The sequence below is a fragment of the Anthonomus grandis genome, chromosome 12, assembly GCF_022605725.1.
Source record: "Anthonomus grandis grandis chromosome 12, icAntGran1.3, whole genome shotgun sequence".
Lineage (NCBI taxonomy): Eukaryota > Metazoa > Arthropoda > Insecta > Coleoptera > Curculionidae > Anthonomus > Anthonomus grandis.
This window is the reverse complement of record NC_065557.1, coordinates 12,285,090-12,357,178: the sequence shown is the minus strand read 5'-3', so window position 1 is coordinate 12,357,178 and position 72,089 is coordinate 12,285,090. Positions and strand designations below refer to the sequence as shown.

Genomic DNA, 72,089 nt, shown 5'->3' with positions numbered 1-72,089 from the left:
TAATAAAATTTGGTTGACTACTCAAGTTTAAAAAAGACCTGATACTGTGAAGAAGAATCAATAATCTCTTTTCAGCACATGTTGTTTATAAAAAGGAACTGTTGAAGGATGGAAGTAACTTTTCAGTAATAGAAAACAAGAACAACATTAAAAGGTTGATTCTTGATTCAGATAAGATCTTATATGGCAGAAAAACATAGCCAAAGATTATCGAATTAATATTAAATGAGTAAATGCTTTACAAGTTTATTATTGATTAGTATGCTGATCTAGTATTTCATATTACCTTTGACCTGAAATCTTCTGCAACTCCTAACCCAGAATTGAGAAATTAAGATTTAAGATTTACCCCCTGAATCAGAACAATACTTATATTAATACAGTTTTCTGGTTATGCGACATGTAGAGCTAATTTAAGAACGTAATATTCCAACAAATTAATCTGATTATCAAATTCTTTCTCGAGAACGTGCAACAGAAATCTTTGAAGCTTACTGAGAAGGAATGGTGATGAATCATTAAGAGAATTGGAATAAGCAAGACCTAATAATATTATTGTTTGTTAATAAAGAAGATAATGAAAGTGAGTAACCTGTTTGCAGCTTCCACAATTTTAGCTATTTAGAAACCCTGGAACAGTAGCAGAAAGATAGTATTTATGGTTGCCAGAACATGACTTCTAAGTGAAGCATAGAAAATGATAGCAACATCATAAGGCTGATTCCTAACTGAAAGAATTGAGAGTCATGTAAAAAAACTATCTTCTATCTGTCATATTTTTCAGTAACTTGTATGAACCTCTTTAGCTTCAAGAGGTACAGAACTCCAAGTACAGTCAGTGAGTTTGAAAATGAACCTGAACATCTTCTTTTGGTTGATTTTCCTACAAAATTACGGTATCATCAGCAAACAACGTGTATTTATATTTTAAACCTTGGAGAATATTTTTTCTATAGTAATAACAGACCATGGAGAAAAGTTGTATCCCCACTCTAACCCATCCTAAGGATCATCAAATGCAGTTAAAATATCCATAAATCCAGGTAACGTAGAGACCGGATAGACTTTTCTAAAGTGGTTTTAGATTATTGTCCATTTCATAGCGAAGCTACTTAAAAGTTCGTTAAGGACAAGATGGTCATTACTGTGTCAAAAAATAGTAAAATAAGATACTATCAATGTTAAACCTAACTTCTGGCGAAAATGTTATTTTGAATGTTTCAATAATGCGATTGGAGCTATGACTTAGATAAACAACATATTTTTCATGTAGAAAGCTAAACTTAAGAAAAATTATACACGTAGTTACGACCTGCTGGCAGTTTCCGTAATTTGAACGGTTTTCTCCCAAACACATACGCTCTTTTAAAATTTATATGTTACTTTAAAAATCCTGGAATAGCAATAAAAAGATAGTATTAAAAGCTGCAAGAAAACGACATGCTAGACCATGAGAGTAATATGAAAACACTAATCCTTAATTAAAAAAAGATTAAATAATTTTAACGCAGCCTTTTAATTATCAAAATCTTTAGTAAATGATATAAATTTCTTTAGCTTTAAGAGGTACAGAACTCAAAGTACAGTCAGTAAATTTGGAAATGTTTTTTTTTTTGAAAATTTCCAAAAAAAAAGTCCCAACAGGTTAGCTCTGAACCATTCACCAAAAGCATCTAAATCGCAGTATGTTGTTTCTTGCAAATCTCCTTTGACTGATTTTTCACAAAATTATTGTGTCATTAGCAAGCAACTTGCATTTACCGAGTATTTTAAATATTGCGGGTAAATAATTTTCCATGATAATAAAAAAAACCTTAAAAAGAGCTGTAGCTTAACCCACCCTAAGGATCATCAAATGATGTTAAGATAGATCCAGGTTACATTGAAACTAGATAAAACTGACCTCCCTAAAGTAATAAGAACCAAGTAAGAAATTTTTTGAGTAAAAACCAAAACTCAAAAAAGCTATTTCGTATTTAGTTACGGATCTACTGGCAGATTTCTTTCCAAAAATATATGTTCTTCTAAAATCTCTGTTGCAGTTTAAGAATCAGAAGAAATATAGTATTAGTAGCCGCTAAAACATGATTTCTCAGTAGATTCTTGATTGAGCGGATTTTATCGTAAATGTTCTTAACTTAAGAAATCAGTTAACATTTTCACAAACTTATCGATTGCCTAAGCATCAAAAGGCTCAGAATTCAAAAAGTACAGTCCATAAGTTTGGAAATTTTTATTCTGAACATTTTCAAATATCAGCAGTTCAGCTTTAAACCAGAGCATCTAAATAGGAGCATTTATTGCTCCGTGTAATTTTTTTGCTAATTTTTCAACAAAATCGTGGTGTCACCAGCAAAAACACATGTATTTTTAAATTATTTGGAATAATAAAACAAATTTTGCATTAAGTTTTTATGGACTATTTAGTTCACATGTTAATTTTACTTTTTTCAATATTTTATCTTCTTTATACATTTTTTCCAATATGCCAATGAGGCTCTCATATATTTACTAATTATAGTAATTATTTATCAACTTATCAGATATACGAGACAAGTAAATCTATCAAACTGTCATCTCTTACCAATAAAAACTAAAAAAGCTATCCTCCTAAAAAATGCCACTAATAAATTCATAAATTTAAAAATAAAAATTCCAATCTTCGATAAAATTCTCAAGTCGTAAGTCATGTGCCGTGCATCCTCGCATGTTGCGTCACATAAAACTGTCGAATGGCGTGACAGGTGCTTATAAATTCGGCATTTTTATCTATCCTCATAAAAAGTACCATCCTGAACTGGTATCCGAGATTTTAGAAAATAAATTATACGAGATAAAGTTGCTTTTAAGGCGTGGATTTAAGAGAGCCGCTCTGGGCATCAGTAGATTTTTTTTTGGGAGTTTTAAATTGAATTTGGAACCGTCATTAACACATTAACTGCAACAGGAAATACGTTTCTCTGTCGTAATAGTTGAACGCGTAAGACTCATCTATAATTATAATTTTATTACATTCAGGTACTCATAAGAAGCCTTAAAGCTGGCACAGAGCTTTTTTATTATGCTTTTTTTATATCTGCTAAATATAGGATTAATACTGTACATACAAACCGATACAAAAAATTTATCTTAAAGTAATACATTTTCTTTTTCTATTATTAAGACATATTACAAAGCAAACAATATTCCAGATAGGCAGAAAAGTAACAATTCAACGTCCCTTGGATATTAAGGGTACAATGCCCAACTAAAATTTGTATTATTACCCTGCCAGCCAGGCCAGTTTGTCCTTTTATTATTCAATTTGTGAAGAGAAAGAAACACCTGCTGCTGGATTTCATCTTAGTTCTTTCTTAAGTAAATATTATAGGGTTTAGTCAAGCATGGAGTTGGTTATAGAGGCTTTAGAACGGAGATGGATAATATAAGCACAAATTATCAATCTTTAGTAAAATTTAATCAGTTTTTATAAAAAATAAATGAATAGTCTTAAAACGTGTGTCTAGGCTCCAGATAAGCTTAATTTTTTCAAGAAAATGTTTAACAGTTATGGGATAATGAAGTTGTATTTCAGCAATGAAAATCACAAGAGAGGCTTATCTCTAAAATTGGGAATTAGTCAAAAATTTATTAAAAATATTTATATTTTACCTATAATATCTACATATCAAGGTTTATTATTTGCATCTAGAGTAATCTCCAATTTCCAAATTTAATTTAAATCGGATCAATTATATTTTATTTTATTTTCTTTTTTGTTCTGTTGTGTTTCGTAATCAAAAGAAGTAATCATCTGTGTAATTCTATGACTTGAAATAAAATAAAAATCTATGGTAATGACTTAAGTTTAAAAGCTTAGACTTTAAGCTAAGTAATTCAATCATGTAATCTTTGACTGTAATTGAATCATCTATTATAGTCTATGATTTATTTTAAAATTGCACCTAAGACTCTAAAATTTGAAATATCAATATCTAAATATATTAATTAAAATTGATTTACAATAGCTGAAGGTTCAAAAAATATGGGAAAAAAAAATTATTCATATCAAAGAAAAACTCATAATCCGAAGTATAAATTAAATTACATGAAAAGCAAAAAGCACCACTTAACCTAAAAAACCTGAATATATCAACACAATCTAAATACAAATATTAAATCTGTCTTGACCTATATGAATTTATGATCTGACATAACATATAAATGTATGATAATTATTTTGGTCTAAACGCTTATATTTAAAATTGAGAGATTTGATCATACAGCCCTTCACTATGATTCAGAGGTTTATTATAGGTCATATAATGATGATTTGCTCCTCCAAATCTAAAACTTGAATACCTCTGTATATAAACTTTTCTCTAAGACAACATTTCAAAAATCATATTTCTTTCTAAATGTAATCTAACAGAAGATTGGCCCTCTCATTTCCAAGTGCATCAAGTGACCAATTAGCTCTATTGGATTTTTCTGATTTTTTTTTGGATTTTTGATCATCCGTCATATCTTTGACAAGAAGTGCTCCAAATAATTTCAAACTAAATATCTATGTTTCAACAAGTAGATTCACCTATTCATTTTACTTAATTACTTTGGCAACTCTTAAAGAAATTTGAATTAATAATTATTCAAATAATCTCCGGATATTACTCTATTAGACTTTTTTCTTTAGGTGTGACCTGAAGTTCTCTGATATTCTGCCAGGGACTGATCCTTACCAAAGAAGAGCCAATGATTCCGGCCACTATTTTGGCGAGGAACAGCGTATACTTAAAATATTTCAACTCAAATATTTATTATAGGATTCAAACATCATTATACACACACCCACTTTCCTTATTCCGGCAATATCTTGAAAAGACTTTTCTAAATTCCTGGACTGGAACAAGTGATTAAGCTCGAATAGTTTTTGGATGTTAATCTACTAGATTTCTACTTTAAAAGTCAGTTGAAGCCTGAAATTCTTAGAATCTACGAGACAGATAAAAAAAGACCTCCTCCCTCCTCTGCGGCTTCCTGTATCCAGGCTCATGGTATAGCAGGTATTATCAAATAAAGTCTATAAGTAGTTTCCCTCACTTTACTTAAATAGTTGGTAGGGATATTTTTCTAACTCCTCAGTCGGACTAAATTCCAGTAGATATTTGAGAGTCATTGAAGTTCATTCAGTTTATAGAGAACAAACGATGCAAATAAAGGAAAATTTCCTGGCCAGTGTAATGACAGCTTGTAAGCAAATTTGAATTTTTAACAAACTGAGAGAAAATTGAACAAATGCCCTGTAAACCTTCAGGGTCTAGAGAGCATTTAATAAATGAAACAGTAAGATTGTAAGTGAAATAAATAGGTCACGTTTAATCAAATTTCAGTAAATATCATTGACAAATATATAAAACATTTATTAATAAGTATCATTAATGCTTTTATAGGTTTTCATCTTGCTGCTTAACCGAACCTCACTATAACCACAAACGCGTCGGCTGTAATAGGCAAGCAAAACATTTGCGCTCCGGGGGTGGTTGTCATCCAATATTCCTTTATTGTCTTCGGGACACGTCTATTATTCTCGACTAACGTGTGACAGATGAAGAGATAATTCGATACCCTTGGGACCTTCATACATCAAGATTATATACGGGTATCCCACCAGACCTGTCTACTACAAACGTCACAAGTGATGATCGATTCTATTCCTTTAATAATAAAGACTGCATTTTATGAGGTTTATGGTATAAATGTCAGATGTTTGGGTAAAATTACTTTAGGGATAGGATTTGCTTCTATGTACATAAATTAAAGAATTTTAACACCACTGTTTTTTCTTAATGCTAGAGATAAAATAATTGATGTGTGACAATCTGTCATAAATACCACACCATTATTCTACGACTCATTAATTATTCCAAAGCACATTAAACCATAAAGTAAGAATATCTACCATGTGCCAATAAGTATTATCTATAAATGGTCTATATTTTTTCATTTAAAACCGCAATAGTCTAAATGCATATGACCTTTTAATGGAAGTAAATGTTTGAAATTGTTCAAACATTTTCCATTACATTATTACCCAACTAATCTGTAAAAAAAATTGAAAACTAAATAAATAAAGTATATTACATACATATATAAAGTCCTTGGTATTTATCTTTTACAGCAGTTAGTTCTAATTCATTGTATTTTATTGCTTTTAGTATTTATATAATTTTTTTTTAAGTTTTATTACAATTGTAGAGCTAGTTGACATCGGGCAACTCTTCGGATCCAACATTAAGAATTTTATTGTTGTCTGCCTCTGGTGGTTTTGGAACGGTTTCTTAATATAATGCACTCTACAAATTCTCGGTACTTTTTGTTAGCTCACCTTTTTCTTTTGTGGTTTTACCGTTGGTGTTTTTTAATTAATGTATTCTGAAGCACTCCTTTGTGTTCATATTTTTATTGTTTTAAAATAACTGTTTTTATTAGTTCTGTGTTTTAGTGTTTCAAATCATCTCTGGTTTTCTTTATAATTTTATTTATCTCTTTATGTTCAGGGGTGCCTTTGATCATTTTTATTCTTTTAACGACTTTTTCGACTCGTTTTTATACTAATTTTTATTTGTCTGGTTCTTTTTAGACGTCGAACATGTTTTTTTCATGGCTGTTTTGATATCCGTTATTATTTTAGTTTCTAGCTTGTTTATTTCTATCTGATTCAATGGTTCTTTAATGGTTTTTTCTCGTTCTATTTTTGAAGTCATTTCGATATTTTTTTAATGTTTTTTTGAATTGTTTCCTCCACGGGTAATCTTTGATCTTTGATTATCTTCTTGCATTCTGATTTAGAATTGATTTCAATTTTTGCTCTTAATTAACTATCCTCGCTACCGGTGTTAAAGTGATTTAGGACTCAAACATTTTTTACTGCGTGTTTTTGATTAGTTAGTATATAGTCAATCTTATTTTTAGTATTTGTATCTGGGCTGATCCATGTCCATCTTCTTTTTCTTTGTTTTTTTTAAAAAGGTATTTTTACCATCACTGATTTTTACCACACTCACACGATCATACTATCAGAATCACTATTAGTTTTGCTGTATGTAAATAACTAAGGCTCATTGAGATTGAAGGCAAAATGCTTCCTAATGATACCACCATACTATAGAGCCATACAGATTCTGATTACATTAAAGCTCAGGTTTAAGGAATTTCTTAAGATCTAAGTACTTTATTAAGATAAGTTTCTTGGTATTACCATGGATGCTCGCCTTCCATTCGAAGATCATATCCTAAATCTTGCATCAAAATTGATTTTTGGAAACCCCTCTTCACATCTCAAAAAACTCTATTTCCTCCTTTTATCTTGGAAGCAACTCCTCTTATTCAAAAGTATCCTAAGCCTTCTTCTAACACTGGTCATATGACTCGTCAGATGATGATTTTTCCCTACCAATCTCTACATCCTCCCTTATCAGAAAGTTGCTCATATACCTTAGTAAAAAAATTTACAGTCGTGTTCGTCTACGTATTAGACAAACATTAGATATTAAAAAATTCAGAAGCAAGTTAAAATAATTTTTATTACCTAAGGCATATTATAGCCTTGATAATTTTTTTAAGAATATCCTTTAACCTATGCTCTTACATTATTTTCATATTCTAAAATATTTTGTACTGCCTTTTCTTTTGTTCTATTCTTGTTTACTTTACTTTCGCCATCTTCTGTTTTTGGCAGCAGTTTTACTTATTTTTAAACCAGTCTTGGTATTTTTTGGTAAAGTATTTTTGAAAGATTGAATAGGGCAGAAGGGCACAAGATTTTATCTTACGCAATATAGCATATTTTCTTTCTCTCTTTTTTTTGTAATAGTCAGGAAGTTCAGTATAAGGCCAAATCAAATTTTCAGTAAGACTATTAAATTTGTTACTCTCTCTTTTTTCTCCCTACAAATAGCGACACAGGAACAATTTTTATTTATCAATAAACACTATAAAGCACTTATATCTAAGAAAATAAAATTTATTGGTATTATAATCGATTATTTGTAAGCATTTAAATGCCAATTCATCCCCAATATCAAAGTTAAGTAATTAATATAAGGAACAAAAATTACCATAGTAAAAAATGATTAAACGGTACCAATAAATAATCAAAAGATAATTTAATCACAGATAATACTACGATCGTAGATAAATATATGCATCTAAAAACCGTAAGCCGCTTATGACTGATGCAATATTTTGTGCAATATTATTGAGAAATTCATATGATTTTCAGATAAAAAACATGCCAAATAGTCGCAAAGTGAAATTTGTTAAAATAGCTGACGTCGTGAAAATGATATTAAATGATAGTGCCTAAATTATTTTGCATGAATAGGTATTTGCGCATGGGAAAGCTTCTTCTCCATTCGGTGCCACGTTCCCTCACAATCGAACAAGAACAATGATGGGTCAGCTATTAAGAGCACTGTTTGAAGTTACTCAATAGAGAAAAGGAATTTTTACATCGATATATGGAAGAAACATGGATTCTCTACTACAGACCTGAATTCAAGAGAAATCTTACAGTCGGTGAGAGCCGTCGAAGCAAGCAAACATGCTCAAAAGTTGAATTTACGAATTCAATTTGTTAAAGGTAGTCAAGAGGAAAAAAACATAGCGATGATTAATGGACCGTTTGAAGGTGGAAATTGCAGCTAACGGGTCACACATGCAAAAGAAAAAAGTGCTGTTTCACCAAGACATTGCACCGTGTCACAAATCGATAGAAAACGATGGTAAAATTCAATGAATTTCATTTTGAATTGTTGAAATTGAAATTTGAATTAAAAAAATGGCTTCAATAAAGAAGTGAAGGAAGGTGAGACTGATGCTTACTTTGAAAGAAAAGATAAATCGTTTTATAAAAAAAGCATCGAAAAATTAAAGAAGCATTAAAATAAATGCTTCACTTCTTGAAGGATATTTCGTTGAGAAATAATGAAAATTTTTGCAAAAGAAGTTTTCGTAGCTAGTCCCGAAACTTATTGAGCTACCTTACAGTGTTACTAGTAGCTCACGTATTTTGGTGCTTTAAGATTTTCCTTTTCGTAACTATTTGAAATAGAAGCATTTTCTATGTAAAGTAAATTTGGTATTTATATTCATACAGTCACCAAGCTTATGAGAGTAGGCTTTGAGCGTGAAATATCAACAATATTGTGTATAATATGAATATACAATACCTTTCCCTTTTCCGCCTTGGCCCTTTTACTTCTAAGCCGCACTAATAAAGACATCTGAAACATCAAAACCCCCGATGCACATAATTCAGCCCTGCCCAGAAATTCAAAAATCGGTGCCGCGGCTTTTTTCAAACAAAGTCGGCTTTTCGACACCTCTGGCCGCTCGAGCTTTCGCTTCGCATTGTAAATGCCGTAATTTATATTTCCAATCCGTGTGCTTTACGGTTGCCGCCACACAAAAAAGAAAAACTTTGATTTGTACGGAGGTAGCAACCGTCACCTTTTTGTAAAGAAAGCTCCATTGTGCTTTGAGATAATAAGGAGCCATTTCCGTTATGGTCCCAGTGGTAATACTTCAATTCATCTAATAAAAAACTCTCAATTTTTACGTTAAAAAATTTGAAATTTAAGTCTGACATCAAATAGTTCTTGGACAGGATGGAGTTTTAGCACTATGTCACCACAAGTAATCCAGACTTTAATGTCCTTGAAAGCAAATAAATTTGATTTATTTAAACACTTTATCAACTAACGTTAATAGCATATTTGAATAACTTCAATAGCAGCTTTTAGAAATTTTGATAAGGCTCGCGATAAATGACATATAAACCACTAATAGTTCACGAGGAAAACGACGAAGGGAATAAATGAGTTAGAGATACTTCAACTCTCAAACTAATAGAGAGAGAGCCATTCTATGGTATTAGACATTAATTGGATTAGTTTTTTGTGGGGTCTCAAGATGTGTGTCAACTTTAACTCTAGTTTGGTGTATATGGTTAATAAAGTTCTTAAATTTTGCAGATTTTTGACACGTATATAGTATATATACTGTATTTCACGTATGCAGTACGTATAGTGAACGCACATCAATAATTTACCTTAGAGTAAAGCAGACCTGTCTTACTATATCTTATTATTAAAAGCTTATTATTTTTAAAATCTCTCTAATAGTGTAAAATTTATATTAACTTTCTGATATTTTTTGATAATGGAAGAATGTATTGATCCCATTTTAAATGTTTGTCAATAATAATTCCTAAATATTTACTGTTATTGACTTGAGGTAACTGAACACCAAAGCCATCAATGTAATTATCAAAATCTGGTCGATTTGCTGCTGTAAGAGAAAAAGCCATATAATTGTATTTTAAGACATTTAGTAAAAGTTTAGTTCAGCCATTGTTTCTCCAGAATACCTACTATCTCATGAGCTTACTGTGTCATTTAGAGTCGAGACATTGGTGAAAAGAATTGGTCCTAGAACAGTGCCTTAAGAAATACCAAACTTAATTTGAGAAGAATTGTGTAGCCCAATTTACCTGAATGTCCTTTCATGAAGGTAATTTGCAAAGACCTGTAGCGCTGTCGCCTCCATAATCTTCTAATATTTCTAGAAGTAATGACAAAAATGCCCTACCCAGATCGAAAAAGACAATAAGGCACTCTTTACTATAATCTAAGTTATTTGTAATTTGTTCATACAACTCACAAACCGCATCCGTATTCCAGTTTTAAACCCCAATTGCTGTTCCGACAAGATATTATAAATGTTAAAATATTCAATTAATTGATCCTTTGAGAATTTCTCCAAAAATCTTAGAAAATGAATTAATAATAGTAATGGGACCCTTAATGATTTTAGTTGTATGTAATACTAAGTTGATAATGTAGGTGAATGGAGAAGTATTATCATTGAAAATGTGCTTGATAATTTTGGATCTAATACCATTGGGACCTGGAGTACTTTATAGAATGGCCCTTGATTCTTGAAGTAGCGGGTAACATTAATGTCTTCATAAAGTGAACCCCAATAAATATTTCTTTTGTTGATTGCCCAATCAATAAAAATCTTCCCAACAGCTATAGAATAGAGAAGGAGACCATTCTGCAAATACTGTATATCGGCTTTTTACTTTTTTTCAATATTGGATTTTAAGATTTATGTTATTATAATTTATCTTACTGATTTGATTTTGTTCCCTTCTAGCTTTCTCCTTATTAGTTGTTCTTTACCAATCTCACCATTATATCTAGGTATTTTTGTTCTTGTTTTTTTGTATTTTGGTACAATGAAATGATCTCATCTTTGCTTGAAATCATTCTTAATTTATTCTCAATGCTGTTTTGTAATAAAATACAGGTCTCAAATGATAATTTTTTTTTTCAATGAAATTACATAATTTTTGTAATGAGTTACAAAAGGTTAAAATGTTAAAAACCTCTCTACCATTGACCTTGCAAAGACAAAACTTCATGGTTTAGGTATTAATCCACTACAGATGAGGAGATCGGGCAACAATTCACTGCTATACACATCGGAGGATGTTTATTTAGATTTGAATTCCCTGTAAAAAAAGTAGCGACATATTCTAAAAATCAAAATATCCAAATATATTCATCAGTAATTCTATTTAAACTTAAATACCAAAATAAGCAGTGCGCATCTAAAAAAATTCGAACTTTCATTTCCCCTCGTCAATTATATAAAAATAATTATGGATATAAACAACTTTTTATCTCTATTTCGTCTTCTACATCTTAAGGAGCAAAAAAACAACATCCAGAATCATTTTATCGTTTTAAACAGGGCTCGTTGACTGAGTACCAACTCGGTCACGACCTAAACCGGACTTCAAGCCGAGCCATATTCTCCTTAGCGAGAAAACGTATGTAAAAGCAGTACTTCGCCGTATATATTTAAATGAGCGGGATAAAAATGCACCAACACCTTACGTGAATACACCACTCGCCAAGCCAGATAATGTCTTATTTATTCGCCAGTCGTGAGAGGAAATAAAGTACAAGAAGAATGCTCTGGCGATTTTGCAGACCAACCGCTCCGGTCTGCCTCTATTCGATCGAATACAAAGAAGGGACGACGTGTTAACGGCCTTTACTTCGGGGTTTTGCTACGTAAATATAGGAGGAAACTTGTTAAGTTTAAATTCTCTCATTCTCTATTCATTTTTTATTTATGGATGAATATAATAAACATAAGTATTAGTTTCCTATTTTCGGGGTATTGAAAACGTATAACTCATATAAATTTCCGCGACCAACAATCTTTAGGATGGTGTTATTATATGCACATAATCATCTTCTCAATATAATCCTACATATCATGCAAGTCCTTCAAAGAAACTTTTTTTTCTTTCTGGTATAAAAGCAACACCTTGAGAATATTTAGATCAAATCAAATAACGAGTCTAGGCCTTAATCGGTAACGACCGAGTTGATATATTATTTTTGTCCCCTCATTCCTTTCGGATTCTCTTTCTAAATATCATCAATAGCAAATTCATTGAGGCGCAACTTAATGTCGAGGCTTTTTAGTGTTTTATCAAATTCTTCCATCATCTGCAATTAGACCTGAGCCAGAAGAGGTTCGTATTCAGACTGGAACTCTTTTCACCAACCTAATAGAACATTTCAACAAAACCCCTTTTTTCAAAATTTTCCAAATTCTTCTCAAATTGCTCCTGCAACATTATCCATCAAAAATCGTCATTATTGCTTGAGTCAGCTTCAACCAAGCAACCCTCCAGCCACTTTCATTTTTATAAAGGCAAAAAACTATCTCAACTATCGAGAAATTCGGAGTAAACTGCAGCTGTCAAATTAACTAAACAACACACTACACATCATACCTAACATATATTCTCTGAATGAAACTAACATCAACAAAATGACAATATTTTGTGGCAGGGTTAATATCAAGAATTAGAACTCCTTGAAGTATTTTCAGGTAATAAATTACCGACTAACCAATCAATCTCTAGCCTGAAGATAAGACTCTCAGTTTCACTAGCTTCACTGAGATAATTTTCCGCTTCATAATGATCTATGTTGTAAAATAGAAGATAGTAGTTATAGTTATAGTTATATTTCGCTTTGATATAATTTTATATTAACTCTTCCAATGTAAGTGGTGAATCCCCAGAGAAATCCAGGATGATCCAGTGAAACCCATGGAGGTGCTTAGAAGCTTGGTGAGAATTTTATCTAAAACTAAGATTAACAAACGTAAATAGCGTTAGATCCTGGATCAGCCAAGCAATTTACTGATTTTCATTTCTTCTTGAGCCTTCTCTAAAGCAAAATTTAACTACACCTAACCAAGCATCTTTAGAAATTCAAATCTATAGACCAGCCAGGTAACAAAGGATTTCCAGAGGAAAAGTGCATTTCCTGCAAAGGAATTCTTCTTTTCAATTTTGTGCCTTGAATATTGTGCAATATTTCTTGAAGGAATCTTTTGCTTATTTATTTTTGTGATTGCTATAGTGAAAAGAAAAGTGAAGTTCCTGACACTAAAACCATGATTTTTGAAAGACAATTGGACAAATAATTATAAATAAAAATACAAAAATACTATATCTTTAATAAAAAATTAAATAAACACAGAAAATGATGATACAGCCGATTTGTCAGACATTTTTGTGTTTAACAGAATATGATTATTTACTGCAACTGATGAGAATGATTACTTACAACTGATGCCGACGACACTGCTAATACATCCATTTTTATTATTAAATGCTTAATAAATGTGTGTTTATATTTCAATTTATATATTAAGACATGCTAAGACAAACAAATGAGATCTCTCATTTTGATGGAATATTTTCTTTTCTTCTACGTGACTATGTCTCTGATCATTTTTCAATTATCCCTTTACATAAGTTTGCCCAATTGGCTAGAAACATGCAAAATTATTCTTTCTCTAAGTCAGAAAAAAGAACATAGTTAAAAACTCATCCAATTTCCACATTTTCTATCTTTTCTAAAACTCAGCTCGGCATTCATAGCAATCTTTTTCACTCAGTTAAACATCTTATTATGCCAAATCACCATGGGTTTTCCGAATTCATATCTATAATCATAACCCTAAATTGATAACCCTCATTCCTTTCTGATTCTATTCTTAAATATAAAAAACAGCAAATTTTTTATAGGCGCAACTAAATGTCGAGGCATTTATGTTTTTTTTTAATTTTTTTTATAATCTGCAATTAGACCTAAAACAAAAGAATTTTGTGAGAATATTGGAACTATTTTCATCAACAGTGAAGCATTTTAACAAAACCTCCTATTGCAAATCTTTCCAATTCTTCTCAATCTGTTTCTGCAACATAATTCACTAAAAATCGTCATTACTGCTTGAGTCAGCTTCAACCAAGCAACCTTCCAACCACTTTTGTTTTTATCAAGGCACTAATCCAACAAGAATTTATCTTAACTATCAAGAGATTCGGATTAAACAGTTGCAGTCAAACTAACATCAATAAAATTACAGTATCTTGAGCCAGGCTCAATCACACAACGAATTGGAACATTCCAGGACTTAAACTCAGTGGCGTGTTCTTAGATAACATAATCCCCTATCCTGAATATAAGACTTAATCAATTTTACTAGCATCACTGATATAATTTCTAGCCTCATCAAAGTTATATTTCATTTCGATATAATTCTAAATTAACTCTCCCAATGTGAGTGGTAAATGCCCCAGAGAAATCCAGGATGATCTGAAACTCATGGAGGTGCTTAAATGCGTGGTGAGAACTTGAACTAAGATAACTAAGAGAAACTAAGATAAACTAAGAAAAATAAAACAAGAAAGGTTTCCATAGGAAAGGTGAATTTTCGGTGACTGGCAAAAGGAATTCTGAATTTTGTGCCTTGAATATTGTGAAACATTTCCTAAAAATAATCTGTTGCTTATTTGTTTTGTGATTTCTGTGGTGTAAGGACAGTGAACATATTCCTAAAACTAAAACCATAATTTTTGGAAGAACCTAGATAAATTATTTTTAAAAAAATATTAAAAATACTAATATTTTTAATACAAAAAGAAATAAATACAGTAAATGATGACAAAGCCGATTTGTCAAACTTTGTGTTTTCTATAAGACAGAATTTAAATGATGAGTATCTTCTTTTATTCTACGTGACTACGTCTCTGAGAATGTCTCTATATCATTTTTCAATTATCCCTTTGCACAAGCTTTTCCAATTATCTGGAAACATGCAAAATTTTCCCGACTCTATGTCAAAAAAAAGAATATAGTTGAAAACTTCGTCCAATTTCTAAATTATTTATCTTTTCTAAGACTGAGCTCTGCATTTATAGCAATATTTTTCACCCAGTTAAACATTCACAATTCTAACATACATTTTTCAGAGTGCTTTTGGACTATAAATTGTAAAATATCAACAGATTTTGCAAAGGCCGCTGACAGAATGAACTATGAACTTCTTTCAAAAAAATTATATAGTGTTGATAGTAAATTTCTATTGCTTATAGGTAACAGAGAAAACTTTTACACTATGAATAAGGCTGCATGCTATGACAAAATGATCTTTGTTGCCTAATTGGGAGTCACCGTTGAAAAAAGACTTATATGCTTCTTATGGGTATACAATTTTTAATATACATATTGGGTCAGTTATAAATTCCTCCGTGTCGCTTGGCTACTCTTTAGTTTCTATAATATTTTTAAATTGCTAGTTTGATTGAATTAGTTCAACGAACATTTTACAGCCAGCTATTGCTTACAGAATTTATTGCACTTCATTGCATAGTGCACTGATGGTTAAATTTATAGGTAACATTTTGTTACTTATTAGAACTGAAAAAACCTAAGAAACAGGAGAAATTCAAGAATTACGACTTATTCAAGAATAAGTCGTACACTAAAAGTACTTTTAAAAATAATCCAACAGAGAATACACCGGAACAACTAGGTAAGGCCCAGTTTGGCCTAGAGAATTAGGAACTAAAGTGGCATTATTTGCTATCACAGTACTGCTACAGAAAAGTAGAGAATACAACAAAAGTGTATACATCTGTTTCATTGACTTCCAGAAAGTCTTTGATAAATTTTAACACGAAATACTCATAGATAACTTAAAGAGTATCGACTTGGATCCAAGTGATACACGATTAATAAGAAACATATTCTACAACCAAATAGCAGTAGTGCCTATTAAGGATATTGAGACACATGAAATCGAGATTCAGAAGAGAATTCACCAATGTTGTGTTCAATCTCCACAACTATTTAATCAGTACTTTTTCTATTAGTTCATCTTTACTTTTGTTCAACTCTTTTTATTTCTAATAAATAACTCCGAAATCGATTTACTACAAAAAAAAAACAAAATAGGGCGTTAAGAATTATTCTTGGTTTCAGACGTTATACAAGGAGTTACCGGACTATGTAAAGAGCTGTAATAATATAAATAGCTTTAAGAGGGAATGTAAGCAATATAGTAAAACTTTAATTGTTATAATAATATAATTTAGTTAAACCAATGTATGAAATTGATGCTTTATTAAAAGCCTAGTGCTATTAATTAAGGATTTTTTTTGTTAATATTCGCAGTTTGTATTTCAGAAAGCGCTGAAAGAGAGAAGTGAAGGAGTAAATATTGGAGGATCATTAATATATAAACTGAAATTTGCCGATGATACTGCTATAATGACTGAAAGTGCAGAAAATCTTCAAACTCTATTAGACAAAGTCAACCGGGAATGTGAAGAAGTAGGATTCACTATAAACACCTGTTTTTTCACATTAACGGATAACAATTAGAAAGGGTGCAAAAATACAAATATCTTGGTGCAATCAAAAATGCTCAAATGGATGCAGACGAAGAAATTAAAATTAGAATAGAAATGGCTCGAAAGGTATTTGTCAAATACTCCTCAATTCACATGTGTTTTCATTCAATTCACAATTCACAACAAAGTTTTTTTTCTCAATTCACAACAAAATGCATTGGTTGTAAGTCACAAGGAGTCAACATTTACCTTCTCCTATTTCTGCAAAATCAAGAACTGAAAATTCTAGGTAAATCAAACTTATATGATTAGCCTTTGATTAAACTTACTACATACTGAGAATATGTATTAATTTATTAAATTCTTGAACTTTCTCCATCCCGTTAAATTCTCCGTCCCTGTCCTGCATAAAATTTCAAAACAAAATGGCCTCGATGTTCACTTTTTTTATCTCGACCATCATCGACATTAAGCTCTTCCTTATAAAGAAAAGGTTTTCTGTTAATAACAAACTGTCTGTATAACGCCAGCATCCGACCGCGTAAGAAATAAAAAATCATGACAGTTCTATCTTCATCATTGATTATAATTGCTGACAGCTGCAAGAACCCGTCGTTAGGAACCAAACCTTTATGAAGGCATAGTAATAATATTATCATTGGGAGATTCTTAGCGTATATAGAGATTTTATGCTATTAATTATCTGACCTCTTTTAATACCTATAATGACTTTATATAGGAGGATAAATTGTTCACATCCCGTATCAAAGCTTTCATTTCATGTAAAAGGCTTAAATTACGATTGGAGAGTCTCGTGCTATAATATGTACGTATCACCAATAATTTACAACCTGGTCTATTAAACGTAGCTTGCAGACATAATTATGCAAAATCAACAAAAAAAAAACTTTGCACTGGTTCATTAGATACTGTAGCTATAATAATTTCTATGTAAGTTTACTGCACTTTGATTCAGGGATTTACAACAAGCAGCTGGTATTATGCAAATTAACTTTAATTAAAAGCAGTCTTAAGAAGTAGGGTGATTCGAGGCGAAAAGGTTAACAAGTATTTATTTAGATTTAATTTTTTCTATATTAAGAAATAATATTATTTGACGAATACCTTTTGTAGCAAAAACATGATAACGTCTATGTGTGCAGCAAAATTAAATAAACAATTAATTATAAAAATTTTCATATAATTTCTTAGAGATTATTACTAAAAAAATTAATACCTCTAATTCTGTAGTTTTTAATATAACAACATTATATGTGAACTTTTGCAAGCCTTAAAAAAATACTGCAATGCACTTCTCCTTTGTAATAAAATAAAATACAATATAACATTATAGCTATTTATAGCTATAATGTTATATTTAGCTATAAATAGCTATTTATAGATTTTAAGTAAGCATATGATAGCGATATAAGAGTGGAATTGTGGTGGAATGCCATGGCAGAACTGGGCATACCCAACAAAAAGTTAGTTAATCTTACAAAAGCTTGTGTAGACAGATCTAGAAGAGCAGTAAGGCTTGAAGGAAGACTATCGATGTTCTTAACAATCCACAGTGATCTTAAACAAGAAGATATATTATCCTCACTTCTATTTACTATCGTTTTAGAGAGCATTGTGAGAAAGGCAAAGACAGAAACGCTGCTCTTTAGAAATCAGGATCCTCGTATTGGCATTCGCTAATGATATAAAATAAAATATGTGGCTACAATAAGAACAGAACGTGACAATGAACCACTATAATTTTAAGAGAGTTCATCACTTTAAATATTTGGGAGCTACGATCCTTTCTGACAACAATATAACACAGGAAATTAACAATAGAATCCAAGAAGTCTCTCGATGCTGTTTTCCGCTGCAAAAAATTATGAAGTCAGAAAATGTATCCCGCCGTACGAAAATAAGAATCCATGTGAAATATGGACGATGATAAAACAAAACGAACACCATCTAAAAATTGCCGAAAAAAGAATTCTTAAAAGGATTTATGAACCAATTAAGAACAACAACACAAGGCAAAACAGAATAAGAACTAATATAGGATTAAAAGAACTATATAACCAGCCAGATATATTGAAAATAATTAAGTCTAAAATAATTAAGGCTGGCCATTTTAAGACACAAGATCAACGTGTCGCCAGGTTAATATTGCAGCGGACTTATGGACTCTAAATATCAAACCAGCAGAGCTCCTAATTAAGGACCGCAAAAAGTGGAGGCAAATTGTAAAGTCAATGCTAAAGTGAGAATTCTCCTTTCACCTCTATTAAAATGATTAGTTAAATAGCTACTATCACAAACAACCCGCTTTGCTGAGCTTAGAAGGAAAACCTAATTTATTTGAATATAAAATCATGTTTTTAATTAAATATGAACTTAAATCTACATTTTTAATTTTTTTCAAAAATTTAGACCTCTCTTCAAGAAATCTCTTCAAAATGTACAAAAGTACATAATACAAAAAAATATCCTGTAAGATGTATTTTCTTTAATTTAACAAGAGAGAACTACTACTTGTATATATACAAAGGTTAACTTATATTTTTTATTACTTTTTTTAACAAATATTTATAAAAAATATTAAACACGATTTCTTTCTATCTATTGCAGAGCCCTGAAGATGAATTAAATATGATCCGAAATAAATAGTTTTCTTTAACAATTGACCAATTTACCCACAAAATACTTCTCTAATTTTTTTAAACTATGTGTGCCAGATTTTAAATACATTGAGGATTGTGACAAATAAATTAATTTAAATGGTCTGCAATATCCTTATTTTTTTTTTATTAAATTATCTCTGTTGACGTTAATGTATTTAATTTTATTTGATTTTTTTTTTTTTGATTTGTGGCTTCATCGTAGATTAGTAAGTTGTAGATTTTTAATTACTATCCAAAGCATCTGGAAGTGACAATATTAAAAGTACATTCATAATTATTAACTATCCGTTTATAATCCCCTATCTGATTCATTTAACAAACCATTCTTTACTTTGTTTCATCAACTTTCCCAAATATCCAGAAATCTGTTATTGTAAGTCCTCCAAAAGTTAGCTAGCCCAAGAACTGATGTCTAAGATCCTGAAAAAGTAATGACTTCAAATTTCCAAATTTGCTCTAAAAATTATTATTTTACTTAAATAATGAGGAACATTGACTTCGTCGTGGTCATAGTTGTATATATGCTTTTGAGTTGTTAAATTTTTTTATTTTATTAGGCATTTTATCTTTTACTGGTTTTAGATTTAGTGGTCGGGCCTTAGTTAAATCTTTTTTATGTAATAGATCATTATAGATGACTATTGAGGTTAAATCATCAGAGTCAAATGTGCTACAGGGAAGTATTTTAGGACTTCTCCTTTTCGCACTCTATACGTCGAGTTTTATGAATTCTCTTCAGTATTGCGATTATTCATCTAGATGATGAGCTAAGGCAAATTTTAACATAAATTCAAATATAGAATCACTTTATCTGACATGTCAGTATTATCTTTCCCAATTAAACTCCGTAAAGTTTGTGTTATTTTATAACGAAAGGGTTTATTATAATATATCAATCTCAGTGTTGATGGCTCTGATATTTCTTTCAAAACCAGCATTAAAAATCTTGGCGTATTTATGGATAATTAACTTAAATTAACTGAACACACAACCTCTTGCATTAAGAGATTTTACTCTGTACTCTTTGCAAGTCCCTTCTTTTACATTAACACCACTTAAAGAAAAAAAAATGCTTTTACACAGCATTATTAAGAACCAATGTCCCAGATATCTCACTAGGAAAATAATTTACCTCACTAATGTGTATAATTTCAATATCCGGAAAAGGCATATTTTGACAATTCCCAAGTAGGGAATTTTTTAAAAGGGAATTTTCTTACATTATAATAGCTATAATTAATAAGTTTGAAATTTCCGAATTTAATATCTATTTACCAAATCAAGAATAAACAGTAACTTCTTTAGCACAATTAAATAAGTTACTGTATTTTGTTAATCTAAATTAAGTTTTTGTTTTTAACTTAAGATCTTAAACCACCAAGTGCACATCGTGCACATTCCATGTTTGGTGCCTTTAGAGCATAAAGTTATTCTTTATGCATTACATGTGCAGTGGACATAACGTATTTTTGTAATGATTGGTAAAACTTTCAGCTCTTCGAATTGTTTACCATCGTAATTTACTCATCTTTGCTTTTTTTTAGATATTGTATTATTGGAAATAATGTGACTGGTATCTATATTTTTTAACCCTCTTCCTCCACTCTTTCTTCGTAGATAAAATCGATCAATTTCAGTCCTAGAGTATAAACCGCCATACATATTAAGTAGTTTTCTTGTTTGTCTATCAAGACTATGTAAAGGCTTACATTTTATTTTTTGCATTTAGCTAGATTTCTAAGATGGCTCTACTTTTTCTGCATCATTCCATCATTTCGATCAATAGCGAGATCTTTACATCTTGGTGTTCCACTGATTTATTGGTGGTTTCTTGATCAATCTGGATGTTTTCTTTATTTTGTAGTTTGCCTTTGATGAAACTCACTTTACCACACTTTTAAAGGTCAAATTGCATGTTTATGTCATCGCTAAATTTTTTTACTTAGTTTTTGTATATGAGTTTTTCATCATTGCTTGCTCTTAATTTTAGGTCGATAATAAATAACAAATTAATATTACTAATATTATTAAAAAAATATTTAGTAAGCTTTTAAATTCAAAATATTTATTGTCTTAGATAAGTTAAATTTTCTTAGTTTCAAAAATATACAAATAAAATTAAAAGAGATGTTAGTTTTAATATGGAGGATAAAAAGTAGGAACATATTAATATCTTAAAATGTATTAAGGAATTTGATGAAATAAAAAAAATATTTTAGACTGCCTCTTTTTGTAGAACTACCCAAATATTAAATTTAAGTAGTGTAATTAAGTGAAATGAATTTGACTCGATACACAGATGTCTGAGAAAACCGTATAGATCTTTAATTGTTCTGTATTGAAATTAATCTGTATAAGTAATAATCAATTACGTTTTTATATATATACAAAGAGCAAAAACTGATATTTTTATTAGAGATTGTTGATCTTAAGTTTTATTTACTTTTCTTTGTGACGCTTCACCTTTGTTATTTTAAAAAAGAGCATATATTTTGTACGTATATTTTAATTTTTATAATTCATGTTTATAAATTTAACAAGTATGATTAATGGTATAAGTAAATATACGAACCTACAAGCGCTCAAAAGTTAAAAAAGACTATTTATAAATAATGGCGCATCATAGCCAGTTAAGTTATGCATTATTTAATTAAGTATATTTAAAGCAATCAATAAGGATATTACTTAACTAAAATTTTAATACAACAGCAAAATAGCAAAACAGCCTTTACTGTATAAGATTAGGCTTAAAAGTACAAGTAGTTGATATAATTTTGGTAATCATTTTGACTAAGTAGGTTCTACTTATATTGCTCATTAGTTGTATTATTTCACTTAGTCTTTGAAACCTTCCATGTAGTATCTGAAAATGTGTTCTTCCTATCGGGAACTAATTAACATGACAGCAAATTTTCAGATACTAACTGGAAATGATATTTGATGCTATCCAGATACTGGCAGCTATGGCTTGTGTTTATTTTATTTTCTTAGTTTATCTTAGTTCTGATAATGCTAATAAGTAGACATATCATGTCCATAAGTAATTACCTACATGAATCAATCGTGTGAACTTTAAAGCAGAAAGAGAGGAGAAAAAATTATTTGGCAGACAAATTTAATTTAAAAAATAGCAACCTATTTTTTCCTTTTTTCGATTTCCTATTTATTTATAGATATGTTGTATTTAGCTTAGTTCAATTAAAAGCTTGCTTAAAAAATTCCGCATTCTACCCATTATGATAACAAAATAATATAAAGTTTCAAGGAAAATATATAAGTAGACTAATAAATAAATAACTTGTAATATTCTTCTTCATATTTGGTAACACTTTTTGATTATTCAGATACACTCCCCAAAGAGACAAATGTTGCCAACTTTTTTTCACGGGTTTACAGTCTATGATATAAATTAATACTGGCTCACTCTATACACAGTCATATAACCCCACTTAAATCGTAAAACTTTAAAACTTATAATACAGCAAGTTTGCCATTTTAAATTTCAATAGAAAAAGAGACATAAATCTCAAAATAAATCCAGAAAACGTTTTTATAGATCTTTCTTTTGTATCAGACTGGGTGGTTTTACTATTCACAGAAAATCCGTGAAGTATATATGTTGGCTGTAAAATATTTTATAGCCAAAGGTACCTTTTGGGATTTGAGTGTGGGATTTCTACTTTTATTGCTACCATTATAAATTTATTTAAGGTTAAATTTAATGTTTTACACTCGTTTGAACGCTCTCTTTGATTTAAACGAGAATTTTAACAACCGAAGTCTCATATTACATCAGATAAAAATGAATTTGAAATAATAAAGAAATATATAAGTAGTGGAGCATCGTAGCCATTTAAGTTATGCAATATTCGAGCCAAAGTCATTTCTATCTCTATTATAATGCCTTAAGAATTGAAAGGTGTTAATAAAGAATTTTCTAAACAAATCTAATGTTACTCTTTAAAATGGTAACATACGTTTTGACTACTAGTGCTTCGAGAGACTAAAATATAGGCACTAAGTCGAATGTTAAATTGGTGATACTCAAAAATTATTGAATATTAAAAATATTTAACGGACTTAACGACGCCACTGATGGACTGGCGTCTTAGGCCACTTTGCCCCAAGGCACGACTTAACAACTTAATTTCAGCGGTCGTTCTCAGAACAAAAGCACGAATAACCCATGGACAGCAGCAGGCTATGTAATTTTTACGAAATTTGATTTATTATAGGAAATGGATGGGAGGTGAGAGATAAGTTGTTTGATTAGATACACCGTCAGTTTCTCGAAAGTATTGAGATAACGGCACGGTACTACACGAAGAATGAAAAGAGAAGATAAACTCCGATTTCTTATCTAGTATTTTAGATTATCTTCTTTATAAGTAAATATTTTTTAAGATCCTAGATAATTACTGAAGAAAAGAATCAAAAACTGACTTTGAAAAAAATTTGAAGTTCACCTAAATACTTTTATTTATAATGTTATTAATAGTCATGAGCCTGAATACCTATATGATTTCGATGTTTCGATGATAGAAGCACTCGTCACTGTTAATCTAAAATACAAAACTTTTCTTTTTAAATGATCTAGTAGCTTAAAAGCCTTAAAAGAAATTCAATGTTACTACTTAAATCAATAGGATCGTAGATATCTTATTCATATCGTTAATCAATATTTAAATTGTTTTAATATTTATTATTTTATTTTTTTTTCTTAACTATATTATTTTATTAATATAAAATTATTATAAATATAAAATGTCTGTTATTGGAGCTTTATTTAAAAAGTGTATTACCCAAGTAGGCAAATTCTTAGTGTCATCTATCAAAATTGTTGTTGGTTTTAAGCCATTCATTGAATTTAGATTCACTATCAATTTTGAGTTTTCAAATGCTGATTGCTATTGAGGTTTAACAATTCTTGATGAAATATTACCTAGAATATGTTAATCTTCAGAATCAGGTTTATTCTAAGGTTATTTTAATATATTTGCAACATTAGTTAATGACTATAAAATTATTAAAAATGATACTTTACTTACTACTACTTTTACTTACTACTTTTTCGATAACTCTGATCAAAGATAATTCAGTTTGACTATTATTTATTGATATTTTAAATTTTAGTCTATATAATATAAATCAAATAGGTGACATTGAAAGACGCATTCATAAAGATTTTTTTCACCTAAAATTAATTTAAACTTTTGAAATTTGAAACTTGGTAAATGAACACAATACACCCTAATACATTTAATTGAATAAAAAAAATATTTTATTTAATGATTTAATGAAATACATTGGAGCAAAAAATTCTAAGCCATGTTCTCTGAATGAAATCATGCAAAAAAATTCCTATGAACATGTCCTAAACGTCTTAGATTTTAATGTAAAAGTGGAAAATTTTTAATAAAAAATGTACCTAAACATTTTTTCCTAATAAGTTTGATACCACTGTAGTAGATATTTCGGTAGATTTCCAGCTTCTCTTTGTTATTCATAAATTACGATGCGTTTTCGTTTTAATAAAAAATACAGTAATTAGAACTAAATTAAAAGTAAATTTTTTTACAATAGGGAATTGCAGAAAAATTGATTTGTTAGCTTATAGATGTAAATACTTTAAGTAAATAAGCAACATTTTTTCTTAATCTGAACTGCCGGGAAGAAATAAAAAAACACATGAGTATAATGCTTTTAGAACTGCATCTAACGAAGTACAAATTTGAATATTCCCAAAAAGCATATCATGCATAATGTATAATACTCAGCTTACCTTATACATTATGCTTAATTATTTGTTTCTATCAAAACTTTGTCATTTAGTTATTTTCTAGGTAGTCAAATACATTTTCTAATACTTTAAAGTAGGTATTAATTTTCTATGTTATTTTTTTCATTCATATTTTTTAGGCAGTTGTAGATTATTTTTTTCAATAGTTTAGTCGAAAAACTAAATTTCTGATTTGTCTTATTTCATGAACTTTTTTCAGTCATTTTCTGGTTTTAAAGTACTTTCTATAATTCTTTTTTTTTCTAATAAATCACTATGTTAGAAAAGGAAAATGCATTTCAAGCAGTTAATTTCTTTATTACTCTTAATAAAAAATTGCTTAGAGTTTCTAATTATAATTACCATTTTTATGCAAAACGAAAATTTCTTATTTTTCTAATTTCTTCCATTGCATAAAAAAAAATTAATTTAAACCATTTAATTGTGGCGAACATCAAATATCCCAAGTAAAATAAGGTGTAAGTCTCCCTTTATTCATTCAAAATTATTTTTTATCCTTTTTTTACAGCAAAGAAATATAAAATATTTTATAGAGTTAAAAAAAAGTTTTATTTTTCAGTTTTTATGTGTAAGTATTTTTTTATTAAATTCAGGTGGTTAAAACTATTTTTATGCAAAAGGAATTATGTGGTAGTTGATTATTTTGAGAAACAATTAATTTTACTTCCTTTAATAAATTTTATACTTAATTCAATTTTTTTTCAGCATATCTAAATAGTACATAACAGTTTCCATAAACCTTCTCAACAATCTTCAACTCGAGAAATTATGTCTAAAAGCCATTTATTTAAAAAACATAAGTTATACTAAAATAATAAATTCTACTTGTACGATCAATTTAAATAGAACTAGAGATAGAATGACCTAAGGTCAAGAAAACACGGTCTTAGGAAATAGCATTAAACAAAATGGCATTATGCAAACTACAAATTAGGCAATAAAGGACCAACAAGCCACAAGGGACCTGGAGCTGGTATGTTTTAGGCAGTTAAAGAAATATCTAGCAAGATATATAATTCTGCATTTCTTATAGGCAGCTAATGAACTTTTTTATTCTTAATTGAGATAAAATTGCATTAAAAGACAAGTAGTTAAATCTCCAGTTAAAGTCAGTCTATTCTGATTAATTAAGATATCATATTTGTTTCTTTCAGGATATAAAAATCTATTTTTTCTTTACTGCAATTGTTTGTTTAATTTTTATTGTATTTATTATCTTTCAGGTAGTAGATAATATCGATATAGAATTTTTATTCAAAGATCACTTTAAAGATTCATTTTTTCAAATTTAAAAAAATAGATGGTTAATGCACCAATAAGGCTATATCGCTTTCATGATTATCAAGCAAGTCAAAATTTGAATATTCCCAAAATTTACGATACAATTTAGAAACTTACTTTATAAATTTTATTTAATTATTCCTTTCTTAAAATTTTAGATTTTTTTCTAAATACCGTACAAGTTAAGTTAAATTTGAAAATTTTGAAAGCAGATTTTCTGTTTTCTGCTACTTGACACTAAATTCTCATTAATTAAATGAATTGACTATTTTTTTAGCGCCATGCAGAAGGTATTATTTTAGGTACAACTATTAACTTTCTTTTCTGTAAAAATAGTTCTTTTTAATTGGATGTCAGCCGCCTGAAAAAGTATTGAAAAATCACCAAAAAAAAAACACAAAATAACATCCATGAATGTTCTCAATAATTACAAAAAGACAAAGTTCCCTCTCAGGGCATTCCTTAAATATTGTGTTTTATGACTTCTAACTTGATTTTAAGATACATCAATTATAGATATTCTGGATATTATATTTTATAGAAAAAGAGTGAGATAAATCTAAAAAAACAAACTACCCCTCAAAAAAAGTAATTTTTAATTTAAAAAAATTTCATTAACATCAATGATACAAAGCATCAAATTAAGTATAACTCAAAGCTTTAAATGTTTTAATAAAGTCTCTGTATCAGATTTCTCTATTAAATAATGTGGTTTGTGGTTAACCAGTAAATACTCCATTTTTTCCATTCGACCGAAGAAATCAATTTATTCCGTAAAGCGTGCTTCAGCACAATTTCGTATTCAGGAAGTTGCCGAGGAGAGTTGAGATTTTTTTTTTAAACACGCTTCGTTGATTCCCAGTTCATTCGAATATAAAAGGCAATAATAAATGGATCTTTTACCATTTTATTTACTGGTTGAGGTTTTTTTTTCAAGCGTAGCATCGGGCGGCTGTTCCTCGAAGTCGAGTATTTATTACGATTTAAATGCAACACGCTGAAATTATGATACGGTTTAATTAACCGTACAAAGCATGCCGCGGATTAAGAGGTTCATTATTGCATTGCAATAAATACAAATTGCCTAGTTAACATTTTTGTTTCTCAATTTTTTCTTTTATTTACCAGTTAATTTTAAAATATGATATATCCAGGCCGATTAAAAAGTATGCATAACTTTTAAGAAGCCTAATTCTTGCACAAAAAGATGATATACTCTTACTATTAAATATTTATGTCATTGGGGATATAAGGTACTTCAGTTTATTAGTGTTATAAAATATTATTACAAAAACAAAAACTTTTTGAAAAAGTTACGTTTATGGACCTCATTTCATGGAAAACAAACTGTATAAGACGAATTATTTAAATATAGTAAAAATATTCAATTGGAGGTTTCTTTGGGGTCGAAACTACTAAAGTCTGCTCTATATTGTGATTTTTACATAGGAAAATAGTCATAACCGTTTCTTTCTGTTTTTTTTTAACTGATTTCCCTTGAAAATTCTGTTTAACTACTTATTTTTAAAAGACTGAAATTTTCAGCTTTCGAATTTTTCATAATTATTTTACTGCTATGAACTTTATTACAACTTTAAACAATGGCTAAATAAAACGTTTTTCTAATATAATATTTAATTCATTTTTCTTAACCTAAAGTCATCGGATTCTGTTGAGCAGACGTAGATTTAAATAATAAAAATTTTATATATTCGAAATATATATAGAAAATTCATTATTTCTTAATTATATATTGAAATAATATTCTCGGCAGTATTATAGCGAGTAGTGAGAGAGAAGAATAAGTTTAAAAAAATACAAAAAATATTAATTTATTTACCTTGTTCAACTAACTATTGTAAGTTCAAAAAATTCAATAAAATTTTTGGGAAAAAAATTAGCATAGAGTATTTTGGCTCTTTAATACGGTCCTGATTTTATTGTCACTTGCAACATATCAAATTTTTTTCTGTGAAATAACTTAATTTGTTGTTTAACTGTTAATGGGTCAAAGGCTATTGACATAAAAATAAGGACCGTATCTAGCTGTTTTTTTTTTAATTAAATCCATGAATTCCAAATTATTTAACGATTTATATATTTGCCGATGCAGAAATTTCTCTCACAGTGTTAATAAAAAATATTTTGTAAATGCTTTTTTGGAGTACAGAATAATTCTTCTTCTTCTAGTACGATGACCGTTCAATGATAGTTTGTCATCATGTTGGCGATCATGTGGACAGTATTACACTATAACTGACTTTCAGTAATCGCCAGTACACCCACATCTTAAATGATTCTAGACATTTGAGCATTATCTCGGTGAGTGTCCATATCGTATAAGAGAACTGGGAAGATACCATCCATCGTACCACATTCATTCGCAACTTCGGCGTCAAACCGTGAATAGTAAACACTCTTTTCATCTTCACAAAGGCGGCTTGAGCTTTCTCTATTCTAGTTTTAATCCCTACAGTTGGGTCCCAGTGATCATTGATGTTGCTACCGAGATACACTAGTTCTATGACCGTGATACCATCATCCTCAATATTAGCTTCTTTGCTAGTAATCCTATTTTTTATGGCATTGAGTCTTCAGCCCAACTGTGTACAAGTGTCGATTATGTTATTCATTAGGTTTTGTAGATCTTCTTCGTTATCAGTGACAATTAGTTGATTTTAATATTATTTACGTTGACCTTATTAATATCAATTACTATCGTTCAGTGGCATCAGTAAGAGACTCATTAAATATTTTCTCTGAATTAAGGGTGAAAAGTCCACCTTCTCTGCAGTTTTTGGTGCCAGTAAATATAGTCAATTATACAAATTACTTTGCATTCCTTGTTTTTAGAATTTGTAGCATTTTGTCAGGGCGTACCTTATCAAAAGCCTTTTCGAAATCAATTAAACAAAGGAACACACTGTGGTTAACATCAAGACATCTTTGAATCAGCACATGAATAGTAACCTCTCTAGTTCCTAGACGGCGCCAACAATCGAACTGATTGTTTTGCATTGTTTCTTTAAGCTTATTATATCCCCTGTCACGTATCATTCTCAAAAATATCTTTAAGACGTGAATCATTAGACTATAATTATTCGATGGTCTTAACATTTGGTTGCTCTATTCTTCTTCGAGACCATGACAAATGTTGATATCAGCCAAACCATCGGTATTATTTCGATATGAAGTTTTGTGAAGGCTATTATTTTTTCACCGTGTAACTGTTTCAATATTTCGGTGTTTACTTGATCAGGTCTATTGTTATTTTTGGCTAATTTTATCGCTCGTTCTACTTCGTTTCTAGCAATTGATGCTTCTGATGTAGCATGAATCATATCAGATCCAGATCTTTTATCATTAAAAAGTTCCTCAAATATATTATTTTGGTCTTTTAGCTAGTGGGTTCGAGTCAGTCGATTGTTGCCGCTAACTAGCTTCAATTTTTGTTGAGATTTTATTTTGTCTTCTAAAATACTTTGTTATGTTTACTTTCGTGGTCTCATCTTTGAGTTTTTCTTTATTAAGTATATTGTTCTATTGGGCTTTTTGACTTTTTAAAATGCATTCTTAATTTCCCCACCGGAAGACTATGGTCCATTGGTCCGCCGGAATATGTTTTAATATGTAGGCAGAAAAGAGTTTCTATATGTCTTCCCGATACAGCATACATGAAGTTGATTGCTAATAATTTTTTGAGGTAAATCTGCGGGTAATATCCACGTATATAAGCGCGGTTCTGGTAAGTTGTAGAATGTGTAGGTAGGTATGTTGATACAAAATCTTAAGTACTAACTCTTAAGCTACAACTTTTATAATTTCATGATGGACTAAATACAGATCATTAAAAAAATTGGATTTTAAATTTGTCAGAAATAACCGCCTAAGGTAAGTTAGGTCTCTTTTTGTTTAAGGCGGTCCTAATTTTAATGTCACTCATCAACGTTTCAACTGAGAGCTGACATCTAATCCATTGTTTATTTGTGCCAATGCACCAAAATTATTGACATAAAAATAAGGACCGTATAAAGGTGTTTTTTTAATGCATACAATATTTTAAGAAAATAAAATCCAACCTACATAAATTTTGTGTTTTGATTTTGTGACTGTTCAGGAAGGAAGGAAGCAAACATTTCTCTGACTGCATCATTAACAAAATATTTTTGTAAAGCCGTTTTTGAAGTACACAATGGGTGAGTAAGCTCTAAGTCCCATAACTCTTCTAGGGATACATCACCGAACCCAAATTATTTACAGAAATTGACAATAAAATAGTACAAAAATAATCGATTTAAATGGATTTTAGTAAGAAAAAAAATATTTTTTTTTGCTTGAAAACTAGATATCTAAATAATTCGGAGCGCCCTCTGGTGATTATAGGAAAAATAGCAAATATTGTTGAAAAAGTTAAGAAATATGTATATTTGATTATCCTAAAACGGTTTTTTAGTTACAAACAGCGTCTTCTAAGTCAAATATATTTTTGGGAAGAAAACAAGTATCTTCTTTTGATATAAAAATTTAAAAAAATAAAGTTTGAAAGAGCATTTGTTTTGTATTTTATCCACCCGTTGTAATTAGTTTCTCTTCTTGAAATTCTAAAAACGTTAAACTTCTAATAAAAAACTGCTTAGTGCGGTCCTAATTTGAATGTCACTTGTTAAAATCTTACCTAAGCTGACATCTAATTTGTTACTTATCTGTCAATACCAATGAGACAAAGGATATTAGCATAGTAATAAGGAGCATATAGAGGTGTTACTTTTAATTAAAGTGGTAATTTCTCTCACTGTATTGTGTCAGATCTAACTTCCATAACCTCGAGTACGTCACTGAACCCGAAACATTTTTAAAAATCGCATCAAAATGTCTCAAAAATAAACGATATCAGTAAGTTTCTCTGCTTCATGTGGTCCTGATTTTATTGGCACTGGTCAAAATGTATTCTATTGTTTATCTGTCAATATAATTGCGTCATAAATTCATTTTATTCATTCAGTCAATTTTATTCACATATAAATAGGGACGGTATTAAGGTTTTTCTTTACCTCGTAACTCTCATAAAAAAATTGACATCAATATATCCTTAAATTCCTTTGGCCAAGATAATGCTAACCAAGAAGAGAAGCGGCACAGCAATCAAAATGACCAAGTTAATCAACCAAAATGATTTAAACTGGTACCTAGAGTCACGTTTTATTAAAACCTATTGGTTTTTTTGAGTCCGGCTTAACTTTCAATAATATTTATATTCTATAATCGAAATAAAGAAAATTACATGTTCCAATTATTCTTAAACTACTACTTTTTATGGTCTTTTCATAAGTTTTAGTAACGTCTTTTTTCATGGTTTCGTCATTAGGATTTCTGTTATACTGTTCATTTACTTTGTTCAAGGCATCTTGCATGGTCGGTCCTACTTATGTATCAATTAGTCTTGGAAAAGTCTTCCTGCGTTCCGTCTCATTCCTTTTATTCTTCTTTCTGTATCTCGTCTCATTTTTATGGAATCTAGTTCTTCTTGCTCCTTCTTGTCTTATTCATTATTTGCTTATGATCATAGTTCTCGTACTTTTCTTGTCTTTTCTCTTTTCTTCTTCTTCTATCTACTTCTCTATCTTAAAATTATGTAGAAATAGTTGAAAATATTCCTTAAATTTGACTTGGATATTAATAAATAATAAATTTAAAGGTTTGTTTTTTTAAATCTGATATTAGATTTTTTATTGAATAAAGTCTTCTTTCATGGTCTTCTTCATTTTCATTTAAAAGTTTATCTCTTAAGATCATATTTCCAAGTCTTGATCTGTTTACCTGTGTTCAGTCTTTTTCTTCGGTCTTCTTTCTGTTTCTCAATCCTCTTTCATAGTTAATCCATCAACTTATTGCCTCCTCTCTTAAACTGGATCCTTTTTAAAAAAATCCCCTAAGTTTCCAGATATTCTACATCTGACTTCAAAGGGGACTATTTTTACTGACTCATATTTTCGAACGATAACGTCAACGAAACAAGATAAAAAAAACTATATTATTTTAATACTAAATATAGTGGATCTTATCTATGTCTCTTAGAATAATAATTAATTTGTTCACTTTCATATATCCAACACTAGCGAAGATATATCCTGTCATAAAAAAAAAGTATTCTCGATATACGATTTAATCCACAAGGCTTAATTTATTATCCTTTCGCCGACGACATGCCGTGACTATAAATACGTAAAATGGCCTGTCAATCTTGTTTTTTAAAAAATATCATCGGCTGCTACCAAGAAGATTAAATATTTGCATAAAATAAGTTGATGATGTAGAACTGTTCTGATGGACACGGAATGCTTTGACAATTTTATACCAAAATTATGTGGATTGTTTTATTACAATAATTTGGTATATAAACATTATTTACCTGCCTTCGTGAAATAAACCAGACTATATGTAAAAGCCAATTAAGAAAAAAACCCATTAAGACCCCATGTCGTCTAGAACAAAGTAAAAAAGGCGTCTTTATTCGTTCTAAAAGTGACCCAAGAGTCGTATAAGTTTGGCTTTATCAAAAGAGTGACACATAACGTTGTTGGTTATATAAGTGGCTCATAAAGAAAGGAAAGCAAGACATTACCCAGAAAGAGTTTTGATGGTTTTCGTGGAATGTTGTATACATACTTATATATGCTCATTAACTCGCTGTTGGAAACGGTTGGAACAGTGACGTAGGTGATATTTTTACCCGGTGGCGTATTTACATACTATACTACAGCACAGAGCACCCTAGAACTCCGCAGTTCTGCACCGTAGTATAATATGTAGTTGAGAAATGCGCTTATTTATCACTACATACTATACTACGCTACAGAGCATTAGAAAGAAAAATGTTTTTATGTGATTTGTTTGGTGCTGTAAAATTAATAGTAACACATTTATGTAATTATTATTATTATAAAATAAACATTTTGTGTAATTATTTATTAATTTAAATAATTACAATTAATATATACAAAATAATTAGTAAATAATTATTATTTATTTTTTCTGGATATTTCGGTATACAAGATAAAGGATGTTTAAATATTTAATGAATATGATGCGACTGGAAAATTTGAAAACAAATACCTAATATTGTGAAGGTGTGTTGTACTCTAAAAATTTTAATAGTGGCTTGTGGGCTTTTAAAGGTACGTAAATACGTACGCGTAAAACGTAATTTTTTTAGTCCATTCCTAAATTTGGTTTAATTTTAAAATATAGGTTTCGTTTCAGAATGTACAGATTTATATTTTTTATCATTAATTCATGATCAGAATATACAGATTTATATTTTTTATCATTAATGTGCTTGTATGGATAATACGTTGGGGTAATGCTCTTATGTTGGTAAAAATATTCAACATAGCCACACACATTGAACCACAAAATACTAATAGTGCAAAAGTTGATTTATATTATTCTGCAATTCATATAAATTAAAAACTAAATTAAAAACTCCTTCAGTGGTTAAGCTTGACTACGTTAAGTATTGTTCTGAAGTTTGCTTTAAATTTTTTTGCACTTTCAGAAAAGTTAGCAAACTGTTTAGAATTAGAAGTTAGGTATAAAAAATAGGTAGTAAACAAATATTAATTAAAAATAAACACAGGTACTTGACGTAAAATAAAAATAAAATATCTCAGTCTCCCAAACTTTATGTTAGTATCTTAACTTTATTATCTAATTAGTTATATTAGTATCTAAATTAGTATTTTATTATAGGTAATTAGCCTAAAATCAACTTTTTAATGAGATTTGGCGTTTTGGCGATTGCAGTCAACAGCTTAATTCAGTGACCTTGGACCTTACGTCTTCGGATGATTTATTTATTTTTTGCTGGTCTTCCTGTCTGAATTCTTTTTGATCCAGATGTCATTCCAGGCCTTTGCAATCTTCTACTTGTGGACATAGGCTGTACTTTAATTATTTTTCCACGACAAATATTCTTTATACTACTAACGAGATTTAGCAGCTTCTATGAGGTTTTTATTTTTTCTAATGTTTTGTTCAGTTTCACGACCATATTTGTTGCTTCAGGAGTCGAGTCTCTTTTAACCATGTGTACGAGATTTAAAAAATGTTGACTTAATTGTTCTACTGCAACTCCTTTTCTCTTAAGTAGATTATCTGGATGTGAAGATGATGAAGGCAAATTTCGAACCATATCTTGTTGAAAAAATGTAAGTGTGTAATTTTTTCTTTACTGTTATTTTCATTTGTGATCACTTCTATGTTAGGAGTATCCATTATATCTTCAAAAAACATGTCATCAATATTTTCCTCTAGGACTATTTTAGTTATGTTAGGTACTATTGAATTTAATCTTTTTGTTATGAATAATAGGTATCATCTCTTTTATTTTGTTTTATATAAAATAGACCTAATAAAATATTGAATGATTTCTTACTGGTTAACAGTGGTGTTTGTATAAACTCCATAAGTTTCGTAATATTGTCTATAGATAAGTAACATCTATGGTACCAATCTATCGACCAATCTATGGTAGATAATCTTAGGTAGATGAGTTGAGCGACTCGGGCACCAATGTATTATGTCTAAAGTTACTTAAATTAGAGAATTGCAAAAGATATTACGACTCTAAATTTTCTTTGGAATTATAAGTTATCATTTTTGTACCTTCACAGATTGATAGATGGCTTAAAATGTGTAAAACAATCTAATAAGTTATATAAATATATTTTGGAGGACAATGTTACTACTTTTATGAATACTACCTTAGATCTTATGTATGTTGTATATTGTATTTTATAAATATTAAGGAATTCTGAAGCGAAAATAGGAAAAATATTCGATATTTATTTTTCTGGATTTATATATAAATATTTTAAGGAAAATTACATTAGAATATTTTAAATGTTATTATGCTATTAAATAAACCTGAGTTGGAAATTGGGTAACATCAATAAAACTAAAAAAACTTCATTATATACAGAGTATTTTCAAAGTAAGTTGAGTCATTTTGAGTCAGTTTTATTGATATAACAAAAATAACCTACATAAATATAAACATTGCGTTGCATAATAAAACAGATAGTAAAACAAATTTGAAAAAATGAGAACGTTAATAAACTATTTTTTTTGGCGAATGCCGTGTAAATTCTTACAGTTTTTTGTTTACTGGTCTTACGTTATCAAAATGTTTATAATTGTATGATTTCCAGTACGAATCTTTGGTTCGACCAGCTGAAGCAGTCTTTTTATAGTGCGTATTCCATTTGTATAATTATATTGTGTAAAAAAATATCCCATGTCTACGAAAACAATGAACTAGTGGACATAATACTTACCTATGGAGAGTGCCAACAAAATATAGCTACGGCATTCAGGTTATATGCGGAAAGATGTCTTTTAAGACAACATTCGGCCCAACTATACTTCTAAATTTAGTTATTAGACTTCGTGACACAGGGTATTTAAAAGAACAACGAAAAGGCCACGCTGGAAGAGCTGCTCAACCTAAAATGTTACTAATTGAAAAAGACATTTTAGAAATAGTCGAAGACGAGCCATTGAGTACTAGAACCATAGCAGTTAAAATTGAAGTTTCTCATAGTAAAGTGTAGAAAAAAAATATGTCAAGAGCAGGCAGCATTATCCTTATTATTATCAACGGGTATGAACGTCACAACTGAAAGATCATCCTAGAAGAGTTGTATTTTCCCAGTGGCTTTAGGAACATGGCAGAAACAAAGATTATACAAAATTAATTTTGTATACAGACGAGGCCATATTTACACGAGGTGAAATGGAAAATTTCCACAACATAGATTTTGCTGGCGTATTAAATCGCTTGCTTATTGGACCCTACTTTTTTCCATCTCATGTTCCTCTAAACGTGAGACAGAATTTGTCGTTTCTACATGATGAGGCGCCATAACTTTTTTTAGACGAGAAGATAATAATCGAAGGCCACCTCTCTTGCCAAATTTAAAGCCTTGCGATTTTTTCTGTGGGGTTATTTGAAAGAGTTGATATATCATGATGGAGCAGTAAATGCTCCGGAAAAAACTTTAAGAGCGCATTTTATTTTCAAGGATTTTATTTTCGAAGCTTGTAAAGAGTCGCGAATCCGCCGAGCAAGATTGTGTCCTAATTAAATAAATGGCAACAATTTTAAACCATTTTTTGTAAAAAAAGTTATTTATTTAACTTAATAAAGATTTAAAAAAAAATTGTTAAAAATGCGACTATTATTCAACTTTTATATCTTTTGATGAGTTCTACAAGATGTTAAAATAAATGACCGATAATATATAATAAAACTGTTTTATGTATATTTTCTTCCTTAACCAACTCAATAAGTCACTTTTTATTAATTTTAAAATTATTCAATAACTTTAAATCGACAAATTTATATCTTTCATATTTTATAAACGTTATTTTTGCGTTACAACGGCAGATAAGTCACATACTTGCTGCGACTAAAATATAACAGGAAAACATTAATAATGCTTTAAAACGCACCTGCCATGGCGCTTTTCTCCTGAAAATTGATTATTTATAGTCGGATCTGCATCGTTGTGTGCGGCCAACATTTAAAATCACATTTGTATTTAATAACTTGAAATACTTACCTTTAAAGGTTCTTTTAAGCTATCAGAAAAATTGCGCTTTGCAATTGGTTTGTGCAAGTTTATTTTCCCAAGCAAATCGTTGTTTATAAATGAAAGAAAGAACAATAATTAAATCAGCAGTCAAGAGTCAAATTTCAAATTTAAGTAAATTAAACAATTAAGCAATTTGCACCAGATGACTTATGTGCAAACAAATTTGATTACGGAAATCACTGTCTGCAATGAAACAATGAAAGCATGAAGTTTGCACGATTGAAGTTGATATGCAAAATAAGCGACGTTCCAGATTAATTTATTCAATACATATGTTTAAATTACATAAACAAGTATTTTTTACTTAAAGATGCACCTAAGGTGCATGGTAACACCATCAGTACTTCGTTGGTTGATTTTGGTCTTGTGGTCTGGATAATAATATTGATAAGTTAAAATAAATTAATTCTAATAACTTTACTATTTCCAGCCCACTATTCAACACTCTTATTGGTTGGCAGGAGTCACGGTGTAGGGAATCAGTTATCAGATATACTCGGAAGGACAAATAAATTTATTTGATTTAATTACGAAAAACTTAAAACAATATAGGAAAATCTAAGTATTAAAAACAAAAACATAAAAGGTTCTAAAATAAGATTTTATTAACAGAGAAAATCTATTATTTCTTATTATTATTGTCTACAATACGTCTTTTTTTTCTAATAATTTCAAAGAAAAATACGTTTGCTAATTTTTTTTTACAGAATAAGGAACGTTTGGGTTAACTTGCTTGTAAATGTTATTTTTATACAGCATGTATTTAAAATTTGTCTAATTTACAAAATTTTAATACCTCTTAAATCTAACGTGTACAAATGATTTTTCTTGCTAGCAATTATATTAATATATTGCCCTCAAGTAAGTCTACCAAACTTGTTGGCTTAATATCTGTGTCAAAAAAACTAAAAAAATTACAAGCACTAACGATTAAGTTCTAAAACCTAAATTATTCATTTTTTTGGTGGAACCAACTCAAACTTCCAAATTCTGTTTGGTCCGATTTCGGCTACGTAGAGCGCCGATCCGTTGGCGCATACGGCAATATCATGTGGATTTTCAAATCCCTAAAACAAATAAAATTAAATTAAATTTCAGAAAAAAAAGAAGTTTTGATATTTTGTTCAGAAATATTGCCAAATTTTGGCACGGGTATTCTCTATCTACACTCATTTAACTTTGAATGTTAATTTCTTTATAAAAAAATGCTATATATTTTATTAAAGATGAATAGTATTGTTTTGCGCCTGTCAAAAGTGGTTTTTATTGTCTTTTCTACATAAGCATTTAGCATCATTGCATCAGATATGCTACAAGCAAACAAACTACCTACCTAGTTCCACGGAAATGCTAATTCTAGCTTTTCAATGCTCTAAGTTTTAAATACTTCTTTCCAATGTCCCTGGGTATTTAACAAAAAAAAAACAATTTTTAGATTCTATTTGAGAATCGAAAATTACTCCAGCAAATTATTCATTTGTCATCATTCATCAACAAACTTATTGCCAATTGGTATTTATAACGCAAGATAAACTGCAGCAATATCTAAAATCTGGGAATGAACTTATATTATAAAAACATTTTAGAATTTGGACCTAACTTTAGGAAAAATAATTCTGTAAGAAAAAAAAACGAAAAAAATTATGTTTTTTACGTAAAGCGCCAAACAGAAATTTAAGGACCATCATTGCCAATTACATTACTTCGTAAAATAGCACATGAAATAGGATCGTCTGTTTAAATAGTGAGTAAGGTCTGCAAATTAAATAAAGGTCACTCTAGGTCACCTCTAAAATGCAAATTCTTTACCAGACTACTGAATTTTGCAAAAAAAGATCATATACAGGGTGTCCCAAATTCGATGGTGACCATTGGTATCTCAGAAACCGTAAGAAATATGGGGTCTGTTAAATAGAGGCAAAGTTGCGCAATTTGGAGCTTAATAACATGACATTTAAAAAATTTTAAAATTTCGAAGATATCTAAAAAAAAAATTGTCAAAATCATTTTTACCTTCTACCGACTTTGTTTAAAGAGATATTGGAAAACTAAAAACAGTTTTTCATTACCACTTTTTATGCTCATGGCGCAAAAAAAATAATCCGACGTTTCAGTTTTTTTCGATCATCATTAACTTTTTTTTTAAACCAATTCAATGAAGTGCTATAACTCATTTTAAAGACAATTAAAAATACTTTATAAAAATGAGAAAATCCAATATGGCGCCCGTAAGAAAAAATAAAGTTGATGATGATCGAAACGAAACGTCGAATTATTTTTTTTTGCGTCATGTAATAAAAAGTGGCAATGCAAAATTGTTCTTAGTTTTCCGATGTCTCATTAAATAAAGTCGGTAGAAGGTAAAAGCGATTTTGACAATTTTCGATTTTTGTCGGATAAGTCCGAAAATATCCGGAATTTTAAAATTTGGACCCTGTATAGTTCAATTTATTATTGTATAAATGTAATGTAAATGATATGTAATGATATGTGTATGATATGTAAATTTTAAACTTTTCCTAACCTTGTAAAAAACAAACAAATAAAAAATATTTATACACTGCTTATATGCAGCCTAAGACCTACATCAAAAATCTCAACATTCCATTTTGCATTTCGGTACCGCTCTAATATTTTATTTAAGCACTCAGCAAAGACAGGTGCCGAATCCTATAGTTACGCTCAATCCGAAATATATTACATAATTTATCGGTAAAAATCATGTAATAAGCTCGCAACTTAGACTTGAGATATAAAAAACTAAAGCTTTTTGAGCCAAGATTCTTGGCTGTAATAGCTAAACGAGAGATGTATCTAGTCTTTTGTTAAATTAGATTTTTAAATTTTAAATGATTTACGGATAAATTTATTATAGAAAATGGGCCTAAATTTGCAGATATAAGGCAAAAGAAGAACAGATTAATTCTTTCATAATGTAAACGTTAAAGAGTCATTCTGTGCCTAAGCTCAAGCCTTTTTTGCGCTTATTTTTCCAAGTTTTTAAAATATAATGAATATAGGTTATGTTTTCTATTTTAGTATGTAAGTATTATTTGGAAGACGAGTGTAACATAAATAAAGTCTAATATAGTCTATTTTTCTGGATTTTATATTTGAAATTTTCTTATTATACAGGGTGTTTCCTAACTACGATACGAAACTATACAGGGTGAATCATTAGGTCGTTTTATGAAAAAAAGTTCCTATGAACGTTTCTGAGATACAGGGCGATGAAGGTTCAAAAAAATAACGGTATTTTAAAAATACTATAACTAGCCTTAAACCGATTTGGTTGAAATTTGGTGCAGTTATTTGAAATTATTAGGTCCAGTGGCGTGTCAGCGGGCACCACATGCTTATTGTTGAGAAAAAAACAAGGCCAATAATTGTTTTGCAGCTTTTTATTTATTTTTGTATTTAAGCAACTAAAAATACAACTTTTTCGTATCTTATCTTATTATCTTCATATCTGGCTTTGTTTTGGAAAAAAAAAATTTAAGTATCTTTAACTCATTCTAAAAATTATCCATGGACGACAACTTGAAATAAAAACCAATTAATTCGATAAACAATTTCGACCTTAAAGTAAATGAGCAAAATGCCCACCTTCTGATGAAATACACGACTGCAAACGATTTGTTATTGAGTGTCTGACACGCTCAAAAATACCTGGAGTATCCCTTATGATATTGCAATTGACAATTATCCGATTCCTCAAGTCATTCACATCTAGAACAGGAGATTTATAAACATGAGCCTTCAGATGGCCCCATAAATAGTAAACCAGGGGATTCATATCAGGACTGCGAGCCGGCCAATTTTGAGGTCCTGCACGTCCAATCCAGCAATTAGGGTAGATGACGTCGAGATGCTGACGAGCAAGAACACTGAAATGAGCTGGAGCCCCGCCGTGCATAAACCACATGTTGACTCTTACTTGTAGGGGTACTTCTTCTAATAGTGGGTAAATGGTGTTGCAAGAAATCCGTGTAGGATTCACCTGTGTATCTTGACGGTAAAAAAATGGGCCAATTAGGTAGTCACCAATAATTCCTATCCAAACATTTAGCAAAAATTGTTGCTGAAAATGAGTTTCTCTAATAACGAGGGGATTTTCGTCGGCCCAAAAATGATCATTGTGGAAGTTCATAATAGCATCTCTTGAAAAATTTGCCTCGTCTGTAAATAAAATATTTGTTAGGAAATTATTATTGTGTGTCATCGTATGAATCAACCACCTGCAAAACATTAATCTTGGATGAAAATCCCGAGGCAGTAGAGCTTGTACACGCTGTATGTGATATGGATGCGGGAGGTTTCTTTTTAGAACTTTCCAAACGGTTTTTGAACTGACTTCAAGTTGCAGTGCAATCTTCCTGATACTATTGGAAGGATCTTTTTCTATCGCATCAAGTATAGCTTCTTCCAGTTCAGGCGTAGTTATAGTTTCTGGTCTTCCACCACCCATATTTTTATTAAAACTCCCAGTTTCACATAATCTTGCATGTAGTTTTCTAAATGTTTTTGCACATGGAATTACTTTGTTAGGATATCTGTCCTGGTAAATTCTTCGTGCTTCTTCCGCATTTCCATTTGCTAATCCATAAATAAAGTGCATGTCGGTCATTTCATGGTTAGTAAAATTATTCATGATGGAGTAATGAATCACTGCTAATTGACAGCTGAATTTTACTTATAACAATTCTATCACTGTCAGCTGGTCTCCAAAGCAGGTAGGTTCGAAGGAGGTACTTGAATGGACTTGCCAATTGTTTGTTATAAGAAGCAATGTATTTGTTATTTTGTTGTATTTTAAAAATCTGTTAATAAAAATCGTAGAAGTTGAATGTTTATTATCATAGTAAACAAGACCCAAGAGACCAAAAAGTCGTGCATTGGAGGGTGGACATTTTGCTCATGTACTTTAAGGTCGAAATTGTTATTGTTAGTATTGAATTAATTGGTTTTTATTTCATGTTGAGTGAAATGAGTTAAAGATACTTTAAATTTTTTTTCTCGAAAACAAAGCCAGATATGAAGATAATAAGATAGGATACGAAAAAGTTGTATTTTAAGTTGCTTAAATAGAAAAATAAATAAAAAGCTACAAAACAATTAATTATTGGCCTTGTTTTTTTCTCAACAATAAGCATGTGGTGCCCACTGACACGCCACTGGACCTAATAATTTTAATCTAGTTACAGCTAAATAAGCGTCTTATAACTTCAAATAACTGCACCAAATTTCAACCAAATTGGTTTAAGGATAGTTATAGTATTTTTAAAATACCGTTATTTTTTTGAACCTTTATCGCCCTGTATCTCAGAAACAAAGCAACTCCCGACATACGTTCATAGGAACTTTTTTTCATAAAACGACCTAACGATTCACCCTGTATAGTTTTGTACCGTAGTTAGGAAACACCCTGTATATAATTGATTGGGGGAATAATAAATTTAATAATTATTAAATCTAGTCATTTTAAAGGCAAAAATTACCTCCTTTTGAAATGATATTTTCAAAACCCCGTTTATCTGACGCATCCGTTGACCCGCAATATAAAAAAACATAAACGCTTTCTCACAACATTAAAAATTCTCAAAAAAGAAATCGTTTTACTCTACCGACTATATCGTATAAATTTTATTCGTTTTTGCCAATCGACGGCGACGACGACAAAATGAACTCGTCTCAGCAGCGGACCGAAGACAAGTCTTATTTATTATTCCGAGTCTGGTTTTTTTTTCTTTTTAATCTGACAACCAATCAGTGTTAAAATATGAGACAATCGGACAGATTGCAGCTCATACAGAGAATTGCAGCAACCACTTGCCCAAGCGATATGTTGGGCGACATCAAAAGGCCGATGCGGCAAAGTACCCATATCTTTCCCAATGCTAATTGGAATCGTTGAATCGGCTTGGCAGCTGCCGTATGGCGTTGTTTATTTAATGAGTAATTTGCACTGAATTATTTATTTTATTGTGGTAATTTTATTATTATTTTTATTTTTTAATTTATTAGATAAATTTTTTATTCTAATTAGACTTAAAAAAAAGAAAAAAAAACTCACTTAGCGCATGACCGACTTGGCTTAACAATACAAATACTTAAACAAATAAATGATATTCTACAATAATGGCAATATTAACAAAACAAAAGGAAAAAACTATCAAAAACAAATAAATTGATAATATAAAATTCAAATTAAAATTGTTCCTAAGTTGAACACAGTCATATTACAGCCAGTTTAATTCTTTCAGCGTGAAAGTTACGTGATTCCGTCTTCTTAACCCATAAACAAAGCGAATGCAAGAATTTTGTATTTTTTGCAGTTTGTACCTATTGGAAACATCAAGACATGGTCCATAAACAAAATTAGAATAATTTTCAATGCGATAAGACAAGAGCTTTACAAAGTTGCTTCTTTAGAGTAACACTTAAAAGAAAGAGCCTTACTTTTGTACAAGTTTCTTAGAGACATATATGCTCTTTGAACTACTTTAAATACCTGCGTTTCAAATCTTAAATTTGTGTCGAAAACAATACCTAAGTTTTTATGTTCTTTCAAATTCGAAATGTTTTCGCCATCTATCATGAGATCACAGTTCATACGACACCATGATGCCGAGGGGCCAATATAGATGACAGCCGATTTTTTAGCGTTTAATTTTAAACCATTTTGTTTTGAATAATTATGTACTGCATCCAAGCACCAACCCAATGATTCCATGGATTCAAAAACATTATCCTTGGTAAACTGTATATAAATTTGTGTATCGTCACAGTATTGAGCCATACGATAGTTTCGAATTTTACTTTTTAGGTCGTTTATATAAAGTATAAAAAGTAATGGGCCTAGAATGGATCCCTGGGGAACACCTCTTGTTAAATCGGCTGACGCAGAGAATGAGTTAACCACCCTTGTTATCTGTGATCTTTTCTCTAGGTAATTACTGAAAAAACGTACAGCTTTCGGTAAGGAACCATAAGAAAAGAGCTTCGCCAAAAGCAAATTATGGTGAAAAGTGTCGAAGGCCTTGCTGAAATCTAACAAAACTAAAGCTGTTGTCTCGCCCTTAACGTAAGCATCAATAATATCAGGCAGTACTAAAACTACGACGAAATCCTGACTGCGATTTTGAGAGCAAATTATTTTTATCAATGTACTCAATCACCTGCTTGTATATAATCTCCTCAAAAATCTTGGAAAATATAGACAGTAGGCTGATTGGTCGTAAATCAGAACAATCTTTAGTCTTTTGTGTTAAATCAGCTCTTTGCTTAATATTACTATATTTTCCAGATTTATGTATAATAATTTATATATATATGTTATTTCTAATACACTAAACAAAAGATGCACAGAGAGTCTGTTAAAACTTGCTTAAAGATAAAGCTTGATATTCATAAGAGAAAATCGAGAATTTTTCCTAATTTAACTCTGTATTAGGCGGAGAATGTAAAAAGCTAATGTACCAATCACAATAGTCGTAACCCTAAAGGAGTTTCTTACTTTATTTACTTCTACTATTGCGGTCCGCGGAATGGACTGTAATAATGCTATTCAGTAAAATCATAAAGTAAAATAACGGAAACAAGCATGCAACAGTGTTCAATTTTTTTTTTGTTAATACTCGTCCATATTATAAAAAGCAACTTCGTGTAATTTTTTTTAAACTCACTTATCCGTAACGTATGGCAAGAGGCTACTGGTTAAAGACTCACAGCTCTTGGGCTGACAAGTGGAAAAGTGAAAGAGTTTCTTAAATAAAATTTAATTTTACTTTATTGTCAAAAATTCCTAAGTGGGTAAATTCCAAGCTTTTCTGAAATTGTAGGGCATGAAACTTTACAGATTCAACTGTAAAGAAAAAGATTTTGGCTTTAAAAGCACAGCACGATTTAATGTAGTGCCTTAATATTTGGGTTGCTTTAACTAAAAATCGGATAGTCTGTAAAAAAACAGTTTTTACCACTGTCCAAACTACCGATGCCATTTATAAAGAGTAGAAACTATAACTGAATCTAAAGGTCACATTCTACCAGCTTGCAACAAGACGTCATCATATCAACCTTTATAAACTGACTTCTGTTATTAAGAAATTACTTGAAACTTTCTAGAGGTGCTCCTCTGAACTCGTATAGTGCTGCTTATTAATTAAGATATTATGATTACACAGTAGAAAGCTTTCGAGAAATCGTAGAAAATTGTTGCTGTCAAGTAATCCTTTCTTAAACTGAAGTATACGCTACTAAAAGGTTGGTGCATTTTTTACTCAATAATTCAAATTGATGAGGAGTAAGTATTTTATATTTAAAAAGATAAGAAAGAGCCAATATTTCAATGATCTTGGATAACGTCAGGAAGAATGCAATTGAACGATAATTCGATATAATCATTATCACCTTCTTTATGCGACGGCAATAGTAATTGCCGTCCTGGAAAAGCTCCAAAATTATGTTTTATTGGAAAACTAAATTTTGTGGATACAAGACAAAAAAAGACAGATTTGGATCTCTAACTAAATACAGGATTAAATAAATACTGAGAGAACAAAAAAAACTTCTAAAATACTAATACTTAGAGGACAAAATACTAGATCTGTCACTTTCTGATGCTTTCTTTAATAAGATTTTTCATGAGCTGATTTCAGAACAATTTTTTATTTCAGATACATTTTAATTGTACCCTTATTCTTTGGCTTCTGACAGTTATTTTTATAATAATAATATTGAATGTAAAAAATTACTAAAAGAAATTAACACATTGATAAGATATTGATCAAATAAGATACTTTGAAGAGTGGCAGTATAAAGTTACGTCAAATGCCTGAAAGATATAAAAACTACTCTAAGGACCTGGAAAAAGCAAAAAAAATCCCTGTACGGTACTAGGTTACAAAAATTACGTCAAACGGCTGGAATGAAATTTGCCAATGAACGGATTGACTCAAGGGTCGGTTCTAAGCTTATTTTTTTCGAATATCTAGTCAATTAAAAGTACTGCCAATTTTAATCACACTATTCATAAATTAAATTTTTTTACAATGTGCTGATGATTTCTATGACTATTTAGGTAAGAAAAACTTATTGATGATGCGTTATTGTCACAACTGCTTTAAGATATCTGTGCTTTCTGTGGTAGACACTCTCTTGCTAAGCAAAATACCATTTTGCTGGATGAAACCTTTATTCCCTGAAATAATCTGAAAACTTACTTGGAATAAACATAATTAATAATATTGTAGTACGGGGTGAAAAAATATTTTAAAGGCTGTTACTAGAAGACATTGGGGTTTTGACACATAAGCAGTACTTAACTCATATATGGTTCAATTATTTTAAACTTAAAAGAATTTACATTCTTCGGTATAAAGTACTGAGGTTGGATAGTTTCTGCATTGTTAGTAGAGACAGGATAGTTACTGTTAAAACTTATTTCGGCTAGCTATAGAAAATTTAACCTCAATCAGTAATCAGTATTGCTAAAGTCCAAGCTATTATATTATATGTTTGGAGGCAAAAACTTTTGTAAATTTGCATCATACATACAGTCAGAATTCTACGTATGTACTTAAAGCTAATAACAACATACTAAATATCTACATGAATCTTTTATTCAATTAAAATAATATGACTGTGTTCTTTGTCATGATAAAAGGCTGATACATCATACTCTTGCATAAGGCTGACGAGCCCTATGCAAGAGTATGTATTCAAGATGATACCACGATTTATATATTACAGCTATACGATGTACTAATTTAAGAATAGTATAACATTAAAAAAAAAGGAAAAACGAATATCAGCTAGACACTATTCCGAATTCAAATAATTACAATCGAGATAATAGATTTTTGACAAAAAAAAAAACAATTATTTAAATGAAATTATTAAATATAGCGAGTTTTGTAGCAGTTCTGAGATTAATAATTGGCCATCGACAATTTGGTGAATTTAGCAGATAATCCGTATTGCTTATGTGATTGTAGTTTTCATGACCTTAATTTTTGTATCTTTAATTACAAATATAAGCATAAAATTTTTTAAACAAGGAATTGACCAATTTAAACCTTTTTGCAAACAATGCCTGTACTCTTATTAAGATTAAAAAGGAAAATTCAAGAGCTTCTTACATTTTTATTGAATTTTTAAAAATGTGTGAGGAAAAGACAACAATATGTATTAATGTCTTAAATCATTAGTGGCTGAATGCAAAACTGCAAAGTCAGAAATTAAAAAAAAATTTCATGTGCATTTTTTTTTTGAATTTTGACGTCTAATTCCCTTAACTGAAAAAAATAATTAATAAAAATCAGCTTTTCATTTCAAAACGAAGTCTGAAAATCTCAAATCTTTAATATTCTTTAAATCTTAAATAATATTTACTTTACAATTTGAAAAAAAAAATGAAAATTATGTTGAATTTGCGTAATTTAAAATGCAATTGGGAATGCGTAATTTCAAATTACTAGAAAGACTTTTTTTATCGTGAATTAAGAAGTATTAAGAAATTCGTTCCCCTACTCGGTCTATAATAAAAAGTTGCTATTTTCCAAAATTAAAAACCTCAAAAAAATGAAGAATTCGCACCAGCATCTTATTCTAAAGCACTTTATATAGTCAAAGACTAGAAATATAGAACAACATGGTTATGACAAATCTATGATTTACACTTTATATTATACGTATTGAAAACGACCAGCATAAAGCTTAAATATTCGTGCGCAGAGTCTTCATAAATGTACCAGAACCTTCACCAAAATATGAATTTTCAATCATGTCTTTAGCACTTACCTCTTCGGGCGCCCAATGATCTATCACAGATTCAGTTTCGGGGTCAATGGTCATTCCTTGCACCGGTAACATTCTTGTCGGGCCATTAACAGCGTAGATTAGCTTTCCTAAACATAATTACAGATTACATATATTGACTTTTTTATTTACTTAAATTATATTTCGAGTGTGAATTTAAGAAATATGTATTAAATATATAAAACAATTTTATTAAACTGACATACAATATAATTTAATGTTTAACTATATATTCAAACCCTATCTGTTGGGAAATAACTCAACAACACCCTTTTCTGTCATCAAGATTTATTTTATCTTATTTGGTTTATCTTCACAATTTTAATGACATCATAGATCCCCAGAAGGTTTGCAGAGGTCACACAGCAATCAATTTTAAGTGGTAACTCTTAAACGCTAATATTATAAGTGTAACACATAAATTCCCGTGAAACTGTCAGGCAGCTTTTTGATAAAATATGCGGCAAATGAGCACTTTTGCACCCACTAACTTAAAAAGCTGGCTTTAATTGTTAAAAATGTTAGTTACTACAAAGTCGATTTTAGTTGCTTAGATAGACAAGTTGGGTCACTGTCGCCGAGATGTAGAGTGTGAGTCTGTTCGCGATTTGCAGTCAAAGTAAGAATGGTGCTCACGAATTATCCATATTCCTCATTACTCCTTAAATCCGAATATGGATCTCCCTCTAGACTCTTGATGACCAATTACTTGTTGCAGTATAGACAAGCAGAGGCACTGTCGCCGAAAAGTTGCGGTCGCAGTAAGAAATTGCTCATGGAGTTTTCTCTATTTTCTCTAATACCCAAGATGGGTTTGTCTCTTTCTCTGTCTCCTTACAGCTTTAGTGACCAAGGTTAGGCACATCATTCCTAATAACGCAAAAACGGGCACCAAATATCCCAAATATCTTTACATTCTTAATGACCTAGTGAAGATCCGTAAATACCCTTATACTCTGAACCCAATTAAAATCTACCTTTATGAATATAAATTTTTCTAGTTATGAGTTCGGTATTCGTAAGTTCATGCAATAGGTTAAAGTTCTTAACCCGTTGTGAATAGAGTATACGCACCATTGTTCCTAGTTAGTAATAAGTGAGTGAAGTTACCTACTAAGAAGCAATCGTGAGGTTGCATATTTACGCAACTGCTATATACTTAATTTTAACATTATTTAAAGTTAAATTAAGTATACGTAAAGACGTCAGAGATGTCCTACAATTTACACTTGCCAAACTGAACAACTATTCCATTTTCCCACCCTTAGACCTAATAAATGGGCATATACAAGTTTGCGCCATATAAGCAGTGGCACAATTAAACACTTGTGTTCCCTCTATTTGGAGAGGAAGCCAGGCAGCATATTTCTTCCCCGAATTCTATACGCCCCATATCAATGTCTAACGTATTATAAAGAATGATAGCTAATTGATGTTCTCTTTTGTAATTGGGTAATCTACGCGGGAATTGCACCACTTCCAGATGATCCAGGCAGAAGTATACAAATAAAACGGTGATATAGGAAAAGAGACAGAAAAGTTTTATTTTTATTTTTATATCCCTATTACATCTCAGTTTATGGTATCATGAAGAATGGTAATAAATTTATATTTTTTTATTACGTAACTTGGTACTTGCAAAAAAAGCATAATTTCCAGTAGATTCATGCAGAACTATAGAAATGCAGAGTAGTATACAAAAAAAGGAGAAGTTCAATCCACTGTTAGTAATACGTTTCCTATTAATATGAAAATATATTTCTGGAAGATTTACACAGTAGTATAGAAATGAGAATGGTAATATTGAAAAAGAGTAGAAAAAGTTCAATTTCTATTCCGATATCCTCTGTCTCTTTTGATTATGATTAGTTAAGCCGCAAGAGAAAAACATAATTTCTAGAAGATTCAAACAAATAACAGGTAGTATATAAATAGTATGTACAGTGTGGCCCAAATTGGGTGTACAGCATGGGTATCTTGGAAACTATAAGAGATAGAAAATTGTTTAAAGCGGGAAACTTGTAGGGCATTTAATTACCTATTTAGTGCCGCTTTTAGAAAGATTTTATCTTTTTCCAATTATTTATTTAAACAATTATTATTGTTTAATGATTTAGCGTCATTTACTGACAATTCTGCAAAATATTATTTATTTGATTTAACTTTTCATCTTGTTTTGTAGTTCTTATCTTATTAATTTTTTGTACTTGTTCTTGTTAGTGTTAGGTAGTTTTTTTGTATCTAGTTGTTTTCGTTTATATTTAGTGAGTTTTTTTTTAATTTTTAAAAATTTCGAAAAATGGCCATGCGATATACCAGTGAAGAAAAATTTGACATATTGGAATATTATATTACATGTAGTAGGAATGCTAATCTTGCAATCGCCAGATATTTGGAACTGTATCCTAAGAGACAACAGCCAGGTCCAAGACTATTCGCTAGGGTTATTACCAACCTTAGAACTCGTAGAAGTTTTGAAATACCAACCTCAGAAAATTATCAAAGGGACAATGAAGCTCGCGATGAAAACATTTTAGACCATTTTAATGCGAACCCGAAAATATCAACCCGAACAGCTGCAACTAATATGAATATACCAAGGACTACCATTCAAAGAGTCCTTAAAAAAATAAATATCGTCCATATAAGTCTATTGTTCAAGGTTTAAGAGATACAGACTACCCAAGACGATTAGAATTTTCAAACTGGTTTGTAAGGGAATGTCAAGAAATATTTAATTTCAGCAGGAAAATTATTAGCAACTGCGGAGTATTCATCAGGCATTATCGTCATTTTTGGGCTACTGAGGATCCTCATGAAGTGGCAGAACGTAGGCTACAAGTAAGATTAAGATTTAATGTATGGTGTGGTATGTACGATAAGTTAACTACCCATAAAATTAGTTTTAAGTAAGATGCTATAATTGTTTTTAGATAATCACCTTATTGGGTCCTATATTTATATTCAAACACTGATAGGTAAAGACATTTAAATCTTTTGAAAGAGCAGATATTACCTGCCACGAGAGCTATAATACCTGAAGAACAAATATGGAGTGATGCGTGATTTCAACAGGACGGACGGGTGTCTCGCGCATAATACTCGGGACGTTCAAAACTTGTAAACGCAAGCATTTAACAATAAACTTATTGCGAACCGCGGTGCTGTAAATTGGTCTCCATATATACACCCCTGGATTTTTATCTTTAAAGATATGCTAAAAATGAAGTTTACGAGTTTGAACCTCCTACAACTCTCGAACAACTAGAGGACAGGGTTCCGAATGTCATAAATAATATAAATAGAAACACCCCGCGCAAGGTAACTAGAAGTGTCTTAAAGAAATGTGAAAAATTAACTATTTAATTTTTTGACGTAAACATAAAATATTTTCATAGTAATAAGTGTTATACATCCTTTTAAAGGGAGAAAAAGATCTTTTTAATTTAGCAAAAAAACAAAATGGCCGCCATAAGAAAAAAAGAAGTTGAGGATGGAATCTTAGAACCGAAACGTCATAAACAAAAACTAAATTCAGGTATGCGTTGTTCTTAAAAAGTTGTCCTAAAAATGTTTTTACAGATTTTAAAAATACGCTGAAATAAAAACTTTTTGATTTTTTCCACATATTTCAAAGTCGGAAAAAGATAAAATCGTTCTAAAACGGCACTAAATTAGTAACTAAATGCCCTACAACTTTCCCCATTTAACCAATTTTCTATCTCTTATAGTTTCCAAGATACATGTATAGTACACCCAATTTGGGCCACACTCTATACAGCTAGTAGATACTATACAGCTAGTAGATAGTCTATACAGGTGCCAGGGTGATATATCTTGCATTTCTTTAATTTCTTATGTACACATTAAAGAATACAAAGTTTTGGAAAGGCCGGATAGTAATTTTATAAAATATCTCTAATAACGCAGAGATTTAGTGAAAATTTTAATATTTTTTTCTGTTTTTAGTACTTAGTTATATGAATTTAGAATATTTTAAATATCTCAAGAATATACTGCAAAAAAGTGTAGGGTCTTTCGTGGAAAGCTTAGGAAAAAAATCTGTTCATTAAAATACAGATTACTCAGAAAATATCCTAAATAGACTTTTACAATACATACTTTAAGATTCTTAGGGTATTTTTTTTTAGTATATTAAGATAGACATTGGTAAAGTAGTATTATCTAATTTTCGAACATCCATTGTCTTTATTATTAAATTTAGCACGAGGTTTCAGTTGGTAAGTATCTCCAACCTTTATTAAGTGTAAACTAACAACAAATATTTTATAGGCTTAGAGGTGTATGTGATCTTATAGAGGTGTTCAGATGTTGGGAATGTTACCACTGGGCTGGCTAATGATTCATTAATTTTGCGTGATATAAGTTTGCTGCCAGGAATCTTCTTTTCTTTCAATGTTGGTCCTTGCACAAAATCTTCGTTTCTGTCCAATGTATGTTGTGGCCATCGGAGTGTGTTCTACTATTTCTCTGTAACCTCTACTTTCGATGTTCTTTTGTCCTGACTTCCAGTGGTCGCTTTGTCTCGCCTATTTAGGACTCTCCACATTTACAGAGGTTTGATATCGCAATTCTTCGTGTCCAATAGATATCTTGGCTTTATGTCTTCAATATTAAAAACCTCATATGGTTTCCATACTCACGGAAGGCAGTTTGCTGTGGCTCTTCTCTTTCCTTGTCATGTCTTCGGCTTTCTTGTATATACTTGTCTTCATTAGTTTGCTTGGATACCCGCTTATAAGTCTTTGGTGATGTTTTATATTTCCCAACTTTGTTAAACTAGGATGTCTATTAATGTTTTTTACAAGAACATCTAAGAAGAGTACAGTACACGAGGGGCTAACTCAGTTTCCAACTCCATTGTGAATATTAATGATTGGTCCAAGGTTATTAGTGTGCTTTAGAAAGTTTGCTACCTCTGTATAATTTTTATACCAAATACGCTACTATTGCAGAAAACGACAAGCCCATTAGAAGTACATACTTTGTCCTCAGCGTAAAATATATTTCTTAATTGAAAGGAGTTGCGAAGACAAACCTCTTAAAGGCCCATCACTCCCTTCAGTGGGAGTTTAGTGGAGGAAGTGTTGGATGACTGGTTGGACATACTTCCCAACTGAAACGTCGTCCTAAATATAAAATAAGGATAATGAAAGTTCGAAAATTGGAAGTCCTAATTTTATTATTGTGTTAAGAAAATACTAAATAGGACGTAATTATACCGCATAACATTTTTGTATATGCAAAAAATAATGTAATGCAATTTACAATTTTATCACTCAGAATAATCATTTCATTTTCAAATTATCTCTCATCGCCTCCGTGGCGCAATTGGCTAGCGCGTTCGGCTGTTAACCGAAAGGTTGGTGGTTCGAGCCCACCCGGGGGCGAACTTTTTTGTTTTATATTCTTTTCTTCTTAATATGATTGTTATATTATACGTTAATAAAGTTTAGCGTCCTTATCGTGTTAAATGGAGAGAAAGTGTAACAGGTTAAGCACCTCAAATTAAACTATTTTTTTATCCAGAAGTAACAAATTCAAAACAAAAATACCACGATAATTTATAGGCCGAAAACAGCTCGCAGTTACATATAGCGGCGAGTTTTGAGTTTGTTGCCATGAATTGAGCGAGCAGCTTGTTTTTTACTGGTTTTTTAAACAGCAACAGTCCTAAAGATCGGCATTTCTCTTTCTATACTTTCTCTTCTTTTTATATTATTTTTGGATATTTCTTAGAAGAGGTTTTTCTAAATTTTCTTCCACAATCGATTCCCATAGTCAGTTCCCAAACGTTAATTTTCCCGAACGATCACTCTCCCGAATTGCAGCTGTCCCGAACGATTTTTCTTTTCCGAATTATGGTACTCCCGAACAACATTTTTCTCGAATCACTGTTATCCCGAACAGAATTTTTACCGAACTTTTAAATTACTTAGGTCAATAGAAATTGGCGTTTTTCTTTAAACAAAAATCGTTGGACGGAAATATTGAGTAACCCAACCGCGACTAAATTTTATTGCTGGATTAAATATTAATGCTCAAAAAAAATTGTTGTTCGGGAGAAATACCATTCGGCAAAATGGTTTCGAGAAACAAATTTTCGGGAATCGGCATTCGGGAAGACAGGAGGAAACGCCGTTTTCCCGAATGCTGAATCATTTGAAAAAAATCAAATCAAAATTCAAGGCTGTTTTTTAAATTCTTTAGTTTTAAGCGTTGCCACTAAACTTATTAAAAATTTAAATATTGTTTGTTTGTTTTTTAATTCCCTTTTTTTTAAGAAATTGAAGTGAAAAAGCGTTTTTATTTAATTTTTTTTTATTATACTTAATATTTGTTTAAAATTCCAAATATTCGCCCACTCTATAATTTTAAATAGGTTTTCATCTCCCAAGTAGAAAATTAAAAATGTAACGATCAAATTTTTCAAAAACTATTTAAGAAGATCTTTAAAAAAATGTCGTATCTAACCTAATATAGAGTATATAAGCTCTATTTTTGAGTCAAAAAGTGTAACTTTCCCCACTCGTTAAATGCTGTTTTTTGACTATCCTACCTTTTGCCGCAACAGCAAAAAGCCGACCCATATCAGGTTGCGAGATCGTCAATGCAGGTTCTTTTGTACCCTTAACGCTATACAACCCGGCCCTAGGACAAACTACCCTCATATTCTCCCTATCGGCGATACAAAGGCGATCCATGGGCTCAATTAACGCTAGAGAATGAGGTACTTGAAGGGACAAGAATTCTACAAAAATAATTTATTAGTTCATTCAATAGTACACCTAGGGTAATAAATAAAATTTACCGGGAGGGTTTGGCATAATTTTTAATAGGCCACCTGCCGCATTATATTTTAAAATTCTACTATTGCAGTAGCCATCTGCGATAAAAATTTCTCCGGTGGTTGCTACTGCAATGGAAGTAGGTTTACATAGGTGACGTGCATCGGTTCCTGGGACAAAGAGTTCTCCGAATGTTAGTGTTGGTTTTATTTCGCCAGGTTTGAACTGGAAATGGAACAAAAATAATAAATAAATATATATATGAAATACTTTTCAGCTCTTCTAGGTAAACTCAGTATATTTGCCTAATGCTATAGGATTGGAGAACTAATGGTAACCGAACTTTAGTTTTGGCATGAGATTTATAAAATGTTATACTAAATTATACCAGAAATATATTCCGAATAAAAAATATATTATTGGAATTAAAAGAACAAAAAGCGAATGGGGAACATACTTGTAAAAGAATACCTGGAATATTCATGGAGTAGACAAAATATTCATTTGCGAAACACATTATATAACTAAAAGTTTTTTTTGCATGTTTAAAAAAAATATGATAGTATTATTTTTCAGGCAGGTGAAGAGTTAATTATAAATATACCGGACCGGCTAACTAAGGTCTTGGGTTCGAAAATCAATTTATAAACTTGCAAGAATAAATCTAAGTCACACGATAAAAAGAGAAGGATGATGAGAACGTTTTTCTTACTTCCCTTCTAGTAACAATAGTTTGACCAAAATTAAACCAAGATATAGCCAAGACTAAGAATTTTTGCATTTTCCTTCCCCTGGGAGGAGACTTGCACTTGGCACTTGCTCCTGAGCAAGTGTAAGTGGGGAATCAAAGCATTGTCATTCCCTCTTCAATTTAACGCTTTGCCTAGGAATTTCTGTTGCAAGTTTTTTTGATGGCCTGCGTCTACAATGTCCATTTGGTCGACTACCACGCATATCCTAGATACGAATTCAAAGATGGAGTCGAAAATCACCAGGTACTGGAGATAGTAAGGAGTAAGCTGAGGTGAGAGGTGGAGATTTTGAGGAGGATGGCATTGTTAAACTGTCCAAGGTTGATGCTCATGATGTCTCTGTCCAGATTGCCATCCATGGTCTCCTTTAAGGTATTCATGGACTAAATTTTTAAGGTGGAATAGCTGGTGTGATATGCCATTGTCTTCTTTCCTTAGTTTATGTAGCTTTTTTAGCTTATGTAGTGTCTCTGTTCGTCTTGTTGTTTTCTTTGTTTTTTGTGTTTTTAATAAAAAAGTTTTTTCTGATAAAATTATTACTTCTATTTAAAAAAATTTATTACCTTATTAATTAATAAGTAAAAAAATTATTAATTACTTACATGGTCTCATTAAAATATACAATTTCCATACTAACCTTTAATACAATCAGATCAATATGAACAGAAATATTCAGGAAAAAAAATAAATAGGCAGGTACAATCTCAAAGGAGTTTGCCAGGCCGGTAGAGCAGCATGTATCAGTACTCTTCTAACATAGACATAGGTTATTAAAATAATATGTAAGCTAAAAAAAATGTTTTCCTAATGTAATAATATTTTTAAAAAAACTATTAAGACCATTAGTCAATGATGCGGTTAATAAAAAGCTCAAAAGATAAGAGGTTGGACCAGATTTAGTAAACCAAAGGCTTTAAAGACCTTCCAACCAAATTTACACAGGAAGATTTCCAACCAAATGGCTTAATTCTTCTTTTATCCCTCTCCCAAAAAAGAACAACTCAATAAGTCGTGAAGATCACATATTAATCATTGATAAGTCAGACTTTAAAGGTGTTTTTGAAGGTCGTTCACTACCGAATTTCTACAAAATCTGAAAGCGCTATTGGATCCTCGCAATTTGGATTTAGAAGAGATCTTGATACGAGAGAGGCTGGTCGCAATTTAAGTGTTGGTTCGGAACTATTACGATCAGAGAAAAGATGTAGTGATGTGCTTCGTAGATTATGAAAATGCAATTCATGAGAATGCAACATATAAATTGATCAAATGCTGAGGCGGCTTGACATAGGTCAAAGACTGTACAGCATCCAATCAGCTGCAGTGAGATTTGATAGCGAAGCTACAAAGGTACAGAAAATGATTAGGTGTAAGACAGGGCTGTGTCGTCTTCCTACTTTTGTTTAACATTTACTCTGAAAGCATCCCAAGAAGCTCTCCAAGGACAACAATCAGACATCGAAGTAAATGGCATAGGCATCAACAATATACAGTATGCAGGTGATAATGTCCTTATAGCAGATAATATGATTGATATTTTGCGCTTTAACATCAACATAAAAAAGACGAAGTTTCTAGTAATCACCCACAATTTAGATGAGCTCCAGAATGCAAAACTGTTATACAATAGTGAAGACATAGAACCACTAAAAAAGTTTAACTATCTGGCGACTTGGTTACACGCCGGAGAGAAAAAGCGGGGAGCTTCATGAAATTCAAAAGCTCTTTAAAAGAAAAAGGGGTTTAGGCAGAAAGAGGATGTGGTGGGTGAACCATCAAACATTGGGCAAAAATAGGAACCACATTAAGATAATTAGTTCACACCACCAGAGATGGGGACAAATATCCAGAAAGGCAAACATTTATTACTGGATAACAGCGGAAGAAAAAAAGAATAATGCAGCAAATATAAATAAATATAAAATATTATTTTCAGAAAATTCTCATTGAGGAATTTTTGTTGGTTAAACAAATACAAAATATTCTAGGAACGTTTTATTTATGTATTTAGATTTATTGAAAAATAATAAATATGTAGGAATTATGGATTTTTAGTTAAAAATAGTGCATCAGAAACGAAATATTTTTGCAAGTGGTTTTAAGAATGTGGTAGAATAGGAGTTATATCAGATCATTTTAGAATTCAGTATTGGGCACTTTTTGAAATCAGCGAATGTTACACAAAAAAGACAAACGTCAAATATTTTTTTAAAGGATTGAATTTTTTTTTTACTATCCATATGGTAAAGCAAATATTTTATAAAAATTCGGAAAACGGTATTTTCTACTATGACATTTAAATGTATGGTTTCTCAAAATTTGTAATACAAAGAAATATTCTCGAAAGTTATGATTTTTCAAAATATTCTATAAAAAAAGGATTTCTGAAAATTTAAGGCTGAGCAAATTATACTGGAAAAATGTACATACATTAAGAACAAGCTTCTTTTATTTTAAAATAAAGTATAATTTTTTTTAAAAGTTAAAATTATATTTCCTAATAATAAAATAATTATTATTTTTTAAATGCACTCAAAACTATATTAAAATATTTTTATTATAGTTTAGGATCATATTTTTCAGGAAAGAGTATCTTGATTTGAATAACCTAATTTTAACTTAAAATTAATTATCAAGATAATTTAAAATATGTGAAAAAAAATGACACGCATGAATAAAAAAAAAAATTCCGTATTATGCGAATATTCTCATTGTCATACATTTCGATATATATTTACTATAATCTCAGAATATTTGCAAAATATTCCCTCCTGCTCACATTAGATATAACTATATACCTAATATATATTTTTTAATACTTAAGACATAGTCACAGATTTACAGAATACTGATTTATACAGATTTACAGAATATATTCTGTAAATCTGTGATATAGCGATCTATATTACCTTAAATGCTTGATGCATGGCAACGTCGGTCAACCAAAGGTTATCATGCCTATCAATAGTTAAACCATGAGGCATATAAAACAAACTAGCACCCCATCGTCCCAATATGCTACCGGTTTGTGGGTCTAACGTGAGAACAGTGTGATCCTTGATAGGTCCTGATGGAATTTGTTGATAGTGGTGGGTTTCGTTGAAAGTACTAAAAATTAAATGCAATGATTTTTGAAGAGGTTTTAACTGCCGTGTAAATGTACTCCAAGTTCTATTTCCTCGAGTCTGTCTGAATCAGCACGAGGCCCTGTGGCGCAACGGATAACGCGTCTGACTACGGATCAGAAGATTCCAGGTTCGAATCCTGGCAGGGTCGCAAACTTTTTCATTTTTTTAATTAAATTTTTATTTTTCAATTATACTTAAGATATTTCAAACTATTTTGTTGATTTTTCTGAATGTTTTTAATTTGACAAATCATCAAAAACTGTTTAAAGGGGTAACATGTTAACCCCAACATACGAAAATTATCGATATTTTTTGCATTCTCACACATTTTAATAAACATCAAATGACGCAACTTTGTCCTAATTTAACCGACCTTCTTTCTATCTTTTACGATTTTCGAGCTATTCTTATCGTGTGTCATTAATTATAACTACCATAAACTGTAATCTATTTATACATATACTTACAAGATATTCCATGATCGGTCCGCCCTATGAAAAATTACTGGCTGAAGGGCAGAATTTACAGAAACAGCACTTACTTGGCCAAGTTTCAAATCTTCTTGTGGCCAATTTTTGACAGCCCTTGGCACATCTGGCTTATCTATTGCATGTTCTTCGGGTGTAAATTGCTGGGCATTTTCAAGCTCATCACCCTAAATTAAAGAAAAATTAATGTAGTTTAAAGGGATTTATGTGATGAATCGGAAGCTTCTGAAACTAATTATTAAATAATATATTTTATCAAAGAATTGTGTTTAAATTTCATTAAATATTTAGAACAATCACGTACATTTATATATATATATATATATATATATATATATATATATATATATATATATATATACGTTTTTAATATCTTTATATATATGTATGGACGTGATAGCTTTCAGTTTACACTTGATTTATCTATCGATGGGTAAAGATCATATTAATGTAATTAGACTAATGGTGTCACTATTAGTCAATTTGTCAACAGTTTTGTGCGATTGCGAATAACTGTATTGTCAGTATATTTAGCAAATAGCTTTCATAAGTTTCTTAATATTTGCTTTTCGAGGATGATAAGTACATTTAACCATATTTAAAGGCCAGTCGAATCATATTATTTAACCTTAGCATTATCTTGAAAAAGATTGATATTAAATCAAGTTTTTCAGCCCTTAAAGAAAAGATCTTTCCTAAAAAAAGTTCAATTCGGCAACCAGCAACCAGAGATCATTCTGGTGATATACAAGGATGGAATAACTTTAGAAGAGTTTTGATGAAAAATCACCCACTATAGTTCTAATATCTCGTAAAAGGAAATAGAGCTTTCCTTATATTTTTAGTAATCCTTGTAGCCTTTTTCCAGAACTAATTGTGGTAAGGAATAGCTTAGCTATAAAACACTAATATGATTTTATTTTTATTTTTTTTATTAGGATTTAGCCATTGTAATTCCCTTTATTAATTTTACTTCAGCGTTCGATAATACTAGAGCAGTTACCTTTTCCTAAGTTAAATGATAAGACACACATTTAGCTTCACGAGTTCTTTTGTAAGGAGTTCTAGTACAAAAAAGACTAGGTAAAATTCTACTTAAATTTCTTAAAGGAAAATATAAAAATGTTGGTTTAGTTTCAGCGTTAGCCAGATCTACTTGGCTGCATGTGGATTTGTGAGGCAGTGAGCAACCAAACAGGCTGTTATGCAAATATCGCGTCGATCTGTCGTGACCCACCGAGGCTTTCTAGAGGTCAATAGCCCTCGAAAAACCAATGAGACATTCTGAATTGAAAGACTTAATGGCACTATATGGGGAAACTATAGGTATTACCCATATATTTGATATAAATGCCAGTATCCGTTTAAAAGACCGGTTACTAGCTCAATTTTGCGTCTTTTTAGGCGCAGTAGTTATCTAATGGGACAGGCAGAGAGTCTACCTATTTGTGCCTTAGCCTGTCCATTGTCAGGTACTTGTCTAACAGACTCTTCATTCATGCTACAGCTACACATTTTGCTATACCGATTATAAGTTCGGGGCCTACCAGCTATTTCACGGATAGGGGTGTAGCAAGGGACTTCGCTTTCTCGTTTTCAACATAGCCAGGCACAGACAAGCTGAACCAAGCAGGCTACCTTCACCAGGACCTTTATGCACTCCAGTACGAGCTTGGATTTTTGTCCGTAATAGAGCTAATGGCAGCCTTGCTGTCTAAGCACATGGATATGACTGTATCGCGGTGTTGGCAGTTTAGGATTTTCTGTTCGCATTTCAGTACAGCGAGGAAGGCTGGAAGAGAGTAGCGTGCATACCCAACGAATATACCTGTATGCTGGCATATGAAGCTCCCTTCAGAACTCTGTACCAACTCTATTATTTTGGAGCCATCTGTATACCAAATGGTCCCTTTGGCAATGTAGACCCAATGGAGTCCTGCTTCTCCTCTTGGCCTGCACAAAACCCTTGCAATTCACGATCTCAGTCTCACTGTCCATCAGAAGGAGAGAACATTCCTATACGACCTGTGTTCAGATTTTTGCATGACTAGTCTCACCAGCCCGTCACCAAGGACATGTAGCCTATGCATAGTCCTCTCATGAAATCAATAGCATAAAATAAAGAATACAAGACGTGTCTTTTAGGAAAATGAAAATAACATACACATTAAATCACAAAACTAAAGAGGATTCCTTGCAAATATCAGATATACACCCAGTATACAACCTCCACACATGTTTTCTTTCATATTTTTGGGTAAATTTCATCAGCTATTACTGCTATTAATATACTAGTTAAGTATATAATTTTCAGGTGATTACTTAATTACGACAATAAAAGGTTTATTTATATATCAAAATTTAATAACAAAAATACTTTACAAATACTAATTATGGACAGATTTATTATTGCTTCTTTAATATAAATTTACAATATAATATATTACGTTTTGCAAAAAAAGAGTGATTTTATTAGTAAAACGACCCACTGAAGAGACGACATTATCACAACAAAAACTTTAATTTATTTTTTTAATTAAAAGTTAATTTTCTTTATTTTTCTGTTATAATTTATCTCTATATGATGTGATAAATGTGACTATCTGTGATTACAAGTAATTTACGTTAAAAAAAACCAGTTTCATAATGTCATGAAAATTTAGTTTGATGAGTAGATATAATAGATTTACTAGAAAGACAACCGGAACATCCAATTTTCCTCAGTAAAAAGGACAAATTATACATTTGATTTTTACCGGAATCAATGTCTCAAGAAACTAAGATATCTGTTGTATTCAACGAAAACAAAAAAAAATACAAAAATTATAAACATAAATTGTACAAAAATAAAGAGTACAAATACTGTGATATACCTGTGGAAAATTTAATGATTTAATCAGGAAGGTCGCAGAGAAACTGAAGATATTGTAGCTCATTTAAAGAAACTAAAGAGATCCTTTACGAGTATCAGAATAAGGTTAATACATTATGGTCGCTTAAAGCTTACTTATAATAAAAGAGGCCAACTTTTGTAAATAAAATCGATCACTTAACCCACAATTACAAATCAAGAAAATTATGAATAGAAAAAGGAAGCTTAATATTGAGGTCAACAAGAATTTTAAAATAGAGAATAAGCAAATAGTTATTAATAAATTGTCCATAGTAAAAAAGCCATAATAAAAAAAAACTTAATAAATTCAAAATTTGTCAATATTTACCAAAGAACAAGCTTTTAAAAATTCCAGAAAGAGCATAAAGCACTAGTAATAAAAGAAAAAGTACAGAAACATTACGTTCTAATGAGAAAAAGAAACTGGAGACACTGTTCTATTTTATCAAGGAAGTTATGATATTAGATGGCATATAGATATGAGATATGAGAATGATGAAAACTTTGGTATTTCAGCTGAATTACAACCTAATATTTTAATGGAAGGATTGGAAAACAACTGTTAAATATTTACCTGAGAATCAGTCAACTTGTACCAATATTCTCAGTAAAACAACATATTACTAAAAAAGGAATATACTGATGGAAATATAAGTCTTGAAAAAGAAAACATACATGTAAATCCCAAGGAAACAATCTATCCAAAACATAAAAAATTAATTTCATCAGTTACCATTACTGATATATACTAATAAAACAGATATTTCAGTTAAGTGAGGTGACGCAAATTTTATTTCTATAACTCTAATGTTTGTGACATTCAAAGAAATACCGCAATAAACGGGAAAACGTGAGTGCTTTGCAAATATTAATATGAGATAGATTTATTGATGTTTTGTCAATAAAATGAACAATATTAACTCAAGTGCTGTCAAGGGGGCTGAAAATGCCATTTCCATTTATCGAGATCCATATTCATTACCAATTTAATTGGTTTCGTAGTTTATCTTCGCTAAGCTTGACCCCATAACTGGAATATCTGTAGTAATATTACGATTAAATTAAATTTTACGGAAAATATGTGAGTCAGTAGAGGGTCTGAAACTTATTAGCTGATAAGAAAACCTCAGTCAAAATTATTTTCCTAACGTTTTTATGTTTATGATCTATAAATATTTTATAAATATTATTTCAAATTCACTTACCCGGCCAGCGCTTGCTAAAACAATAATTACCAGACCGAAAAATGATAAAGTGCAAATAGCGATTAGCCAATTTCGCGACATAATTCCATTTATTTACTATTTTAATATAGAAAATTTAAAAACCAAGTTTCTAATTCACCGTCCATTGTTACTCGCGGTAATGGTGTTATTTGTTCTTTTCTTGTAATACCTATGATGGCGTCGCGGTCACTTGCGCGGTACTACCGCTAATGTATGAAAGTCAATCGCAACCGGTACCATTTTACTGGAGCAAGATGTGCAGTCATATCGGGTATGTTCACTTCGTACTTTTTAGGAATCACTTATTTGACCTAATAGTAGGAAGAGAAAAAAACAAAATTATGGAGGATATAGGTTCTTAGACGTACTTATTTTCTGAAGGTTCTATTGGTCATTTTTTCAAGTAAAGTAATATCAGCAGATTAGAAAATGGGGCATCGGGATATGAAATGTAGTACCACCAGTCATTCTGCTTCACACTTTGACAGACGATCTGCGAGATGTTATATGTGAGAATGCAAAAAAAGGTTTAAACTCGCTTTATGTATAGAGAGAGAGATTGAAAGAGGTTTTGGATTGAGTTGAGGATTGAAAAGCTAGTAGCTATAATTTTTAAGACAAGCACAGATATACAAATATTCAGAAAGTCAAGGTTATAGGGATGGTGCCAAAAGGTATACTATAAAAGAGGATTCTGTATAACTTCATGCCAGTTATCTAACAAAAGGCATTGGACTAAACACTATGGTAGTCGAACACTCACAAACTCCATTTCTCAAACTGAGCTCTACTTACGCTTTGGATGCTTATCAATATGCCAAGAGTTCTTCATAAAGCATACAGAGGAGAGAGAGAGAGAGAGAGAGTCACTCTTTCATCACATAATTCTAAATTCAGCACTAACTATCTTAGACCTTAAACTATAATAAAATAATTAGAATTACACTATCAAATTCTCATAGAATTAGCGTCAATAAATAGACTTAGCTGGATCAGAAATATAACAGTAAAGAAGTCCATTGCTACCTACTCCTTTGTCAGAAAGGCTGTAGACATTCTTAAATTTTCTTTGTGTCTCTAACCATGGTGATAAACCTAAGTAATAAACGGTAATAAAATCTGGTTTGGTTATAATGAAAAATGTTAAAAAGTTGCTGTGATATTGATGAATACCGTTTTGGACGCCAGGTAGTTAGGTAGCACCAGGTAAGTGTTCAGAGCAGTACCACCTGGACTGGATTCAACTACTAAGCAGCAGATGAATAATCGATATGGCGAGGAAGCGACTTCCCAAGAAAAACAATATTTAAGAAGAGTAAATTACAAAGAAGTAATTCAACTCAGTTGACCACTGCCGCGAGTTACTGTGGGCGGTGTAGAAAATTAATTTATTTCGGTCGACATGGATTTCATTCGTTTGCTTTTTTGTAACGAGTCGAATATAAGACTTCCAAGAGTGAAGACGTATGAATTCCTAGCCGGATATTAATTAAATTTCTATTTATAGGGTAAAGTTTCAAGCTTTAATAGGATATGCCTTTCGAAGTGGTTTATTTTAATGAAAAGTTACATTAATATTCAAACTCTGTAAAATATTTACAGGGTATTGAAAAGTAAGTATAAGTATGTATCTTTATCTTATTTGTATCCTTACTTTTAGTTGAGATATTGATAACCGAAAGCTCTTGGCTAAGTTTAATTTTTTGCCCAGTTAGCCAGTCTACCGCATTGTGGTTATGGTGAAATTAAAAGTCCAACATTTTCCTGGTCTGAGCTCTCTTTCTGTTTCATGTAGGTTCATTGTGGCTTTGATTGTAAGTTAACTGACTTGCCACTTAAGATATGGGTCTGCACAAAATGGTCCTGGTTCTTCCAGATCGTTGTTCGCAATTTAAAACTGAATATTCACCGAGAGTGAAAGCTACCAATATATCAAATACTCTATGACCCCAGTACCAAAATCCATGACAAGTTGTCGCAGATACAAAAGAAAATTATACATTTTAATACTTTTTTGCTTTAAAAAGTTATAAGGGCATACGAATTATACATGTATAAAATGTATAATTTGTGATTCTACTTTATCCAGTCTGGGAGTTCTTCACTTCATGACCTATGAAAAACTAAAATACTGTTTCAGTAGTAAAGTATTCGAAATTATTAATACATTAAAACTATCCAATAAAACTTTCGAAGTAAATCCAACCAACTGGTATGTCCCTGGAATCAACCATCCGTTAATAATGGGCACTATAAAGTATGTTCACCTTTTAAACAAAATTTGCTTCATTCACAGTACATCTTATATACCCAAATTCAGAGTCTTATTCTGAAACTCTTATTTGATATTGTACATATTCTTAAGAACTGGTATTAATGTATTTGTTCCTGGAATATAACCAATATATTCCTGGAACCAAACATTCATTACCGGCCACCAAGAAAATTTTTAAAGTTTTAACCAAAACATAGTTATTTGCTGTTATAAGTCTTGTAGCATGAACCAAAAAAGGATGAAAATATTATATATTATTGTATAGCTAAAATCTTCTTAGGCCAATACAACGGAATAAAGAATCTGCTTCATTCCCTTCATTACATTTTACTAGTTTATGCTCAAGATCTATATAAAATATGGATGTTAAGTTCATTCTTAAGTTATGCTGCTAAAAATGTTAAAAAAATAAATGAAAAGGTCCAGTAAAGCTTCTGGAATAAGTTTACCCAAATGAATTGTCCCTGGAATCAACCATTTATAAATGCTAATTAAAAGTTTTTTCACGTTTTAAATAAATTCTGGTTATTTGTAATGCTGCAGTTTTATGGCAAAAATCAAAAAACGATCAATCTATATTCCAAAATGAATACCATGAAATAAAACTTAATAAAAAATTTGCTTTACTGGCTTAAATATAATTTATTTGTATATATATCCAAGAGTTGTGCTTCAAATTATCTTCAAGATTGTTTTAATTTCCAATAAAAATCTTTAGTAAATTTCCTTGTCAGTGAAATATGTACAAGATCTATTGAAGGCAGTTTGGTCTTCATAATCTAAAGACAAGTTGGTAAGTTGTAAGAGTATCTAACCCTATTTTTGTTGTTTATCACAATGACAAAGTCTTTTATCCAGAAAATACAAAAACATACCAAGATTAATTATAAATTAAATACTCAAATAATAGATTTTTTCTATTATTACATATTAAAGATGCCCGCGCTTATTGCCATTTGAGCATAGGAGTCTTCAATAATTTTATTTCAATAAAACAATTTTTTATTTTCTTATTAGGTTTACTCTATTTTAATAATTAAGTGTTAATACTAAAAATTACAAAAATGTATTAGGATGGTTATTTATCATGTTTAGTTACCAAGCAAAGGTCAATAGATGCTAATGAATTTGTGAAAAAGGATTTAATCGACGGTATAAACAAAAAGAAAAACTTTAAGTCTTAGTCTTGAACATATAGATAATAAAGATATACATATTTTGCACCTACCGGAGTACAGGCCTGAGGCCTTAGACCTGCACGGTTTACATTAATAACAGTATTATTATTATTATAAAATTAACACAATTAAATTATTTTTGTTCTCTTGGAATAACTCATCTATTTTTAATTAAATAAATGTAATTATTTGGGTTTCAACCATAAGACCATTGTTATCGAATAAAATTTTTCTGATATTTTTAGATAAAAATACTGATTGAAGTTGGGGGGAGGAGAATTGAATTCAATAAGGGATATTGCTAAGAGAATTGTCCCAAAAATTGTGAAACACCAGAATCTGAAATAATTAAGTAGCTTACATTAACACAATTACAAGTTATTTGTACTTGTAATTGGAATCTTGTATTTTTTTAGAAAGAGCCAGCTCTAAGAAAAATAAAACATATAGAATAACAACAAGTGTGACTGAATATTCTTTATTTTTAGTTTTTTAGACATAAATATTTATTGCGTTTTGAGTTTAATAAACCATCAGTGTTTGTTTTTATTTTTTAAAGTATTCTTTTCAATTTAATTCAAACACTTTAAAACCTTTCAAAAAGAAATAATAAAACATGGTACCTGCTGCATACTAGTTTGTTTCTTAAAACCTTTATATACAAATGTTCTCAATTTAAACTAAGTAATATTTAATTTTTTTTTTGCCCTGCATGGTATTTTTAATTTTTATTGCAAAAGAATCTTGACGCGAATTTAATTTTAGGGAGAGAATAGAAAATTGTGCCTCCATAAATTAAAAAACGGACGCATGTCAATCGTTTATAATAGCCAATAAGAGTGTCAACTTTACAACTTTTAATTCAGAAAAAATGCAGTTTTTCAAAAGGTGTGGTTCCTTTTGGTTGTTGGGGTGAGATAAGCTTAATGATGAATCATCCCTTGACAAAAATATGGTGGTTCCAGTTTTCCCAACTTCTTTGACAGTTATTCCAAGCCGCATTTTTCCAACTCTTATATTTTAATACCCTCTATAAATAATTAGATACTATATATGATATATTTTAAAAGATGAAAAATTATTGCAGGCATCTGAATTAAATATGTCCCCAATATATGCAAAGCATTCAACGAGACCATCCGCAAGATCGTAGCTTTTATAATAGCCGAGATATGGCATTTTTGATGCCCATTTTTGGCCTCAAAAACGAGGTCGAAAAAATACTCGATTTCTTAGTTGTGGTCGGATTCCCTTATAACCCGGTATTTTCGGCTTCTATAAGATCTATCGGAAAAATTCCATCGGTTTTGTCTTAGTTTCGTCCTTTTGAATTCAACAGGACCATCCACCAGGTCATAGCTTTTATAATAGCCGAGATATGGCATTTTTGATGCCCATTTTTGGGCTCAAAACTGACGTCAAAAAAGTACTCGATTTCTTAGTTCTGCTCAGATTCCCTTATAACCCGGTATTTTCGTAATCTACTTGATGAGAACAATCCGCTGGTATAGTTAGTTTGAATTCGAAAAAAAAATATTTTTCTGAAAAAAATCGATACGGGACGGGTATACCCGAAAAACGAAAAAACCCAAACTTTGAAGGCTGATATTTCGGCTTTTATATTATCTATCGGGAAAATTCCAACGGTTTTGTCTTAGTTTCGTCATTTTGAATTCAACGAGACTTTACGCAAGGTCGTAGCTTTTATAATAACTGAGATATGGCATTTTTGATGCCAATTTTTGGCCTCAAAAACAAGGTCGAAAAAATACTCGATTTCTTAGTTCAAACAGATATGCCTAACATATATTTTAGAAAGTAAAATGATATTCCTGGCATATTCAGGGGATATGCCAATTAGATATTCTGGGCTGACGCATTCAATTTGTTTGTGCGGTTTGGCCGTTTGGGTAGTTATTTCCATTGCGGTCTTATAGGATGCATAAAAGAAGAATGAACAAATATACTTATGCAAGTTATTGCGCAAATTAAATATTCCAAATTATATTTATTATGCAATAAAATTTAAAAAAGATTTTCATTTACTTGAATATATTTTACTGGTATACGCACAAGATTCAAGAGATTTTTGGACTCTCTCTCTTACGAGTGTTTATTCTCATAAACTGCTGCATATTTAAGACATTCTGCCAATAATGTCTTAAATATGCAGCAGTTTAATGTAATTAATATGTCCAGTAAAGGTTTTGAAAAACACAACCAAATGAATTTAATTATTTTCGGAATTAACTATCAATTAGCAACCAAGAAATTTTCTTACGTTTTAACCAAAACCTTTCTTATAGCATGCATTAAAAAATGATGTAAACATGGTTATTCATAAAATTATGCAGTGTTATGTATTTAAGGAATTATTATTACGATACGTAAAGCTATAAACTGGGTCTTTGAAAAATTCCTGTTTTGGAGGTGTGAAATTTTGTATCACTCATAGACTGCATGTGGGTATTCACCATGTAGGAGTGAGAAAATGACGTAATTTTTTTATTCTAGGAAAAAATAATTTATATTTAATGTATATGATTTTGTGCTATAAAGGAACATCTTATTATATGATCTATCCACTTATTAGTAAATATAATAAACAATTAAACAGCATATTTGGAAAAATAAAAATACATTACAGCTTTCTATAATGCATATTATTTCAACAAAATAAGTTAGTATCAGTAGCATTTATTGGAATTAGAGTAGGTATATACAAATGAAATTATTATTCACAACATTGACATTAAAATTTTGACATGCCACTTAATAAAAAAGGTTTTCCAGTAGTAACAGTTACTAAAATATTTCCAATATTTAAAAACAGACCAAACTTACCTGCCTTACTGCCCGATTAAGGGATAACAGCTGCTGCACCTCGTTATAAAACCCTGCTTCATCTCCTGGTGCATATTCCAAAGGCACAGCGTCCAAAGAACCAAATAAACAACTTTTAAGACCCAACAGGACCAGGAAGGAAATTAATCGGTCAGATGTAAATGCCATGGCTTAGCTCACCCCACTGTTCCAGACTTCACACGGGAGAATCGATAAGAAATAAGGGATTTATTCAGCGCGCATGAGGACAGCAATTGCGCGACCTTGCCTGTTCGCGGCCAAACTTTATTTGGGTTTATATTTGTTTTTCTTTTTTTTTTAAACAAAGAAGCAAAGCAGAACAGGATTTTTGCCATGGGCTGTTAATTTTTTATCGCTTTTGGGTTTCATGTAACCGAATTACGTATGATATTAAAGAGTGATGATACACTGGCTGACTAAGTTAATCAGGTCAATATGTATGTTGAGATTAGTTATAAAGCGTAATAAAGCAAAATATTGTTGATTTAAATGATTTTTTGGGTAAATAGCAGACCAGGAACGCAATTTCGACAAAATTTCTAGTGTCTTTTATATCTCACAGTAAATAATATTGTCAGTTATTATTTAGGTTCAACTCCTTATGGAATAAAGAAAAACAAAAACCAATATTCAGGTTTATTTAAATATTTTTTTATTTAATGATTTTTATTTAATTTTTAAACTAAGGATAAAATCAGACTAGGATTTGTTTCATTTTGATACAAGGCCTCTTTTTGGTTACAAATTAACTAACAAGATTATTAGTTGGGTAAATATGAACCAAGGACGTTAGGTGAGTATCAATTATAAAACTAGACTGTTTGCTGAGTAATAATGAAACGAAATTAGTTAGTTATTAGAACATGAAGGCACACAAAATTAAGAAAGTAAACCAGTGACTGACAATAAACTTACGACAATTAGTAAGGATCTTACAGTATTATTACCTGCAATACAATAAGAAATATTGTGAAAGGAAGTGGAAAAAATTGAATTGAAAAGAAGGAGATACTTTATTTTAAAGTTCTAAATGGCCTTAGTTTATTAATATTTTTAGACTTTTTTCCAATTTTTACGAATATAAGAATTGGCATAATTTGAACTACTAATAATTCGTTATTTGCCATATAATGTTTAAACTCAGGTTTTTCCTATTGTTCATGTAATGTACTTATCATAAGTAAAAACATACAATTTATTATTATCACTTAAATTTAATTCAAATTATTTATTGATGCTTTACATAAAACTTCACTTTATATCTCAAAGAAAAAAATAACTTTCTCCAAGAAATCATTCCATAGGAAATATGAGAGCGGTAGAGTGGCCTAAATAAGCCTGCAGGAGGACCCTTTGAGACACACATTCATTCACGTTACTCAGAATAAATATATTTTTACTACGGTTTTTTGAAAAGTAGATCCATGCAGGTGTTTCACCGGAGTTTGCAGTCCAGACTGACAACCAGAAAATGACTGAAAATGTCACGAAATCTGGCACTTATATTTCTCGTGTTAAAAAGTTCTTGTCAATATAAAAGAACGGCTAGTTAAAACTAAACCATAGTTTCTTAACTTACTTATGGTAATATTATTTACAAAAACCGTATACTGTGATACAAGATCAGCAATTAACCACAGCAATAGTTAAAGAACTGAGCTCTGGAAAATATTTACATTTACATCACCTTTTGCAGACTATATATACTCCATTTACCGTAGCTCTTTGAATTCAATTTTTAAGATCGAAGACAAACTAGAGTGGTCAAATCTGTATTGCCCAAGCGTTTTTATCAGTAAATCAGGTGACACAAAGTCGAAAGTCTCGTTTAAGTAACAGAAGATAGTTGTAAGTGGACTCATCAAAAGTACTGACAATGTTTGAGACCTATAAGATTATAAGGCCATATTTAAAACCAATTTGGCATCAACCATCATCACTGCATTTTTTCTGCGAAATATCATCTTGTCAAACGGCTTTTTGTGTTTACGCTCGATATTTGTGAATTTCTGTGTTTTTCTTTAGTTTTTGGTTTAAAAAGGAAAAAGGTGTCATTTGAATATTTTTGTGAACTGTAAATACGGATACTGTTATAATATCATATTAAGGGAGAATCGTCATCATAAACGTAGAATAGAGATGCATAGAAATAAACCTAAATAAAACTTAAACGTGAAATGCGTGTGAAATACAAAAATCCTATATGTTTAAATGCAAATATTTTTTTTAAATACTTATGTATTAATAGGCTATAAAGAATAAAAAACTAAAGTTTTGTTAATGGTTTTATTAACAGCATTGATTTTATGTTTTTTTATTGTCTTGGGAGAAAAATGGCATATTAACATTTTGAAAATGTGCATCTTAAAATATGACTTATTAAGAAATCTATAAAAAATATAAAATATTTATCATGTAATTATTCTTTGACGACGCCACTGCTAAAGATTTTTTGTGTTGGTA

The 72,089-nt window shown here is 30.6% G+C and overlaps 1 protein-coding gene, 1 long non-coding RNA gene and 2 other non-coding genes across 5 annotated transcripts; 3 read left to right on the top strand and 1 right to left on the bottom strand.

Annotated features, from left to right (window-relative positions):
• Nucleotides 1–37,781: 37,781 nt before the first annotated feature.
• LOC126742646 (peptidyl-alpha-hydroxyglycine alpha-amidating lyase 2-like) lies at nt 37,782–69,915 on the bottom strand. Of its 2 annotated transcripts, none has more exons than XM_050449378.1 (7): nt 69,606–69,915; nt 59,169–59,356; nt 58,483–58,681; nt 54,845–55,046; nt 54,593–54,784; nt 47,995–48,101; nt 37,782–38,261 (listed from the first exon to the last, which is right to left on the bottom strand). In XM_050449378.1, exons 1-7 carry the CDS (start codon nt 69,771–69,773, stop codon nt 38,148–38,150), a joined length of 1,170 nt encoding a protein of 389 aa, XP_050305335.1. In that variant the 5' UTR covers nt 69,774–69,915; the 3' UTR covers nt 37,782–38,147. The 2 variants fall into 2 exon arrangements, with proteins under 2 accessions (XP_050305335.1, XP_050305336.1); XM_050449379.1 differs by lacking the exon at nt 69,606–69,915 and adding an exon at nt 63,288–63,521.
• On the top strand, nt 53,350–53,423 carry Trnan-guu (transfer RNA asparagine (anticodon GUU)). Its single transcript has one exon. It is a non-coding gene; the product is annotated as a tRNA-Asn (tRNA).
• Nucleotides 58,777–58,849, top strand: Trnar-acg (transfer RNA arginine (anticodon ACG)). Its single transcript has one exon. It is a non-coding gene; the product is annotated as a tRNA-Arg (tRNA).
• On the top strand, nt 59,616–61,568 carry LOC126742652 (uncharacterized). Its single transcript, XR_007662627.1, has 4 exons — nt 59,616–60,068; nt 60,128–60,272; nt 60,324–60,515; nt 60,594–61,568. It is a non-coding gene; the product is annotated as an uncharacterized LOC126742652 (long non-coding RNA).
• Nucleotides 69,916–72,089: the final 2,174 nt, after the last annotated feature.

Coding starts and splice junctions, on each gene's coding strand:
- LOC126742646 (XM_050449378.1), bottom strand. CDS start 69,773: ATGGCATTTACATCTGACCGATTAATTTCCTTCCTGGTCCTGTTGGGT. Junction 59,357..69,605: donor TTAATCGGGCAGTAAGGCAG/GTAAGTTTGGTC, acceptor TCTTTAATTTAG/GGTGATGAGCTTGAAAATGC. Junction 48,102..54,592: donor TTTTGCTGTTGCGGCAAAAG/GTAGGATAGTCA, acceptor AATTATGTTTAG/GAAAGCTAATCTACGCTGTT.